This window comes from Biomphalaria glabrata, chromosome 5 (genome assembly GCF_947242115.1).
Source record: "Biomphalaria glabrata chromosome 5, xgBioGlab47.1, whole genome shotgun sequence".
Lineage (NCBI taxonomy): Eukaryota > Metazoa > Mollusca > Gastropoda > Planorbidae > Biomphalaria > Biomphalaria glabrata.
Genome location: NC_074715.1, coordinates 52,778,348 through 52,841,275, shown reverse-complemented (window position 1 = coordinate 52,841,275; position 62,928 = coordinate 52,778,348). Strand labels below are relative to the sequence as shown.

At 36.7% G+C, this 62,928-nt stretch overlaps 3 protein-coding genes across 7 annotated transcripts in view; 2 read left to right on the top strand and 1 right to left on the bottom strand.

The window, feature by feature from the left end:
- Nucleotides 1-6,770: 6,770 nt before the first annotated feature.
- Nucleotides 6,771-42,939, bottom strand: LOC106060859 (ferric-chelate reductase 1-like). The gene is made up of 16 exons (XM_056030351.1): nt 42,782-42,939; nt 39,339-39,523; nt 35,214-35,329; nt 34,069-34,166; nt 32,060-32,294; nt 24,891-25,088; nt 23,390-23,485; nt 22,296-22,449; nt 19,682-19,804; nt 16,732-16,847; nt 14,671-14,757; nt 12,295-12,381; nt 10,877-10,976; nt 9,732-9,899; nt 7,958-8,082; nt 6,771-7,075 (listed from the first exon to the last, which is right to left on the bottom strand). Exons 1-16 carry the CDS (start codon nt 42,793-42,795, stop codon nt 6,911-6,913), a joined length of 2,067 nt encoding a protein of 688 aa, XP_055886326.1. The 5' UTR covers nt 42,796-42,939; the 3' UTR covers nt 6,771-6,910.
- Nucleotides 42,940-46,294: 3,355 nt separating this feature from the next.
- LOC106062568 (uncharacterized) lies at nt 46,295-53,743 on the top strand. Of its 5 annotated transcripts, none has more exons than XM_056030928.1 (4): nt 46,297-46,381; nt 46,828-46,868; nt 49,774-49,976; nt 52,378-53,743. In XM_056030928.1, the coding sequence occupies exons 3-4, from the start codon at nt 49,831-49,833 to the stop codon at nt 52,946-52,948; spliced, it is 717 nt and encodes a 238-aa protein (XP_055886903.1). In that variant the 5' UTR covers nt 46,297-46,381; nt 46,828-46,868; nt 49,774-49,830; the 3' UTR covers nt 52,949-53,743. The 5 variants fall into 5 exon arrangements, with proteins under 5 accessions (XP_055886905.1, XP_055886901.1, XP_055886903.1 ...); XM_056030927.1 differs by having other exon boundaries at nt 46,312-46,426; XM_056030930.1 differs by lacking the exon at nt 46,828-46,868 and having other exon boundaries at nt 46,295-46,381.
- Nucleotides 53,744-62,203: 8,460 nt separating this feature from the next.
- Nucleotides 62,204-62,928, top strand: part of LOC129926352 (uncharacterized) — a 9,509-nt gene continuing 8,784 nt past the window's right edge. Inside the window, exon 1 of the mRNA XM_056029693.1 lies at nt 62,204-62,494. Within this exon, the coding sequence (XP_055885668.1) occupies nt 62,204-62,494 (291 nt within the window). The remainder of the gene's footprint in view (nt 62,495-62,928) is intronic.

Here is a 62,928-nt window from a genome sequence, read left to right as displayed (position 1 = left end):
AGGAGTTGTATAGAAACCATCTGCCGGGACTAGGCAAAATTTTAAGTCATCGGCAGTTAATATCCTGCAGTTAGACCCAGATTTTGTAGCCACTGGGCTTTGAACTCTTAGGAGATAAAACTCAAATAACCGAATCAAATAGCACAGAAGAAAGGCCAGCGTTACAGAAAATGATTGACCCTGATGACCGATATGGAACAAGTCGTTTAATACGTATAGAAGGGAACCGGTAGACTAAGATACTTGTCCAAAACACAAACACTGCGCCTCAAGTAAACATTAATGGCCAACCACTAGAAATCGTTGATCACTTTTGTTACCTTGGCTCCATCCTACCCAACAACACTCTACTGGATAAAGACATAAACAACAGGATAGCCAAGGCAATAGCCACCATGTCACGGTTGCAGAAAAAAAGTCTGGGACAACATATGGCTGACTAACAGTACTAAAGCCCTAGTCTACCGGACCTGTGTGTTGAGCACCTTGCTGTACGGAAGTGAAACATGGTCAACCTACTCATGGCAGGAAAAAAAGCTGAATGTCTTCCACCTCCGATGCCTAAGGCGGATCTTTAAAATAAGGTGGCAAGATAAGATAACCAATGAGGAAGTGCTACAAAGAGAAGGGTGCCAGGACATCCGCTCTGTTATCAGCAGCAGACGCCTTGACTGGCTTGGTCACGTTCGTAGAATGCCAGTAGGTCGACTTCCACAGGACATCCTGTATGGCGATCTAATAGAAGGCAGGAGAGCCGCTGGTCGCCCACTTTTACGATATACGGATGTATGCAAACGCGACATGAAGCTCTTCAAAATCGACACTGGCAACTGGGAAGAGGTGGCACTGGACAGATTCACATGGAGAGAGAGCATAAAGGAAGGGTCATAGATTGCAGATGTCATACACAACAGAAGCAGAAAGAAGGGTGAAAATGCAACGGCGCCTGGTGATTATATATGCCCAACCTGCGATCTCAGCTGTGTATCAAGGATTGGCCTCTTTAGTCACACAAGAAGTTGCAAAGGGAAAAGAGTGTCTCTCGAGACGTAAAATGCCACAGAAGGGAACCGTCGAATGTCGCTAAAATATCTACTCCAGAAACATAAGTCGACCTCTCATCTAAAGCTGCCACCTGTATTTTATTTCGATACACTTCAAAACTTAGTCTTGCTTTTAGTAGTAGCGTCACGGTCGCTAAGTCAAAACTGAACCCTTTTGATGTTTGTAAATTTTTTTTTACATGTTTTGGTAGTTCCTAAAGTGTTGAAGATAATTTATTTCTTGGTCCAAGCCTCACGCAGGACGACGGGGGATGAGATCGGGCAGGGTTTGAGCCCGGGACCATTAATAAGCCCAAACGACAGTCCAGAGCGCAAACCACACTGGCCAGGCAGCCATAATGAAACATATAACTTATCACATCAAATGTCTAGTCGTGTCTAAATACTGTGAACGTTTTTAAAACAACGAGTGGCTGAGTGTATGTAGTACGAACGATTTTGAATATTTAATACCAATTTAAGTAGCACCTTTAGTAAAATCACTAAATTTAGAAAGCCTGCAGGATAGAAGACTTCAAAGTAAAGTAGCAATCATACATAAAACACTGAACCATAATCTTTAAATACAAAAACAAAATCTAATAAAATACTCTGAAAAACACAAAGATAAAGGCACATTCCTTGTCCCATATGCTAGGACAAATGTGTAAATATTCTCCGTCTTCCCAAGTGCTATTAGAGCATGGAATGGGTTGCCTGAGCCAGTAAGGAAAACCAGTGACTTGGCAGAATTTAAGTCATTGATTGACATGCATGACTAGATGTGTCACATGTAAGACGTAATTATTTCTTTTCAAGTAACGTCTGTATTTCGTAAGATAAGATAATTGACCAAAGTTGAGCAATGCAAAGACTAGCTTTCTGTGAAACTCATCATAATTAACAGAAATGGAAAAACACGCCCGAAGGAGCATTCCACTTAGCGCATGCGCCAAAGTTACCTCGGTCCTGTTACAGCGGTGACACAATCACCTGGCAGGTAATGGAAATATCTGATAATGGTAATATAACTTGATGTCATGCATGACTGGTTTGGGATAATAGCTGGGGGGGGGGAAGGGAAAGTGAAATGGTGCTGGGCTGTTAGATCAGTTGGGAATAACTAGAGATATAAAATGAAACTAAAAAATTTTTAGTCCTACACATTTCTAATTCAATAGAGTGTTATGATGTAAATGTTTTCTAATCCAGAACATTTGATTCAGTTTCGGGACAAAGAGAAACAATTTTTTTTTTTAAAATGTTCACCCTTTTGTAGACTTTCTACAAGCTTTTACAGAAATGTAGCCCTGTCTTATTTTCACAATGATCCGTAGACTACAACTTTAGGGTTACACATAAGTTCATAATATCTCATGATGAGGACTTAATACAGCGGTTCTCAACCTTTTAAGCTCGGCGACCCCTTTTTTACAATCCCCCACTCTGCCGCGACCCCCACCCACACAGCAATAGAAGAATAGACAAAAAATATCCACATTTTTGATGGTCTTAGGCGACCTGGCAAATCGTCAATCGACCCCCAAGGGGGTCGCGATTCACAGGTTGAGAACCCCTGACTTAATAAGTAGAATTGGTCCGACCAATAAACACTTAGCTACCAAGTTCGAGAAGTCATTAGTATGGTACACAACATTTACAAGATGGCCGACTAACAAATCTAGTTGTGAGATTAGCTTGCCTTGGACCTTAAAATACAATACAAGGTTTACTAGAAATATTTATAAACATTTATTTTTGGTCTAGATCATAATATGAGGCTTTAAGTTTACGAACACTCCACTTTCCTGGCTGATTCAGGCAACTCGCTCCATTCTTTAGTTGTTCTAGGGAAGAAAGATACTATTACAATTCATAAATGTGTTTTAATCTTTGTGTCTTTCTATGTATTTTTTTTTTTATTTGTATTACGTTAATTTTTTTAAAAAAATTCTTCAGATAAAGGGAAGAAACTCTACAGAAATCCTGCCTTGTTAAAAGATATAACACCAACTCCTGTCACGCTTGCTTGCCCATAAAAGTTTGAGAAAAAGACCCGACCTTTATATCATGTACTATAACACCTTTTTTATCATCCATGTCATTCTATCAATGGCGATCCATGGATTCGTTCCGCGTCTCTGGATAACACATTAAAATATATTTTTGGTCTGTCGTACATTCGTAGGGCGTGCAAGGTCGTTGCAACCTTCCGTATCACCACATTTTTATGGACCGGTGCAGCTTTTAAGCAACAGAAAGTTCTGTGTATGTGCCCTTTTAGCTCAATGCCCTAATATGTGTGTTCCCACTGGCATATAGTGAAGTAGTCAGTGATTCAATCACAAAGGTGTGATAGAAGTTGGGCTTGTTTAGAGTGAACAAGTTTGTATTAAGCAGTTATCGTTCATTATGTGTGTTCTTCGTTTTAAGAAGCCAACATAAACAGGAAAATGAATTCCTACTTTATGTAGTGGGTTCGGTGGCTGAGTGATAGAATGCTTGGCTTTTAAACCGCGGAATCTTGAGTTTGAATCTGAGGACTGATATTTTCAGCTTTTGGGTTATTATTATTATTATAGCTTTTATATAGCGCTACTTTTATGCTTATAGCATGCTCAGAGCGCTTTTGGTTCAATCTCATTTGTGGACCAGTGGGGGGGAGGGGCTATCTAGGAGTTGGTTTTCCGTGCTGCCTCTAGGCGCTCAGTAAACGAAACTCTGCCCGAGTCGGGTGTCGAGCCTCGAGCCCCCTTCATAGGTAGCCAAGCCAAGCGCACTCGGCCTCTCGACCATGCTTCGATTACTAGTCCACCCAACTCTAATGAGTACCTGACTTACGTTAGGAAGATCAGTTGATCGTTTGTGCTGGCGATAATGCCACTCTCGTTAACCGTGGGCCATAAAAAAAGATAAGCTCTACATCATCTACCTCCATAGGTGTCTGAAAGGTGTGGCCATTACCTCCCGCCTTGACCTAGTTTATGTTCAAATAGTACAGTAAACTAATCATTTATATGCTATTAGTCATTCACTAATAAACGAAATAATAAATGGTCAAAATGGGGATAAAACCACGAGATTCGCATTATTAGAAAGATGCTGTTACAACTGAGATAACTCGTTAAAAGACCGAAGATAATTATTTATGTCTAGATCTATAAATAACATATCATTGATTCGAAAAATAGGTCATTATTTTTAATTCTTCTTTTGTTTGAATATAATGGCTGCCTGGTCGTGCGGTTTGCGCGCTGGACTGTCGCTCAGATTTATCGATTGTCACGGGTTCAAACCCTGCCCGCTCCCATCCCCCGTCGTCCTGCGGGAGGTTTGGACTAGGAAGTAGTTATCTTCAACTCTGAAGGAACATCCGAAACATGTCAAACAAACAAACAATTTGTAATAATGAAATGGTCTTTTAGAATGTTTACTAAAATGTGCTATCAGAGAAAATGAGTTTATTTCAGCTTAATAGCACAATGAAAATTTGTGCTAAAAAAGTTTTTTTTTTCTTTTTTGACTTTTTTGAATATAACCAATCTTTTAGCTAACAGTAGGAATGTGAAAAAGGGGGCGATGTGGCTGATGGTTAAGCGCTTGGCTTCCGAACCTAAGGTCCTGGGTTCAAATCTTGGTGAAGACTGGGATTTTGAATTTCCGGATTTTTAGAGCGCCCTTGAGTCCACCCAACTCTAATGGATACCTGACTTGGGCGAAAGTACTTTTAAGGAATGTGAAAAACGGGAAAGTTGTATTGACACCAAGATTTATAGTTTTCACATCTATCTTATCTTATCTTATATAATACAGATTTTACTTCAAAAAAGAAGATGAATACGTCTTACGCGTCATCTAAACAACTAAAACCAGTGAACTATGTAGAAATAACCCTCAACGTCACTTTCAAAAGTGCTATAATTAACCTGCTATGCTCCAGTAATCTGTACTTTTCAATTAACCAATCAGATAATACTACTTTGTTGTTTAATCTACATATTTTCGGGGCTGTAGTCTAGCATGGATGTGACGTGTGCAAAATATATGAGAAAATAGATGACAACTCCGAGTGCAAAATAATACACACTTGTAAATATTATTTCTCCCACACAGATTCTCTGATCAAGTTGAAACTTTGCGCAATTATTAATTTGCAAAACAAGACAGGAATAAAAAAAAAATTAACCAATTAATTACTGATAATTAATTATTTTGCTTGATACCAAAAAGGGAAGTTAGTCCTTCAATATTGAAAGATATGGCTAAATATGTAGCTTTTTGTCTGTACTTAGATAACTTTAATCGTTCTTTCTCCCTCACGCATTCTCGCATCAAGTTGAAACTGTAAACAATCATTTATTTATTATCGTATATTATTAATTGTTATGAATATGATTTACTCATAGACTTATAAATACTATATCTAGACTGGACATATGGGAAAGGACCAATGGCGAACGCTTTTGTGCCAGTTTTTAGTTTAGAATTTATAACTCCACAATGGTTAAACTTATTTAAAAAATGAAAACATCTGCGGACTCCTCAGCTATTGGGCGATAAAATTAAATTTGAATCTTTTTTCCATATCAGCTATTAAATTTATAAATCAAGTCAACTTGCGGTAGGGGTCAGACCTAATCAGCGAACACAATTTTCGCGGGAGTCATAATGAGCGAAAGGCCGTAAAAAATAGCGAAATAGCATGTTAAAATATAGGAAATTATGCTTCAATTAGTTCTATCATCTAACTTCTTCCATGAAGCATTATAACTATTGTCCTCCTTGTGGCATAAAGCCTAAATTTGTTTTCACTTTCTCGTGCTCCACATCTCCTTTCTCTGCTTGGAACTGATGTCTATATATAGCCTACGAAACTTGCGATCAATTTTTTTTCTTAAAACAAAGAAAGAAACTACAAAATTCTATATCGCCACCTTCCTACAGGCTACTCCACGTCGTACTACTCTCCATTTCATAAACTCTCGTTACTGCAACTATTTTTTTTTAAAGAACTTTTGTTTAGTGCACTTAATCACCATCAACTCGATCTCCCCCCCCCCACACACACACAAGCTGATTGACCCAAAGGCAGATCCCGAATGCGATGGATTGATGATGTTATGGAGACAGATCTACAACAGCTTGGGTTTCGGGCATGGAGACGAAAGGCTCAGGAGAGATCTTGTAATTTTATACATGTATATTATATGGTAACTCTTATATTTATTACTAAATATATAGTTCGCGTTTTTCCGATCCTGAAATCGAATATTTTCTCCTGGAAAACTCTTGGAAATCTCCTAAAAATCCTAATCTCAGAATGGTGGGGGAACCCTGTGAAAATGAATTCTGCACTTCTTTTAAACATTTATACACATATTAATATCATTAATTAGTAACAAGAGGTTAACCAGCCAGTTAAAAAAAAAGGAGGACGGCAAAACAGAGTCCCCCCCCCCCCCGTATAATCGCTGTTAAGATTAACTGAAGCGTCATTTCACCCTCACTGGCATAGAGGAAAGTAACTGCCAGCAAATGACCTCTGAAACTGTTGGAGAGCTGCGAGTCAAACATTTTAGACTGAAAGAAAATGCGGGAAAATATGCTGGTCGCAACTGGGCGTAGTCATGCGTCAAGTGCAGTCGGGTATGTTGGTTTTAATTTATAATAATATTTGAAAAACCATCTGTATAACACACACAAAAATATATAAAAAAATACTATTGCGATGTTCTGGCACTATGTAGATAGTGTTATAGACAATTTATTTTTCTTTTCTTTTCTTGTTTCATTAAATATTTTATTGAATAGGTTCAGAGGCGCATGCTGAAGCTTGAAGGCGAGGAGGCGACACTGCGCACTGGAAACTAAAATGGCCCAACGATCCTCACACTGTCATCGTGCTCGACCCTCTCGGTGTGGGGGCCAGCGTCGTCGATGGGGTGCTTCAGGAAAAAGTAGAGAACTGCGATGGAGAAACAGGCCGAGGCTAGCATGTGGAAGATGAGCAAAAAGGTTCGGATCCCGTTTTGCTGAGGAAACAAAAGGTGTACATAAGGAAAGATAAGAAATATCGTCCATGCCAGATTCTTCTTCCCAGGGTACATTTATACGGATGGAAGCTTGGAAACAAAATAACGCTTATATAAACAGCTTATATCTAAATATAATGAAGTCTTATTTTTAAAAAAACACAAAAAAACAGCACAATGCGTGGCTAGGTCGACTATATTAGTGCAGATTATAGAATATTTATGAAGGAGCGGTGGCTGAGTGGTACAGCGCTTATCTTCCTAAGGGTCCCGTGTTTGAATCCTGGTGAAGACTGCGATTTTTAATTCCTGGATCCTTAGGGTCCACCCAGCTCTAATGGGTACCTGACACTAGTTGGAGGGGGGGGGAGGCGGTTGGTCGTTGTGCTTTGCCATAGAAATGAATGACCTTTACATCATCTGCCCGCAAGGTCTTTAATACATATACACTGGACTCTTCATGGTCCAACTATTACCGCTCCAAGGGGTCGGAGGGCGGGGAGGTCTAGTTACCAGAGGTACGTTAGACTTCATTTAAACCTATATGTCAATATAATTATAATTATCATGCAACATATATTGTCCTACCCTTTCAATGGCATAACAAAATAGTACTAAAGATACGAAATACAGAACATTGGATATCTATCGTTACCAGGGTCACTGGTTCGAACCTTGGTCGACGCAGTCTTTTTTTTTTTTTGTCGCATTTAATTCACTACTTTCTCTAATTTAAAAACTAGGTCCCTGGTCCTGCTTTACTATGTTCAATATGTATGTATCAATTATTTAGACAGCATATTAACACGAAAATTAATTCTTGACCAGTTAATAAATATGTGCTTCAATAGTCCAGTTAAAAGTGTTCATATATGTACTAACTTTGCGATGGAAAGACATTGGCTTCTCGTCATCCAGTACCTTCTCGTTAGTACTTTCGGTCATACTGGGCAGCTCGCTTCCGGACATATCTGACATGTCAAGGTCATAGCTGCGTTTACTCTTTTCTTTAAATAAAAAAAAAAACATAAATAAATCAGATTACAAAAGATCATTCACAGGTCAGGTTAACAATATGTCACAACATACGCTACACCAGAGAAGACGAGAAAATGTTACCATACCGAAGTTAATTTGATACGCTTTGTTGGCAACATAAACGAACGGACGGGGCCTGACATTGAAAGAGATAATGTCCAAGGCAAAAGTCAGAGAGGGATACAAACGTTAAGTCTGTCCTTCTATACGGTTCAGAAACTTGGAGAGTCACTAAAACAAATATGGAAAAGCTCCAGAACTTTTGTTGACAGATGCTACGCCGGATATTAGGAATTATGTAGCCAGAAAAGATAACTACTGTCGATTTGTGGGAGAGAACTAGAGAAAAGCCCATAGCCCAAGACATCACTAAACGAAAAAGGAGCTGTATAGGACACACCCTGCGAAAACCAGCTGCCAATGTTGCAAGGTAGGCACTTGACTGGAACCCACAAGGAAAGAGGAAAGTGGGCAGACCCAAGCCAACCTGGAAGAGGTCAGTCATCAGTGAAGCTGAGGGTACTGGAATAACATGGAAGCAGATGAAGAAAGCTGCTCAGAACCGAGTTAGGTGGAGAGGTGTGGTTGCGGCCCTATGCTCCCCTGGAAGTGCACAGGATTAAGTAGGCTAAGTAAATAAGTCATGTCCAAGGCAAAGGTCAGAGAGAAATGAAGAAGCATGGACGACAGATCTTGTGTGGTGCCCCGAAAATCCAACAGACCAAGGGATATGGAAGGGGAGGTGAAGTAGTATGTAAATCACAGAGAGAAAAAGAAAAGAAATCGATGTTGAGAAATGTGGGGCCCATATAGGTGAACTAAAGTAAACCTGAAAAATAAAGTCGATTTAAAAAGATTTTGAAATGAACAGAAACAAACAATGTCAACCACGCCCATTTATTGCCAACTAAAAAATAGAAATTACTTTATTCTTTAAACGAAATAGCTTGGAAATTTGATTCCACAGTATTGAAAAATGTGCAACAATCATTATATAGCTTATCAACATACATCGTTCATGGCAGGGCCGACCTGAGATAATTGGAAGCCCTAGAGACGTAGTAAATTTGATGGCCCCTAAATGAATTAAAAAAATTAAAAGACCGAAAAATAAAACTACGCAATTAATTAAAACTTTTCTGAGTCTGTATCTAAATCAACAAACAAAGTCAATTGTAGTCAAACTGAATTTCCGTTTGATTGGACCAATACAAATTATCTAATCTTATCTAAAATAAATTCATATAGCACGATTCCATTAGCTCTCCGTGTGGCATATTGAATAAGAGTAGAAACATAGAGCTAGGCTAGTAGACGAGTCATAGAGTTCAACTAGGTTTAACATTGAATCCACGTTTAGCAATTTTGTTCTTAAATTATTTCGTAGTCCTGTTCGAGGCGAGGGCCCCAGGCGGCTGCCTCGTTTGCATATACCCAAGGCCGGCCCTGCTTGTACATCGGATACACCAAAGAGCTTACTATGTATGGACTGATCTCCGCTCATGAGACATCTTCAATTAAATAACGAAACAAATGTTAAACAAACAGGTCTTAGTAGTTTGAATAGCAAATGTAAATATAAATAAATATGATGAGTTCTTATTTAACGCCTGCTTACTGCAACAGTCAGACTGGCAACATCCGAACATATGAGCCAACAGGAAGGGCAGCACCCTGATGACAATCTCCATGACAACGTGGTATGCTATGAAGGCGAACACAACGTAAATGGCTTCCACGTCTGACTGGGATTTGGTTAGGTCAAGGCCGATTAAAATCAGGCCGTCTGTAAATGGAAAAAACTTTAAAAGCAATGTAGGAGTCTTAATGTGAGATCTGATCTACATTATAATAAATATATAACGTTTTAGGCTACTCTTGCGCACAGATTTTTAATGAACTTAAAATGTAATATTAGCATGCAGTCTTTTACTATGGAAGGCTGGCCAACTTTATTCGGCCCTGGGGCCATATGATAAACTCATTCTTAGCTAGTTTCCAGTAATTACGCTCTGTTTAATAATCCAATTCTTCGATTCCAAAGATTAAGGATAAGTGCAGTGTTTCACATGACTACGCGAACCCAATTGAGACCTGCATATTTTTCCGCATCTCTTGCAGACAAAGCCGTCCTCCGCTGGAGACCTGTATAAGTTTTCTTTTGTCTACTGCGCCTGTCTTCAAATGTATGTCCCGAGGCCTTATTAATAGCTCTCAAACTTATTTTTTTTATAACCCGAGAAGAGTGGAAGTAGTACAATCGGATACATTTTCTATTCTAAACAATGTCAAGGTCGCTTTGTTAAAAAGACCACTTGGACCGAGTTAATAATAAAATCTAGTTTGTGCTTAAGTCGAAAGAGTTTTAAATGTGAAAAGTGCTTAAAAGTGCCCAAATGTATATCATACCTTTTAAATAACGTTACTTGACAACACTTTCTATTTTTTCTGTACGCCGGATACACCAAATAGCTAGCTATTTTTAGTTATCCGCCAAAGATGAAATCTCCCATTAAATAAAATAATTGCCAGTATGGCTTTTGATTTTTAAAACCATATTTTTATCTTACATATTTCTATGTACCTCAAGATATTTTTGATAAGGCTCTATATTAAGAAAATCTATACACTTTATGTTTAAAGGTATTAACATAAACTCTAGCTACATTTTAGTTAATGAATGATGCAAACTGCTGTGCAATCAATATGTGGCTACATGGTTATAAGCATAGTAAATGGCACTGTAAAATGGTATACTCTTACAAGACAGAATGTAGGCCAGGATACCAATGCCCCAGTGAATCCAGTTAAACTTTGAGCGTGATGGTGCTTTTGGTTCTGGTCGGAATAGTGCCATGATTGGCTTGGGGAGAGAAAGAGTTAAAAAGCTTAAGGAATAGAGTACATTGATACATTGATATACTGATACACGAATGCTTCCAGGGGCGTAGCAAGTGTAAGACAGAATTAGAAAATCCTCCGGGCACCCACTTGAGGTGGACCCCAAAATGAGTTTTTTTTTTACTTTCAGTGTTAAATATTACGCAAAATGCAGGCCCCCCCCCCCCACCAATGAGGTCAAGTCCCCCTGGCCCCCAAATGATGGCAAATTCCCAGCTACGCCACTGAATGCTTTGATGTATTGATACACTGATATAATGTCGTCTTGTTATATTAATGCATGGATAAACTTCTATATCAACACTTTAGTACAAAGATACAATTACACATTGATACATAGATACAATGAGACACTGATAATGGGATACATTAATACAATGATACATAGATACATTGATACAATGATACAGTGATACATAGATACATTGATACAATGGTACAAGGCAGGGGCGTAGTGAGCAAAACGTGCGCTCGGGGAAAGGTACATTATTGGCGCCCCCCCCCCCTCATTTTACATGAACATCACATAGAAATAAAGGTTGTGAGTGGTGCTTTCCTCCCCGAGGGTAAAGCCCGGGGCATCGTGCCCCCTTTGCTCCCCCCCCCCTTCACTACGCCTCTGGTACAAGGATACATTGATATATGAATAAAATGATACGGGGACACATTGGTACGATGATACAGTGATACATTGTTACCGTTGTTTCATTAAAGTATGTCTATATCGATAAACTAACTTATCTATAAAGCTTTACCTTGATACAATGATAGATAAATTGCATGGTCAGATTTATATAATTTTTGGGACCCCGTACCATTCTTTTGTAAGCTTCACTGAAATGCACTTTATAATTGCTAGAATAATGACACGGTAGAATAATTGCATATTTAATCTCATTTTTCTTTTTTTATGGGCTATAAAGTATGCAATTATTTTTTTATTTTTATTTTTAAGTTTGAAGAGGCTTCTCTTTGAAGGTAGGGCCTTAGGAGAATGCGGCGAGTCTACATTTCTTACCATTATGCACTATATCAGCCAATACATTAAGACTTCAATATCATGATATTTATGTTTTACATTAGGTGAACCTATCACAGCATAAAAATAAATAAACTATATCTGTATAATGATATTTCTTTTTCATAACGCTTAGATATGAAGCGTAGTTTAATAAGATACAAAGCGCATGCTTACGTTACACATTACAGTGTGAGTTACGTAGATTAGTCAATGTAGTGGTCATTGATAAGAGAGGTGAGCACTACAGGAGTCTACTTACATTGACGAAGGTCATGACGACCAAAACAATACCAATGGGTGGGTGGAGCATTCTGTACCAGCTTTTGTTTCCAGGGGAATCAGGAATCTGAGGAAAGAGAACTTAGCAAAGTAACACTCAGATTGAAAAACAAAATTTATGCATGCTCCTGTTAAGAAGTCTACTACTAGTTTACTTTATGGGATATCAAATGGTAATATTGATCTTTGAAGTCTGGTAACTAGTTTACTTTATGGTATATCAAATGGTAATATTGATCTTTGAAGTCTGGTAACTAGTTTACTTTATGGGATATCGAATGGTAATATTGATCTATGAAGTCAGGTAACTAGTTTACTTTATGGGATATCAAATGGTAATATTGATCTTTGAAGTCTGGTAGCTAGTTTACTTTATGGGATATCGAATGGTAATATTGATCTATGAAGTCAGGTAACTAGTTTACTTTATGGGATATCAAATGGTAATATTGATCTTTGAAGTCTGGTAGCTAGTTTACTTTATGGGATATCGAATGGTAATACTAATCTTTGAAGTCTGGTAACTAGTTTACTTCATGGGATATCAAATGGTAATACTGATCTTTGAAGTCTGGTAACTAGTTTACTTTATGGGATATCAAATGGTAATATTGATCTTTGAAGTCTGGTAACTAGTTTACTTTATTGGATATCAAATGGTAATATTGATCTTTAAAGTCTGGTAACTAGTTTACTTTATGGGATATCAAATGGTAATATTGATCTTTGAAGTCTGGTAACTAGTTTACTTTATGGGATATCAAATGGTAATACTGATCTTTGAAGTCTGGTAACTAGTTTACTTTATGGGATATCAAATGGTAATACTGATCTTTGAAGTCTGGTAACTAGTTTACTTTATGGGATATCAAATGGTAATATTGATCTTTGAAGTCTGGTAACTAGTTTACTTTATGGGATATCAAATGGTAATATTGATCTTTGAAGTCTGGTAACTAGTTTACTTTATGGGATATCAAACGGTAATATTGATCTTTGAAGTCTGGTAACTAGTTTACTTTATGGGATATCAAATGGTAATATTGATCTTTGAAGTCTGGTAACTAGTTTACTTTATGGTATATCAAATGGTAATATTGATCTTTGAAGTCTGGTAACTAGTTTACTTTATGGGATATCGAATGGTAATATTGATCTATGAAGTCAGGTAACTAGTTTACTTTATGGGATATCAAATGGTAATATTGATCTTTGAAGTCTGGTAGCTAGTTTACTTTATGGGATATCGAATGGTAATACTAATCTTTGAAGTCTGGTAACTAGTTTACTTCATGGGATATCAAATGGTAATACTGATCTTTGAAGTCTGGTAACTAGTTTACTTTATGGGATATCAAATGGTAATATTGATCTTTGAAGTCTGGTAACTAGTTTACTTTATTGGATATCAAATGGTAATATTGATCTTTAAAGTCTGGTAACTAGTTTACTTTATGGGATATCAAATGGTAATATTGATCTTTGAAGTCTGGTAACTAGTTTACTTTATGGGATATCAAATGGTAATACTGATCTTTGAAGTCTGGTAACTAGTTTACTTTATGGGATATCAAATGGTAATACTGATCTTTGAAGTCTGGTAACTAGTTTACTTTATGGGATATCAAATGGTAATATTGATCTTTGAAGTCTGGTAACTAGTTTACTTTATGGGATATCAAATGGTAATATTGATCTTTGAAGTCTGGTAACTAGTTTACTTTATGGGATATCAAACGGTAATATTGATCTTTGAAGTCTGGTAACTAGTTTACTTTATGGGATATCAAATGGTAATATTGATCTTTGAAGTCTGGTAACTAGTTTACTTTATGGGATATCAAATGGTAATATTGATCTTTGAAGTCTGGTAACTAGTTTACTTTATGGGATATCAAATGGTAATACTGATCTTTGAAGTCTGATAACTAGTTTACTTTATGGGATATCAAATGGTAATACTGATCTTTGAAGTCTGGTAACTAGTTTACTTTATGGGATATCAAATGGTAATATTGATCTTTGAAGTCTGGTAACTAGTTTACTTTATGGGATATCAAATGGTAATATTGATCTTTGAAGTCTGGTAACTAGTTTACTTTATGGGATATCAAATGGTAATATTGATCTTTGAAGTCTGGTAACTAGTTTACTTTATGGGATATCAAATGGTAATATTGATCTTTGAAGTCTGGTAACTAGTTTACTTTATGGGATATCAAATGGTAATATTGATCTTTGAAGTCTGGTAACTAGTTTACTTTATGGGATATCAAATGGTAATATTGATCTTTGAAGTCTGGTAACTAGTTTACTTTATGGGATATCAAATGGTAATATTGATCTTTGACCTCACCTTACTGTAGCCCTTGGATTCGACTAAAATAAGTGCAAAGCCAACCAAAGTTAACAGAGCGGTCATTATCATACTGAAGCGGTGGATCTGAAGAAAAACATGTTTAAAAGTTTATTTTTTTGTATAAGGTTTGACATGTTTCGAATGTTTGGCATGTTTCACATGTTTTGATGTTTTACATAATTTAGATGTTTTACATGTTTTAGATGTTTCATATCTTTCGAATGTTTCACATTTTTTGAATGTTTCACATCTTTCGAATGTTTCACATCTTTCGGATGTTTTACATGTTTCGGATGTTTTACCTGTCTCGGATGTTTTACCTGTTTCGGATGTTTTACATGTCTCGGATGTTTTACCTGTTTCGGATGTTTTACCTGTCTCGGATGTTTTACCTGTTTCGGATGTTTTACATGTCTCGGATGTTTTACCAGTTTCGGATGTTTTACCTGTTTCGGATGTTTTACATGTCTCGGATGTTTTACATGTCTCGGATGTTTTACCAGTTTCGGATGTTCTACATGTCTCGGATGTTTTACCTGTCTCGGATGTTTTACCTGTCTCGGATATTTTTCCTGTCTCGGATGTTTTACCTGTCTCGGATGTTTTATCTGTCTCGGATGTTTTACCTGTCTCGGATGTTTTATCTGTCTCGGATGTTTTACCTGTTTCGGATGTTTTACATGTCTCGGATGTTTTACCAGTTTCGGATGTTCTACATGTCTCGGATGTTTTACCTGTCTCGGATGTTTTACCTGTCTCGGATGTTTTACCTGTCTCGGATGTTTTACCTGTTTCGGATGTTTTACATGTCTCGGATGTTTTACCAGTTTCGGATGTTCTACATGTCTCGGATGTTTTACCTGTCTCGGATGTTTTACCTGTCTCGGATGTTTTACCTGTTTTGGATGTTTTACCTGTTTCGGATGTTTTACATGTCTCGGATGTTTTACCAGTTTCGGATGTTCTACATGTCTCGGATGTTTTACCTGTCTCGGATGTTTCGGATGTTTTACCTGTGTCGGATGTTTTACCTGTCTCGGATGTTTTACCTGTCTCGGATGTTTTACCTGTCTCGGATGTTTTACCTGTTTTGGATGTTTTACCTGTTTCGGATGTTTTACATGTTTCGGATGTTTTACAAGTTTCGGATGTTAAACATCTTTCGGATGTTAAACATCTTTCGGATGTTTTACATGTTTTCGTATGTTTTGCATATTACGGGTGATCCGTCAAATTTGAAGATAATCTACTTCTTAGTCAATAGTAATAACAATTTAACAATTTTATTTTGTTTTGCCACATAGTACAATTGCTACCAAGGCAGTCAGAATTACAAATAATAACAATATACACGGAATCAAGACGAAAAGTAATAAATAGTAACAATAATGTAAGTAGTAATATAAAATATAATTATAACAATAATTATTGACAACGGTATAAGATCACGCGATTGACAGAAAGTGAAATGGTTATCTAGCACCTAATTACACTCCAAGCCATCAAAATAGCAACACACAATATGAAAATAATAATGTCAATAATGTCATAAAGTTATTATTAAAATAACAATATAAAGTTCAAAAGTAGGATGCAACTTCTGAAAAAAGGCAGTCCGAACCTAATCAAGAAGGGCCGGATGGGGGCACGAACCCGGGACCAACGAGATGAGACTGTTCCGCGCGCATACCGTACGACCAGGCAGCCTTTTCGCTTTTGTATTGCTTGTCTTTCATGTTATGTGTTGACATAAGTACTTAAAATATTAATGCAATATTTCCCATGGCTACGTAGCCCCAGCCACATACAGCGCAGGATAACCCTTGTCCTTCAGATGGAACTATTTCACAAGTCACAGCCAAATGGTTAAAAGATTGGTTGTTATACACATCTAAGATACTGACCCAAGAAGAAATTTTGTGTAGACATTGCAATTACAAAGTTTCATATAAATTTATACATACATCTATAAACTAGAATATTGACACATTCTTTTATTAGAAATGACTGAGTTAAATATATGTTTTACACTTGGTAACGTGTACATTTTGTACTTACATGAAACCAGACCAGAATGCCAAAAGGTTTCGAGTTGTTGAACATTGCACGGCCGTGTCTTGCAATAAACAGACCGGAACTTGCGAAGAACATCCAAGCGAATGTCATGGCCGTTCCTTGGGGGGAAAAAAATCAACACATTTACTGAGAGTAGATGTTTTCTAGAAAAATGAACTTTTTTTTTTATATTTTTTTTTTGGGGGGGGGGGGGGGGGGGGAAGGGGGAAGACGGGGGTTCATTTACTCATACAAGTGTTTTATGCTAACATAATGTTTTAAAATAACGCCTAAAGTATTAGTGTTTACAAACATTAGAGTCAGGGGTGTTTGTTTCACAAACAATTTCTTTCGTATCGTGACAAATTATTTAGAGCATGCCAACTAAAAATAAAATTATTTTGTAGTAAATAGGCTTTGGTTTCCTTATTGTTTAATGTGATTGAGACTTGCGTTAGTCTGTTGTCTGTTGGATTGTCCTGCATTGGGAAATAATGCTCTATACTATGGATCTAGCACGTTGACTGATCTGTTCACTGTTTCTTTTTCTTACTCTCCCTGTGTCTCTCCCTTTCTGTTTCTTGACATTCCTCCATCTATTTCTGTCTCTCCCACTCTCTCTTTGTCCCCCCTTCTCAATCCTCCCTGTATCTCAATCTCTCTCTTGCTCTCTATCTCCCCTCCTTTTATATCTGTCTCGCTCGAGCTCTCTTTTTTTCAAGTCAAAGTAGGTATAGAGAGAAAAAGAGAGAGAGAGAGAGAGAAAGAGAGAGAGAGAGAAGGAGAAAGAAAGAGAGACAGAAAAAGAAAAAAAGAGAGAGAAAATAGAGAGAGAAAAAAAGAAGAGATAAATAGTGAGAGAGAGAGAGAGAAAGAGAATAAGAAAGGGAGATAAGAGAGAGAGAGAGGGAGAGAAAAAGATCGAGAAAAAGAAGAAAGAGAGAAAGATAAAGGGAGAGAGTGAAAGCGAGAGAGCATCAAGAAAGAGAGAGTGAACAAAAAGAGATAGAGAGAGAGAGAAAAGAGAGAGAGAGAAAAAAAGAGAGAGAGAAAAAAAGAGAAAGAGAGAACTAAACAGTTTTCATCACATTTGCTGAAATTAAACTAGCAAAAATAATTGAGTAGGCGTAACATTTATTTATTCACTAAAACCAATACCAACTATAAAACACAGAAAAAAAAAGTTTGACATACAGTTATATTTCTTGGACATATAATACTACCGTAAAACGTATTTATTTGTAAATGTATCTTTTTAAGATGTTAGTAACAAAGAATCATTTTTAGTCACAAAGATTAAAGCTGGAAAGATAAATGATTAAAGCTTAGTTTGAAACAGGCATAATAACAGTCATAATACACAATACAATATTGTCTAATAAATTCATGTCTCATGCAATACAAAGTATTTAGCTTTGATAAATGCTGAAGTATTTCCTCCTTAAAATCCCTATTCATGTAAGGTCATTTTTTAAATCTGTTACCTGTTACCTTCGAAATATAAAAAGATTTTACCTAGACTTGGTACCTGACTATAGTCACTATCTTTCCAAGGCTTATAATTGTATATATACGTCTTGAATGTCGAACTTTAGAAGCTTATCTTTTTAAAGCCCATTTATTTAGCACAGTGATGCCCAAAATACGGCCCGCGGGCCACATCCGGCCCGCGACGTGGCTTTATCCGGCCCACCGAAACGTTGGCAAATAGTGTAGAAAATCCTCTCTCATAAAAGAAAAAGTTTGAAAAAAAAATCTTTCTCTACGTTAGGGTAAATGGATTGGTACTGATAATGAGCCACCAGACAGAACTGGAACTGGCTGACTTACAAAGTTAAGCATCCCTGTTTGACATTTTCAAGTGATTCAGAGAATGAATTTCTAGTCTGTGTAGCTTGCAGAAACATTTCTAAATCTCTTAAAACAAGCGTTCATGTTGATGACAATAATTACTTCTCAAGGACGAGCATATAGAAGTCTAGATTCGGGGCTCCAACTCAGCGAATTATCTATGCAGCCGGATATTTAAAATTTGGTTTAGGATAAACATTCATGAATCAATGTAAGTACTAGATTCAATGGTTTCAAATAAAAATGGTTTATTGTATATTTCCTTTTTTTTTTTTAATTGTTGTTGTTTTGTTGATGTGGCCCGCGACACGACTGTCGAAAATTAAAATGGCCCGCCGACCGAATAAGGTTGAGCATCACTGAATTTTAGCACATTATTAACTTATAAGAGTACATTATACCCTAAATATGTGTGCATTTATTTTAAGTTAATGATAATGGAAATGTTTATCAGTATGAGTTATTACTTTTTCTTTAACGCACAATTATTATTGTACTGTTAGTACTTGAGATAAGGAAACTATGATTTGTTTATGTATGGAAAAAAATGATTTAAGATCGGTATCGGTTTAATGAAAACAAAAAAACAATTTCCTGTGTTGCAATAATTTGAAAAGCTTTCAAGAAAGAGATCATTCCAATGTCATGTTTTCTTGTTGCCTTAGTAGAGGGAGAGAACTAGCACTGCCACGATGAGAACTAAGGGAAAGAAGAAAGGAGAACATTGATAACAGGATTTGTTTCCCCTTGTCTTTCCTTTCACGACTACAATATTCTAGCGTCTAGATTTATATTTTTCAGGCCTAAGTTTGAAAGATACTCGTGGATTTACCGAAAGCAATAGACAAATATAATGTATTATTTTTGTGTAGTGGTTAATTTATTTTAGACGAATGTCTTAGTAAAAGCGTAGTGAAGGGGGGGGGGGGGAGGCGGGCAAGGGGGGCACGATGCGCCACACGCGGCCTTTTTTTTTCTATGTGGTGCTCATGGAAAATGGGGGTGCGCCAAAAAAAGTACCTTGCACAGGGCGCACGTTTTGCTCAATACGCCTCCGTGTCTTAGTGTCACATCTAAGAGTAAAATACTTTAAGGATCTTACCGTGAGCTTTGACCATCGGGTAGACTGCGCTGGCTCCGCCCTTGACGCTGCCAACGTCCTGAAAGTTAATTTTCTGAGCTGACACTTTAGGCAATTTTTCATAAGAGTGTGGAAACTTGTTTCCTGAGTGAAGAGAATGTAGACAGGAGTTAGTTCAGAGAGTTTGGAATGTAGTTTTTTTCTTAACTGCTACAAAACATTATGTATGCTGTAACAGTCTTCATGTAGATGTTATACACACAATACGATTTAAGGCGATTAGGTATGCGCATGGGAGCCACGGTGGCTAAGTGGTAAAGCCCTTGGCTTCCCTACAGGGGGAAGCGGGCTCGGGTTCTATATCTAATTTCGGAAAGTAAAGGGGGTTAGTCGCATGACACCCTCAATAGCCATGTTCCTCAAAAACTGATGACCTTACATTAACTGCCCCAGGGCCGGTCTTAGGCCACTGCAATCTATGCGGCCGCAGTGGGTCCCGCACTTTCAACGGTCCCCGCTCGAATTCTAGGTGTAAATTATAAAAGTAAACCATATTAACTTATTATTAAAGGGGTTCCTGGAATTCTTCTGAAATTGCAAAATATACGAAAAAGTCATGAAAATCTCCTGAAATTATTAAAATCTTCTGAAAACTCATGCAAATCATCTTAAAAACAGACATAATTGTCATCTCAGGCTGTCATTCAATATTTAAAACGCCAATTCTACTCGACATTTAAAAAAAACGGCATTGTCAGCTTTCATTTAAATAAAAATTTAATAAGACGAATTTTAACCAAAATGAAGAAGTTCAAATAATTAATTTACATTAATAATCACTGGACTACAAATATACATCTAAATCTATCTCAAACTCTTAAAAAAAACAAAAGCGATATTTTTCTAGTCGATAGTAAATCTAAAAGGCAGATGCAAATGTTTATCGGCTTTTTGTTAGAAAACTACCATCTACTGTAGATGGCTCGTAAAGTTAATTTGACAGTAATTTTATACTTAGTAAAGTATGAATAAAATACAAAGATGAATTTTGTTTTTAATACAAAATTTTAATTTTCTCTTTTATCCTTATCCCTACCCATACTGGGCCCCAAGCAATCCGTTTTGCATAGGGCCCCGCAATCTGTAGGACCGGCCCTGATCCGCCACATAGATCGCAAGCTCTGAAATTATGCGCCTGTGTCTGTCATTAAACTAAATTTCATGGAATAAAGAGCATAAGACTTCAAACAGATTGCTAACAGAAACTAATATCTATATGCACTATGTACTCATTGTTACATTATCTACCGATTTACAGTTACTGAAGTTCTTCGAAGAGCGTGTCTGCAAAGCATCCATACAATCCAGAGGCAGTCCCAGCTGCGATGGGCAGGACACGTCTACAGAATGGAAGACCACCGCATCCCTAAACGACTCTTGTATGGCCAACTAAGCGAAGGAAAGCGCTCGCAAGGTGGGCAAAGAGAGCGCTTCAGGGACACCCTCAAAGCTTCTCTGAAGGCGCTCAGCATGGACCCAGCCACCTCGGAGACAGAGGCACATGACAGAGCATCGTGGCGTCGCTCTGTGAAAACTGGCGCACAGGTTGCTGAGGAAAAGAGAACAACCCTGGCAGAAGAAAAACGCCAGAGAATAAAAGCAAGGCCCACGACACTAGCTCCAGCTGAAATAACCTGCCCAGTGTGCAGCCGAACATTCCGGGCTCACATAGATCTCACCTGCAAAGCCCTCAGCCCCCTGGATGACAAAGTGGTCATCATCCAACCACGATGTACGAACTATATATCTACCGATGATTGCTTTTGTTTGTCAAATCAAATAAGCTGACCAGTGGTCTGTACTCACCTTTAACTGTCGTACTTTATAAGGTAATATTTATCCATCCATCCATCCATCCCAGTGGCGCTACAGCCCATGGAGGGCTCTGGCCTGATTTAACACATCCTTCCATTCAGATCTCTCCTGGGCCTTTCGTCTCCACGCCCTAATCCCAAGCTGCTTCAGATCTGCTTCCACATCATCTATCCATCGCATTCGGGGTCTGCCTTTGGGTCGCCTAGTACTAGTAATACTAGTAATAAATGAGGCTCGAACCCCCAGACCCTCCCAACAGTTTCGCCTATTGCATTTCTCATTGTGTTAATTAAACGTTGTAGCGTATGATGCCCTGCAATATTTGTGTACTATATTTTTGAAATTGGAGGCGGTTGGGGTTGAGTGGTAAACCACTTGGATCCGAACTAGAGGTCTCGGTTCCAATCCTGGTAAAGACTGGGATTTTTTTTATTTTGTTATCTTTAGAGCGCCTCTGAGTTTACGCAGCTCTAATGGGAACCTGACATTACTCGGGGAAAGTGAAGGCGGTTGGTTGTTGTGCTAGCCACGTGACACCCTCGTTAACCGCGTGTCTCGGGAACAGAAGATCTTTACATCGTCTGCTCCATAGATCGCAAGATCTGAAATAGTAATCCTCAGGCTGGGCCTAACTGATAGTCTCAGTCTAGGCCTTAATGATACAGGTTCAGACTAAACCTACCTGATACAGCATCAGAATAAACCTACCTGATACAGCCTCAAGCTAAAACTACCTGATACAACATCGGACTAAACCTACCTGATACAGCCTCACCGTAAGCAACCATTAGGTGATAAGGTTTACTGAGATCAAAGACTTTGGGTTCTCTTGGGTACTCAATCTTCCTTTCAAAGCTGCATTCGAGAACTCCATTTTTGACAGAGCCCCCATAATTGTGTAGACCGGCATGTTTCTAATTTTAAAAAAAAGTATTTGGTTGATGAATACAAAATAAATTTGATTGCAAATAAATTAGCATTCTAATGTAAAATCAACCCCGGCCATCGTTACACAGAGACACACACACCTAATCGTTACACAAAATTTGGCAGTAAGTCCATATTCTAAAAACCTTAGACGACCATCCTACAAGGAATAGTTCCAGGCATAAGGAGAAGACTCAGCAGACCTATATGTAAGACTAATATAGTACCACAATTACTTAGTGCATGGAACTAATATATACGTATGCTACTGTTTAACTTAGCATACATAATAAGAAATCTTATCTTATCTAATACAGACGCTACTACAAAAAAGAAGATGATTACGTCCTACGCGTCATATACTAAGTCATGCATGTTAACCAATGACTTAAATTCTGCCAAGTCACTGGTTTTCCTGGCTAGCTCATCTAACCCATTCCATGCTCTAATAGCACTAGGGAAGAAGGTGCACTTGTACAAATGTGTCCTAGCATGTGGGACGAGGAATGTGCCTTTATCTTTGTGTCTTTCTGAGTATTTTATTTGATTTTGTTTTTGTATTTGAAGATTATGGTTCAGTGTTTTATGTATAATTGCTACTTTATTTTTGAGTAAATCTGTTTGATATTTGTTTCATTTCTGCCTTTAAATTAATGTTTTGTATGTTTAAGAGGCAAGAATCTGTGCTTGAACAGGTTACATCATCGCAGAAATAATGCATTTTAATGCATGCTTCCATTGTAAAGTCTCTCTTCGAATATTTCTAAATTCATAGAGCTTAACCATTATGTTACTCTAGTCAAATATGGATACTCATTAATAATTGTTTAGGAGAAGGGGAAGGGAAACGGTTACCTGTTTATATTTTTTAACCTATGACCTATGACCCATGACCTATGACGCTCGGATTTGAACTCAAGTACTTACGTCGTCAGGGTATTCGTTGAACTTGTCCGTGTTGAAGGACGTCTTGACCTGCACCGTCCCAGCATCCATCACGCACTCCATCACGCTGTCATCTCCCTGAGAGTTGAAATGATGGAATCAGGCTCAAATACATCATTATAAAACCTTCAAATCGTAGCGCGAAGAAAGCTGCCAACATTGCATTTTGTTTTTAAACTCATACTTCACGTTTATGGGCCCTTAATCTGTTGCAGTGAAACAAAATAATTCTATTTTATATTCCAGGGTTGGTTAAGATTTTGTTTTTCGTAATGATAAGAAATCTATTTCTCTTAGAAGGCATTTAAGAAAAGAAAAACCAGTAAAGTTTCCTTCTCAGACCTCGTGATCTATGGGTCAGATGATGTTAAGTTCATATGTTTCTTTGTTCAACTGTTAACTAGCAGGATATCACGTGACCAGCACAACGACCAAGCTTTTCCTTTTCGCAAACTAAAGTCAGGTACCCATTAAAGTTGGGTGGATTCTGGGGCGCTCTAAAATCCCAAAATTCAAAATCAGTCTTCACCGAGATTCGAACCCAGGACCCCAGGTTAGGAAGCCAAGCGCTTAACCACTCAGTCAACGCGCCACCTAGAAGGCTTTTAGATATAATTTATTGCGCTGTCCATATGTTATCTGCAAACAGGGACAGGTGCCGCATCTTCATGAAGAACTTAAGATATGTGGACACCAACTTGGAAGAGACTGCAGAGGTTTGTCGGCGCTTGATCTCTATAGAGACAGCTTGCCGCTCAGTGCGTTCAGGAGGATCCAAGTCAAAGATCTAATTATACCTATTTAATTTATTAAAGTATTTTTCCCAAGGAATTCTGATAATTTTATATTAATATATTAGAAATGTTTTAAGATGTTGAATATATAATACAGACTCAGGGACTTCCTAAGAATCCCGAACGTCAAAATCCCAGTCTTCGCAGGGATTCGAACTTAAAGCAAAGACCTTTACCACTTATCTTCTTATCTTATAAAATATAGACGTTATTAAAAAAAAAAAAAAGATGACTTCCTACACGTCATGCATATTAACCAATGACTTAAATTCTGTCAAGTCACTGGTTTTCTTGTCTAGCTCAGGCACCACATTCCATGCTCTAATAGCACTTGGGAAGAAGGAGCATTTGTACAAATTTGTCCTAGCATATGGGAAGAGGAATGTGCCTTTATCTTTGTGTCTTTCTGGGTATTTTTTTAGGTTTAGTTTTTGTATTTGGAGATTATGGTTAAGTGTTTATGCGTAGTTGCTACTTTACTTTGAAGTCTTCTGTCCTGAAGACTTCCAAAATTTAGTGATTTTACTAAAGGTGTGACTCTGGCCAATTGTGAATATTCCTTTGTTATAAATCTCACTGCTCTATTTTTTGTCTAAGCCAAAATGCCCGTTCAATATACTAGGCATAGGTTTATATGTTGTTGTTTTTTAATTTGATCCTTTTTCAAAAGTACTAATCTATCTTCCTACCATGTACTGGTCATTGGAGAGTCCCAATGAGATCCACTGGTCAGTAGGAGACGGTATCTTGAACAAGAACTGAAACTTGACAATATCAGTTTGATAAAGCCAGGATATCAGGTAGGTACAGGGAGCCCCTGTACCACAATCATGGTAACAGCCTTTGGTTTTACCACACTCTGGGTCCACTGCGACAACTCCTGGGTTCTGAAATCAAAGACCAGTCAGTAGCTTTAAAACTAATTGAAACTAACAAGCTTTAATTGTTGATTTTTTTTTTTTACCAATATTTGTCTTTCACGAAAAGTTAAAAAGTAAAGTAAAGTTCCCCTTTCAGAACTTGTGGTCTATAGGGCGAATGATGTAAAGGCCATTTGTTTCTGTGGCCTACGGTTAACTAGGGTGTCATGTGGCCAGCACAATGACCAACCGCCTTTACTTTTCCCCAACTAATGTCAGGTACCCATTAGAGCTGGGTGAACTCAGGGGCGCCCAAAGATCCCAAAATTGAAAATCCCAGTTTTCACCAGGATTCGAACCCGGGACCCCCGGTTCGGAGGAACAAGCGCTTTACCGCTCAGCCATACGAAAGGTATTACATTAAACTTTTCTCTAATTATTGCTTTTTTGTGACTGTACGCACCGGTACGGCGTACCGGCACCTTTTTCAATGTGGTGAAAAATTATTTTTTCTTGTATTGTTACGTTTATTATTTATTTATTAGTAGCTAAAAGTTAGGCGGTCCATCACTGAGTACCGGCACTGCCTATAATGAAACTGTTTTGAGAAACTGTGTACGTCCCGGCCATTTAAAAAAAAACTATGGGAAATGTACAACCTTTTAAGAATTGTGGATTATTTTTTTTGTACCAATATTTGTCTTTCATGAAAGGTATTACATACAAATTATTTTTCTCACCTATAATGAAACTGCTTTCAATAACTGTCAACGCCCGTCCAATATATATATATATATATATATATATATATATAAGAAAGAAAGAAAATTGCCCATCCTATGCAACATTGAAAGAAGGTTAAGTGATTCTGTGAAAGTACAGAAGGGTTCTAGGTATCACATTGAAATATCGCATTACAAACAAAGAGATTAGAGACAGGGTTACCGCAGCGAATCGACCCCATGATGACCTGCTGAATATCGTTAATAATTGCAAGCTTTAAATCTATAGCTATATTACAATATCTTCTGGACTTGTAATAAATCTATAGCTATATTACAATATCTTCTGGACTCGTAAAAACCTTCCTTCAGGAAACAGTACCAGGAAAATGAATAGGCAGACATAAAAAGGTTAGGTAAGTGTAAAGGTAAAACATACGTCTGAAATGATGCTGACTCTACAAGAAGACAACCAAGCATTGAGTAGTTTGCTGTTGTTTTTTTTCTAAATAAACGTGTTCGGGGCCATTGGTCGTAAGCGAGCGATCACTGAGTGCTTGATAACTATTATTTGTTTCAAAGGTTTTATCAACTCAATCCGTCCGTTTGTCTGTCTGGGTGGAATCTTGGACATGCTATTTCTCCCTATTACCATTCTCGGATCAAGTTGAAACTCTAAACAATTATTTATTCTACATTATTGAAAGGTATAGTTGTAAATGTGGAGTGCTTCTCTGTAGATAACATTTAAAAAAAAATTATATTTGGCTTGTTTGTAATTTTTAATTCTAAATTTTAGGTTGCTATAAATTGTGGTCTTAGAAGCGCAAAAAGGGAAGTAAATCATCCTTGATCCCCCCATCCTGCTCGGTTATCGTCCTTTAATGTCTAAACTTTTCAGATTAGGCTACTTATGCCTTAGGCGCAGACTAAGACGAGAAAACAGCACACTTAGCAGCACACTACTAGAGCCATAGTAAACAAAGTTGGTCACGCCCATCGTGTAAGCGCAGTGAGACTTAACTGGACAGTTTTAGATTTGAAAAGTTGAACTACTTGAAACGTTTGATGTTGGCTAATAGTGAGTTGACCTAGATACAATTTATGCGTTTTAGGTTTGATACTTTGAGACAACCTCTGACGTTTGCTGTGGATGATCCTTTATTTAACATGATTGACAACGCAAATCTTGGCAAACAAAAGCGTTTGATTGGCGCTAGTTTTTACCTCTCTCGGTTACACTACACCCGTACTGGCATGGAGATATTTGTTGTATGTGTAGGGGTGAGGTGTGTGACATGAAACAAGGAGAGTGACAGCATGAAAGAGCGCAGAGCCAACAAAAATCTGAGAGAAGGAGCGGGCCTATCTGCAACTGACCAAACCCACCCATGCCACGTATGCGGCCGGCTTTTAATAGCGAGGATTGGACTTAACAGTCATCTTTGAGTTCATGGGATATGTGAAATGTGCTCATCTTCGATCGCGATATATCAAGAATGAGTGGGTGAGATTGTGTGTGTGTGTAAGACAGTGTGTGTGAGACGGTGTGTGTGAGACAGTGTGTGTGAGACAGTGTGTGAGAGACAGTGTGGATGAGACAGTGTGTGTGAGACAATGTGGATGAGACAGTGTGTGTGAGACAGTGTGTGTGAGACAGTGTGTGAGAGACAGTGTGGATGAGACAGTGTGTGTGAGACAGTGTGGATGAGACAGTGTGTGTGAGACAGTGTGGATGAGACAGTGTGTGTGAGACAGTGTGTGTGAGACAATGTGGATGAGACAGTGTGTGTGAGACAGTGTGGATGAGACAGTGTGTGAGAGACAGTGTGGATGAGACAGTGTGTGAGACAGTGTGGATGAGACAGTGTGTGTGAGACAGTGTGTGTGAGACAGTGTGGATGAGACAGTGTGTGTGAGACAGTGTGTGTGAGACAATGTGGATGAGACAGTGTGTGTGAGACAGTGTGGATGAGACAGTGTGTGTGAGAAAGTGTGGATGAGACAGTGTGGATGAGACAGTGTAAATGAGACAGTGTGGATGAGACAGTGTGTGAGAGACAGTGTGTGAGAGACAGTGTGGATGAGACAGTGTGTGTGAGACAGTGTGGATGAGACAGTGTGGATGAGAAAGTGTAAATGAGACAGTGTGGATGAGACAGTGTGTGTGAGACAGTGTAAATGAGACAGTGTGGATGAGACAGTGTGTGTGAGACAGTGTGGATGAGACAGTGTAAATGAGACAGTGTGTGTGAGACAGTGTGTGTGAGACAGTGTGTGTGAGACAGTGTGTGATACAGTGTGTGTGAGACAGTGTGGATGAGACAGTGTGTGTGAGACAGTGTGGATGAGACAGTGTGTGTGTGACAGTATGAAAGAGAGGGAGGAGGAGGAAATGAGGAAGTCTGGAAGAACAAAGAGTATACAAAAAATATATTGAACTCCACTCGTGTTGACTGTCTTGTGATGTAGATGCAGATAGCTCCTGAAACCTAGGCGTCATAATTAGTTAGAATCTGTTCATACCATTAAAAAAAAGTTCTCCTTTCAGACCTTGTGATCTATAGGGCAGATGATGTCAAAAAAGTCATCTTTTTTTTTTTGGCCAACGGTTAACGAGGTTGTTATGTGGCCAGCACAACGATCAACCGCCTTTACTTTTCCCCACCTAATGTCGCGTACCCATCAGAGTTTGATGGACTCAGAGGCGCCCTATAGGTCAAGAAGTTAAAGTCTCAGGTTTCATCAGGATTCAAAAGCGAGGCACTTTATCACTCAGCCACCCCACCTCCGTCAGACTATACAACAATAAACAAAAACCATTAGCTTCATAAAAAGAATGTTGTTGTTTTTTATGATGTTTCTTGATTTTCGGTTACGTTCAAAAAAGTTATATTAATTGAGCTAGTTATTTCCTCCACACAGGATTTCGTTATAATTCCTTCTTTGAAATGTACTTACGCCTGTAACTACTGTAAGCAGCTAACACAAGGATGTGATTTAAAAGTACTGTCCCCCTGGATCACATGACGAATTTTATAGACATCAAATTTGTCAGGCTCGTCCATCAATCCTGACAGCCCTAGGGTCAGCTCGACGTCTAGTGTATGTGTGTTTGTGTAAGGTGTGTATGTGTGTTTGTGTTTGGTGTGTGTGTTAGTGTCTGGTGTGTGTGTTTGTGTCTGGTGAGTCTTCTACTATGATGATTCAAGCGTCTGTTCGTCAATGCGTTTCTGATGACATTTAAAGCTTCCCTTAAAAATAACCCCCCTATTCCTAAATCTATACTTTCTTTTTGAAGTGTATCTTCGTATCTCTACTGTTTCGGCATTGCATTTCATTTATCTTCTGTTCTTGCTTTGTTAAAGCTCAAGATCTACTAGACAGAAAAATAATATACAGTTTTTTTTTCTCTTCATTTTCATTTTTTTTTAATTGGTAAATTAAAGTTTACCCTTTACAGATCTTGTGATCTATAAGTCAGATGATGTTAATTTCATTGTTACCCACGGCTAACGAGGGTATCATGTGGCCAGCACAACGACCAATCGCATTTATGTCTCCCCAACTAATAACGAATACTGAAAGGCGCCCAAAAGATCTCAAAATTAAAAATTTCAGTCTTCGATATAAAAAAACATTGAAATTGTTAATTCTGCAATAAAATACAAAACTATTCGTAATCAGGGGCAGATTTAACCAGTTATATGCATATCTGCTATCGGATACAGGCTTTCATTAATAATTAAAGTTTAGAGATTTGTTTTTTTTTTAAGTTTCGAGAGTACATTCAGAAATTAAGGTTATTCCTTCCAGGTTCAAACCTCTTGAGGGGAGGGCTTGGGATGGACGAAGGGTTCAACTCGTGACCATCAGGTAAACATTCATTAATGCCTACCACACAACCAGTCGTGTCTTCTGTTCTCTTCTACCCATTTCAGTTGATCAAAACAATTTATTGTACAGGTTTTATACTGGGATAGAAACTTGCTGTTTAATTCATTTACGATTATTTAAGATTTTTATAATTATAATATTAATAGGCATACGTCGTATACTATGAGACATGGTATGCTTAAAATAACTCTTTGGTGTATCTAAAAGTACCATGGGCATCCATTATGTTCTTGGTTTGTTTTCCGTAGATGTTCCATGTTTTCAATGTTCTGTCAGAATTGAGGATAATTTCATTCTAGCCAAACCTACTGCAGTGCGACTGGGAATGTTCGCGGATCGAACTCAGGACGATCGTGACGACTGTCCAAAAAGTATAAAACATGACCAGGCAGACTTCAGTTTCTTTAATTAAAAAAAAAATGAGGGTTGAATTATATGTCTCCTGAATTCCATTTAGGCGCGAACGTACAAGCGAGAGCAAGACGAACTGTAAATTGGCAAATACGGGAGGCTGCACAGATCCGTTTTTTTTTTTGGTTCGTCGCCGTCTCATAGGTATTGAAGTAGTAACCATAGCGCGAAGGGCTTGATGCCTAATTTTGGGCCTAGAGTAAAATGTTTGTCAAATGTTTTACATGTTTCGGATGTTCCTTCAGAGTTGAAGATAGTTTACTTCCTAGTCCAAACCTCCCGCAGGACGACGGGGGGATGGGAGCGGGCAGGCTTTGAACCCTCGACCGTCGATAAATCCGAACGACAGACCAGGCAGCCTTTGGAAGGTAGACGTCTAGCTCTTTTAAGAAGGCTCACATACAGTGAGCGTCATGGTTCTATTATTTGTACAAGTGGTTTAAATACTGCCTTTTTGTAAACTATCTTATCTTATTTAATAAAGACGTTACTTCAAAAAGAAGATGATTACGTCCTACGCGTCATGCACCTAGTCATGCATATTAACCAATGACTTAAATTCTGCCAAGTCACTTAATTTCCTAGCTGCCTCAGGCAACCCATTCCATGCTCTAGTAGCAGTAGGCGTGACTAGGGAAGAAGGAGCATTTGTACAAATGCTGATAAAGTATAAGATGACTCATTTCTGTTTCACTCAAATATAGTGGAGGGGCTGTTGGAAGGGAGAGGGCACCATCCTTTTCATGAACCCGACTTGAGATTAGCGCTCCTAACAGGAATATAACGCAATTTTAGCATTTAAATTCACCCAGACATACACAATGACGTACAGACTGCATAAAAGTAAAACGAAAATAAAGAAAGAAATAAAAGAGGAAAGCTTGTGAAACTTTATTTTATTCCAATTTTACATTTGACAAAACTTTGTGACAATGCAGACGTCAAAGTCAAGGGAAATTACTCCCACATAAAAAAATATACAAAATTGAATGGATGTTTGACATATCTTCCGGAAACAGACTTTACTATTGGGATAGTTTTTAATTTTCTTTCTTTTATAAAAGATTTCCACAAGCTTTACCTCTTTTATTGGTTAGTCCTGTCAGATGTCATCGAGTTTTACTTTCGGTTTAATGACAATTATCATTATGTCCATTTTTCTTAAATGTCAAATTTCCATTCAGCCAGTGGGTATATTGAAATTTCCAATAATTTTTAGCATATACATAAAAATTAAAGAGATTCCTTTACGGTTAGGAACTATGGGGTTAATTGTCAAATCAAATATATTTTTGTTAAGTTTTAAATTAATAGATTTGAACAATGCTAATTACAACTGTGTATAGAATGATTTAAAGTTGGAGTACTTATCAATTATGCTACATAATACAATTTTTGTCTCGATAGCTATGAGTCAACAGGGTGCATAAGAGACAATATTTTCTTTATAATCCTGCATTCAAAACAATTGACAGTGGAAAGTAATCTTTGCAATAAATTGTATAAATAGTTTTAAACCTTTACATAACATTTCTAATGAGATGAATTGTGTGTTAATTGTAATACATTACCAGTAGGCTACTTAGACAATTCCATCCCTTTGAAATAAAGCCTCTTTAACAGGAAAATTACATTTCGACCACAATATAAATAATATCAAAGCAAACTTTAGGCCAATCCACCAAATACCTCATTCGAAAGAAACTAAAGACACTGACCTATATACATTATGTGTTCTAAAAATATCTCATTTCAGAAACGAAAAAGGGAGAAAACAGACTTTATTTACAATGAAGATATTTTAAATATAGGTCAGTGACGAAGGTTTCACCACTTTCCAGGATTCTCAAAAACGATCTAATAATGTACAAATGGTGTCCAAAGCTATCTAAGTGTTCAGAGTTACACAAGTCTTTGGGATGCACAAAAACACAAGATGATTGCAATAAATGACTTTGCGAGGCCCACCTGAGATGAGGAGACGCCTGTGTTCACGGGCTTGGCTCCGCCCATGGCTCCTGGCGTGGTTGTAGCCGGTGCGAGCAGCTTGGTGGTCATCTGGCCACCGGGCAATGACATGGTGGTCATTCCTGTCATTGAGGTCACGGCACCCGGATTAGCGCCACCTGGTGCAGCGCCCACTGTCACGTCTGCTGATGGAATCATGGTCCAGAAAAGGGATTTTTCTTGTACTACAGTAGCCCTGTAGAAAAATGATAAAAGGTCTATATAAGTAGCTAATTTATAAGTACTTTGAGCTAGCCGATCATCAGGGCCAGCCTTAAGTAATTTGAGGACCTATGCGAAGAGAACGAGGTGGCTCTAAATGAAACAGAAAAACAAAAAAGTAAGACCAAAAAATACGCTGAAAAATAAACTGTCATGTATCTATATCTAAATCAACAAATAAGTTAAATTGATAAAGCACGAATAGCACTAATATGTTTCATGGACGATTCATAATCACCTGACTAGAAAAAAACATTTCGTCATTTCACTAAAAGAAAGAAAACAATGCTCTTCTAACATATGTAGTCTAACAAGTAGATCTAAACATTGGTGAATAAACCTTGAATAATAGTAGAGACTTAGAGCTAGGCTAGTAGATATAGAGCCATAGAGATCTTATATGTTTGAGATCTCATCCATGGTTCGAAATTTATCAAAAAAAAATTCTTTGACTCCTGTGTGAGGCCCTCACCTATCGGAGGCCCTTGGCGACAACCTAATTTGCCTATGCCTGCCCTGCAATCGTCGAGATTAAATTCTAAGCCTTTTAATAAATGTTCTAAGCATTTGAACCCTGGATAGCCGCGTGGTAGTGTGATGTGTGCTGTCGTCTCGAGCGTCCAGGGTTTGAACCCTCTCTACTGCTATCCCCTGGGGTCCTTGGGCTATGATGAAACAATTCTGAAGGAACATACGAAACATATAAAACAAGATTTGAATCACGATGTGGCTTGCAAAACTAGCAAAATTTAAATTTTGAATATGCATAGTGTTGTAAAATGTTTACATATTTCGCTTTTCATCTCCAATTTTAAAGAAAATTATCGTAGCCTAATTATGTGTTAATTTAGTATTTCGTTCTTATTAGACAGCTAAGCCTTATAAAAATTGCAGACTATTCTGTATTTTTTAAATTAATTTTTATTTTAATTGAGTGTTTGTTAAAAGCCAAACTCATTCGTGTCTGAGGTCAATTTTAAACAGAATTTGATCTGCAAGAAAGTTCAAAGTTCACAAAGGACGAGCAGACGATGTGGACTGGAACGATAGAAACCTTAGATAGTTTTGGAGAAACTTTTCATGGGTGTACAAAGTTACTGCAAGACTTGAGTACTTACTAACTATCAAGCTAAATGGTAGAACTTCCTAACTAGATAAATATACTAAAACTAACCTAACAAACTAATTCGCCATATAAATTGATATGGTTGATAAATTATTCCCTTTCAAGTAGGGTGCGTGGTCGAGACGCTAAGTACGCTTGAACTTAGCTTGACTTTGTTACCTTTGAAGGGGGCTCGAGGTTCAACACCCGATTCAAGTAGAGTATGTTTATTGAGGCCAAAAGACAGCACGGAAAATCTTCTCCCAGATACCCCCTCCCTCTCTGGTCCACAAAAAAGATTGGATCATATCGCTCTTAGCATGCTATAAGCATGAGAGTCTTGCTATATAAAAGATGTCCTTTTTTTCAAACCTAAATGTAAAAAGTTGTTGTTTTTAAGTTGGTCGAAATCACAGGAAAATCTCGCATAAAAACGTAAAGCATCTTCTGTACAAATACTTTGCTTCACATATTTTCAATTAACACCATTTTCCTCATTTTCTAATTCCATACAAAGACTAAGTTAAACAGCGGTTCTCAAAAGCCCATTAAACTTATTTCGTAAGGTCGCAAAACTATTAGCCAAGGTATTCCAAATACGTTTTTTTTTTAATCGAATATTTTATTTCAACTTCTGACTTACACAAATTGTATAGCTCCTGGTCCAATGTTGCTTGGCGCTGTCCAGGTCACTTTGACCACATCTTTAGGCGCATTGCTTGTATGTGTGATACCTTTCCCCTGTGAACACAAGTGTGACATTATGAGTCAATAATGAAGTAAATGAGCAATATGTTGAAAACCTACATTAAAAAGATATTCATATAATTGTTGACCTGACTCAGAGTTCAAAATCAAAGTATAAATTAAGGTGTTCTAATATCACTTGGCGTTTGGTCGAACGTAAGAAAGAGTGAAGTCTACAGTTTGACGAGAACAAAAGGGCATTTAAACACATTTGTAATTGTTATAAAGAATTACGTTGACGGCCCCAGGAGTGATGGTCAAGCAAATGTGCATATCAACCACTGCAGGGTCTGAAGAAGTCTGCATAAATTTTGATACCCCAGCACTGCACAACTCCATAATGGTACAGATCACAAGCCTCACCCACAGTTTCTGGTAAACTGACAGTCTACACTCTACAGTGTGTGATAAACAACGAACTTTTTTTTAATCAAAGCTTATATCATCTCAACATTGCATGTCTGTCAGTCTGTCTGTCTGGTAAAACGCTTGTACACGTTATTTATCCAACATCCATTCTCGGATTAAGTTCAAACTTTAAACATTTACTGTACCTAACTAATAAGGAATCAATTTTAAAAAATTTAACAATAAACCTTTTTTTTTCCTCATTTGTTTTCTAGGTCAGACATTTCTATAATGGATCTAGAGTCTAGACTATCACCTATTTTAATTTTATGACCTTTCCATCTATCAAATGTTATATGTTGATGTTGATATTTATCAAAAAAATAAATGGGATGCGTGGTCGAGATGCTAAGCACGCTTGAACTTGGCTTGGCTTGGCCACCTACGACCTGGTTTTGAGGTTCGACACCCGACTCGGGCAGAGTCGTGTTTACTGAGCGCCTAAAGGCAGCACGGAAAACCTTCTCCCACATACCCCTTCCCCCCACTGGTCCACAATTAAGATTGGACTATAACGCTCTGATCATGCTATAAGCATGAAAGTAGCGCTATATAAGAAAGTAAATTTTTTAATTAACTGTAATAATTTGGTAATCTCTCTAACACTATGTTGTCAATTCAAACCCAACTCACCCCACATCTGACTTGTCCAATGTTATTAGGCTGAAAGTCCCCCACGTCTAAATAGTTGCCACCTTGACGAGCTCGGATGAAGAATCCTTTGATATTTCCAGAACCGGATACTGAAACTGTTGTCAAACAAAATGAATATTTTTTAAGCTAGATCTATATATTTAACAGTCTAATTGTATAAAATGTAGATTTTTTTTTCAACCATCGAATAGTATTTTACATGCTGCAATGACAGCCAACCTGGTGTTGAACTACCAGACATCAGGTAAAAAAAAGACAAATGAGTTTGTATTGTTACAAGTTAGCATTCTGGCTGGCAAAAAGGGGGAACTCCTTAATACTGCAAAGAGACGATGGAGGTGATGATGATGATGATGGTGGTGGTGGTGGTGGTGATGACGATGATGGGGATGAAGATGATTATGATGGTGGTGGTAATGATGATGATGGAGATGAAGATGATGATGGTGGTGGTGATGATTGTGGTGGTGTGATGATAATTGTGATGATCATGGTAGTGGTGATAATGATGATGATGATGATGAAGATGATGGTGCTGGTGGTGGTGATGGTATGGTGATGATGATGATGATGACGAAGATGATGGTGCTGGTGGTGGTGATGGTATGGTGATGATGATGATGGCGAAGATGATGATGATTATGATGATGATGGTGGTGGTGGTGGCGAAGATGATGATGATGGCGAAGATGATGATGATTATGATGATGATGGTGGTGGTGGTGGTGATGATGATGATGATGGCGAAGATGATGATGATGATGGTGGTGGTGGTAGTGATGATGATGATGATGGCGAAGATGATGATGATAATGGCGAAGATGATGATGATGATGGTGGTTGTGATGATGATGATTATGGCGAAGATGATGATGATGATGATGGTTGTGGTGGTGGTGATGATAATTGTGATAATGAAGGTAGCGGTAATGATAATGATGGTGATGAAGGTGATGATGATGATGATCATTTTGGTGGTGGTGGTGGCGGTACTCTAGTAGTATTCTGCGACATCAGTTTTCCCGGCTGATTTATTCAGCCAGTACCCTGCTCTAATGACATTAGGGAAGAAGGAGCTTTCATACGAAATTGTCCTAGTTTGTCTCAAGTTTGCTCTAGTTTGTCTCTAGTTTGTCTTTAGTTTGTCTCTAGTTTGTCTTTAGTTTGTCTTTTGTTTGTCTTTACTTTGTCTCTAGTTTGTCTCTAGTTTGTCACTAGTTTGTCTCTAGTTTGTCTCTTGTTTGTCTTTAGTTTGTCTTTACTTTGACTCTAGTTTGTCTCTAGTTTGTCTCTAGTTTGTCTCAAGTTTGTCTTTAGTTTGTCACTAGTTTGTCTCTAGTTTGTCTCTTGTTTGTCACTAGTTTGTCTCTTGTTTGTCTCTTGTTTGTCTCTAGTTTTTCTCTAGTTTGTCTCTAGTTTGTCTCTTGTTTGTCTTTACTTTAACTCTAGTTTGTCTTTTGTTTGTCTTTAGTTTGTCTCTTGTTTGTCTCTTGTTTGTCTTTAGTTTGTCTTTAGTTTCTCTTTAGTTTGTTTCTAGTTTGTCTCTTGTTTGTCTTTACTTTGACTCTAGTTTGTTTCTTGTTTGTCTTTAGTTTGTCTTTAGTTTCTCTCTAGTTTGTTTCTAGTTTGTCTCTTGTTTGTCTTTAGTTTCTCTTTAGTTTCTCTCTAGTTTGTTTCTAGTTTGTCTCTTGTTTGTCTTTACTTTGACTCTAGTTTGTTTCTAGTTTGTCTCTTGTTTGTCTCTAGTTTGTCTCTAGTTTGTCTATAGTTTGTCTCTAGTTTGTCTCTAGTTTGTCTCTAGTTTGTCTCGTTTGTCTTTAGTTTCTCTTTAGTTTGTTTCTAGTTTGTCTCTTGTTTGTCTTTACTTTGACTCTAGTTTGTCTCTTGTTTGTCTTTAGTTTGTCTTTAGTTTCTCTCTAGTTTGTCTCTAGTTTGTCTCTAGTTTGTCTCTAGTTTGTCTCTTGTTTGTCTTTAGTTTCTCTTTAGTTTGTTTCTAGTTTGTCTCTTGTTTGTCTTTACTTTGACTCTAGTTTGTCTCTTGTTTGTCTTTAGTTTGTCTTTAGTTTCTCTCTAGTTTGTCTCTAGTTTGTCTCTAGTTTGTCTCTAGTTTGTCTCTAGTTTGTCTCTTGTTTGTCTTTAGTTTCTCTTTAGTTTGTTTCTAGTTTGTCTCTTGTTTGTCTTTAGTTTGTCTTTAGTTTCTCTCTAGTTTGTCTCTTGTTTGTCTTTAGTTTGTCTTTAGTTTCTCTCTAGTTTGTCTCTAGTTTGTCTCTAGTTTGTCTTTACTTTGACTCTAGTTTGTCTCTTGTTTGTCTTTACTTTGACTCTAGTTTGTCTCTTGTTTGTCTTTAGTTTGTCTTTAGTTTGTCTCTAGTTTGTCTCTAGTTTGTCTCTAGTTTGTCTTTACTTTGACTCTAGTTTGTTTCTAGTTTGTCTCTAGTTTGTCTCTTGTTTGTCTCTAGTTTGTCTCTTGTTTGTCTCTAGTTTGTCTCTAGTTTGTTTCTAGTTTGTCTCTTGTTTGTCTGTGTTAAGATCTTCTGCTTTGAAGCAACGTCTATAGATTATAAGACATAAGTGGTTTAGTTTTAAAGTTCCCCTTACAGACCACGTGATCTTTAGGGCGAATAATGTTAAGGTCATTTGTTGATGTTTTTTTGGGCCAACGATTTACAAGCAGGGTGTCAAGTAGCCAGCACAACGTCCAAATGCCTTTACTTTTCCAAGATTAGGTACCCATTAGAGTTGAGTGTTTCAGTCAGGGTAATAATAAGCTTAATGTCAAAATTAAGATTTTGTATTAGAAAATACACTCGACTTTGCAATAAAATTGTATTAAATGAAAGCTGACAATGACTTTTTTTTAAAATCGCGCTTACGATTGGCACCCTGAAATGACAAATGTGTCTATTTTTCTTGAGATCTTTATGTTTTCATGAAATTTAAATAATTTTAGAAGATTTCCAGTACTTTTTTTGTGTGTGTATTTTGCAAGTTCATTAGATTTCCAGAATGCCCTGGAAAATCGGAAGGCCTCGGAAACCCTGTTATATATATAAGTAAAAATGGTTTCATTAAATAATTTACACCTAGACTTAGATCGGGGCCTATGAAAGTGTGGGGCCCACTGCGGCCGCATAGGTTGCAATGGTCTAAGGCCGGCCCTGGCTTAACTACTCATCCACTGCGCCCCCTCTCCGGTTATAACAATAACCTAGGAGAATAATAGCATTTATTGTATGTTTTTAGAAATTTTAATTGTAATACAGAAGATGCTTTTAGGGGATGCATGTGTATTTGGTATTATTAGATCTAGATGTATATTTATATTTGTTTGTGTGTGTGTTTGAATTGCATGAGATCCTCGTGCCTCTGCTTTCCCCACTACACACACACACACACACACATTTTCTTGATCTATTGTACAAATGTTTATAGTGTACAAATATTTATAGTGTACCAATGTTTATAGCGTACAAATGTTCATACGGTACAAATGTTTATAGCGTACAAATGTTTATAGTATACAAATGTTTACAGTGTACAAATGCTTATAGAATACAAATGTTTATAGCGTACAAATGTTTATAGTATACAAATGTTTACAGTGTACAAATTTTTATAGAATACAAATGTTTATAGCGTACAAATGTTTATAGTGTACAAATGTTTATAGCGTACAAATGTTTATAGTGTACAAATGTTTATAGAATACTAATGTTTATAGCGTACAAATGTTTATAGAATACAAATGTTTATAGCGTACAAATGTTTATAGTGTACAAATGTTTATAGCGTACAAATGTTTATAGTGTACAAATGTTTATAGTGTACAAATGTTTATAGAATACAAATGTTTATAGCGAACAAATGTTTATAGCGCACAAATGTTTATAGCGTACAAATGTTTATAGTGTACAAATGTTTATAGAGTACAAATGTTTATAGCGTACAAATGTTTATAGAGTACAAATGTTTATAGCGTACAAATGTTTATAGTGTACAAATGTTTATAGCGTACAAATGTTTATAGTGTACAAATGTTTATAGTGTACAAATGTTTATAGTGTACAAATGTTTATAGCGTACAAATGTTTATAGTGTACAAACCTTCAATTTGTTCCCCTGGTGCTATTGCAGTTTTTGAAGTCGTAACTTTGTACGGAGATGGCGGCTGTTGCGGCGGTGCATTGTGGTTTGGTGTCATCGATTGGCACACACCATCGGGGGCTCCACCTCCGAATCCTTGACATAGATTTAAGAGGCTGAGACATGTCAGCCAAACTAAAACTTTCCTACAGATACAAACAAATATTAAAATACATGAGATTTTGATTCTGTCAAGATTTTAGCTTTATAATAGTTTTAGTTTTAGTCAGAGTTGAAGATAATCTATTTCCGAGCCCGAAAGTCCCGCAGAACTACGAGGGATTGAACCCTGAACCATTGAGACTACCGAACGACAGTCCAGCAGGCTTACCGCACGACCAGGCAGCCATCGTATGCTATATCGATACTGTTTAATATACCTTTTTAAATTCTACAAACCATGCATAAAGGTAGCAGAATTATTGATTAATTAGAGGTTTTATTTTATATATTTTTTTTACAGGTAGGTTGCTCAATATGCTTGGTAATTCAAGCTCTAACGTTAAGGCTGGTTTAAGAAGCTAAAAAAAAAGATTATTGCAATATAAAGCCTAAATAAGTCCAAGTTTTTGTTTATCTAATTGTGAATCTCCATAGACTGAACTAAGGTGTTAAAATGTAACAGACACGTCATGACTCCAGACGTTACTGCGTGAACGGCCATGTAATAAACAGACATGCATCTACCGCTATCCCATCCAGATTCGATATAGCCAGTGTAAGTAAAACAAATCGTTTTGTTTGCGTTGATTGCTAACTAATAACACAAATCGTACAAACGCTGTGAGTTTGCCTCCCACACACAGAATGGGAGGGGGGGATGTGGCGATCATCCCAGTGGTTAGCTATGACTCTCTGTGTTGTGTTATAATCTTAACAAGGATCTATAAGCCTTGTTTTTTTTTTTTTGTTTTTGTTTTGGTGCTAAGCCTATTTCATAAGCTACAGAAACAATATGGCTTATTAACCTTCTATAAACAATATTTTTTTTTGCCATCTTCGGTACTAAATAATAAATACATGATTGGGGAATTGTTCCATTCCATAGTGTTTCTTTTAAGCTGCTGAATTTGATTTTACAAGCCAAACATTTGATGAACACTCTAGAAGGTAAATCTTTTTTCCTCTAATTTTAGATTTGGTCCAATGATACGATCACGTGATCCGAGTGATTTGATTAGCTGCAGGACATCCTTGTGGACCAGCCTTTTCATCACGGCAATGAGAAAGGGGCTGGGGGGCGGCAGTCAGTAGCGTTAAGATTGATGGAGCTGACCAGTGAGTCCTGGCTTCGTTTATTTTCAGTCACTATTATGACGAAGTGATTTATAAACCAGTGGGGACATCAGCTGCGTACTAAACATAGGAGGAGGGGTCAGGTGCTATTTACAACAGCGCTAGCAACGTGAGGGCACCCACAGCCTCACTCTAAAGGGGGCCTCCACATACAAAAATAGTATACAAGAAAGAGAAGGAAGAGGAGAGAGAGGAAAGAGGAGAGAAGACGAAAGAGAAAAAGTGAAAGAGAGAAGGGATGAAATAAAGTTATCCTTTGCTTTTTTTAAAAGCTGAATATTATACAGGGTTAATGTACTTGAATATTATACAGGGTTAATGTACTTGAATATTATACAGGGTTAATGTACTTGAATATTATACAGGGTTAATGTACTTGAATATTATACAGGGTTAATGTACTTGAATATTATACAGGGTTAATGTACTTGAATATTATACAGGGTTAATGTACTTGAATATTATACAGGGTTTATGTACTTGAATATTATACAGGGTTTATGTACTTGAATATTATACAGGGTTAATGTACTTGAATATTATACAGGGTTAATGTACTTGAATATTATACAGGGTTAATGTACTTGAATATTATACAGGGTTAATGTACTTGAATATTATACAGGGTTAATGTACTTGAATATTATACAGGGTTAATGTACTTTAATATTATACAGGGTTTATGTACTTGAATATTATACAGGGTTTATGTACTTGAATATTATACAGGGTTTATGTACTTGAATATTATACAGGGTTTATGTACTTGAATATTATACAGGGCTTATGTACTTGAATATTATACAGGGTTAATGTACTTGAATATTATTATTGCTTTATAGCTTTTTTTTATATAGCGCTACTTTCATGGTTTTCCGTGCTGCCTTTAGGCGCTCAGTAAACGCAACTCTAATTAAGTAGCTATTACTCCCCTTATTTCGATATTAAAAAAAGCAACAACTAATCACCAATAATTTATTAATTTATAGCTTTTTTTTTTTTAAATAATTCATGTCGTATCAAGTACAATGAATAATTGTGCAAAGTTTCCACGTCAACTGAGAATGTGAAATGGGAGAAAAAAATATGTTCACTCTTTTTACTAGACAAACAGACAGACAGACAGAGTGAATTTATATAAAGCTTTGTAATAAACAGCGAAAAAAACTAAAATTACATAATTTTTTCAAATTTAAATTTACAATAGCATTGAAGGTAAGTTTCGTTTTTTCTTGTCTAAAACAATTGTTTTGAGCCCTATGCGAGGCCCACACAGATTGAAGACGCTCGACGGCTGCCTAGTTTGCCTATGCCTGGTACAAACTTCAACCTGACATTTCATATATACTTCTGATAATGTGCGGGAAACCTTAAAATCATTATTAAAAAAATAGATATCATAAAGTACAATGGCTTCTAGCTGGCACATTTAGTGCTTCGCTTAGGATCTTGAAGGAAATTATGACCTTATTTTATTTGGAGTGTGTGGTTAATATGCATGAAGAAAAACATACAATAATTATTTTGTAACGTAAAAGTTAGTCAAACACTCGAGTGAAGTCATGACATTTGTAAGAGATATTGGTATTGAAGATGTTCACACATGTCGGCTAATGCAGAAATAGCAAGATGTTTTCGTGCATCCGGTGTGCGAAAATAAAGGACGTGTTGATAAGCTAGGTGTTGTTTTTTTTAAATTATTTTTTGTGCACTTTCTGCATAGTCAAATTAGTCCAAGCTTTTCTGTTTGTAGGTTTTATTTAGTTGGCAAGAATAAAGTTGAATCAAGCGTCCTTGGCCTTGTTTAATTCATCCCAAAAATCTCCAATAAACACATTTCGTTCAATTGAACTTACCGTGTTTTTTTCTCCCTCAGTGCTGTAAAAATTTAATTAAACGTATTATCATTATTGCTATCTTTAGCACAAATTGTACACAGTGATTTAGGAGTTTGTTAGCTCATTATAGCTTACACATTTAGTTGTGATGACTAAATGCATGACGCGTAGGACGTAATCAACTTCTTTTTTGAAGTAACGTCTGTATTATATAAGATAAGATAAGAAGATAAGAGTTTAAAACAAAATAAAGGCGATTTAGCAAATTACCTTGTGCCTGCCATCCTCGGTCCAGAAGGTTTTGAGGACTATTAATGAGTGGTCATGGGCTGGGAGATCGCAATTGATGACACACATGAGCAAACACACACACAAGCATTTACACACACACACTCACATAAACACACACACGCACACAAACACCTCTGAACTAACTGACATTCACATCCAGCCTGGGCCTGTCACGGTCTAAGCCAATGAGATCTGTACTCTTTTGATTTCTATAAATGTCACTATTTCACATGACTGCCCTAGCGCTAGACCAGCGATGAGTTGATGCAGTTGATGAAGCCTGGGGCTGAAAAGAAGCGGGTCCGTGTACACACCTAAATCTTAGTTAGAGAAACATAAATCGCAATGTCATCCAAACTATTCAATGAAACAAATCCAGTGTAAAATATCTGACAAAAAACGTAGGCTCTAATTGAATCAATGTATTAAATCAAATGTAACATATGAAATTATAATATATACATTGAACCTATTTGTCTTATCTTACCTTATACAGACGTTGCTTAAAAAAAAAAAAGGGTTTGAGTTTGAGTTTTGAGTTTTGGCACATTGGCACAGTTTAGGCCATGTCGTGCCCGCAATCCTTCAAGGACCATTTTCCTCTACAAGTGCTAAATTCCACACAGTTCAATCATTAAAAACAAGGTCTATTCGCAGTTAAAAAAGTAAAAATTTAATAATTAGTAAAAATCAGATCTTCGTAGTCAACCCCAATTACTTAAATTATGCCAAGACATTTGTTTTCTGGCTGGCTCAGGCAACCCATTCCATGCTCAAATAGCACTAGGGAAGAAGGAGCATTTGTACAAATATGTCCTTGCTTATGGAACGAAGAATGTGCCTTTATCTTTATGTCTTTCTGTGTATTTTATTAGATTTGGTTTTTGTATTTAATGATTATGGTTCAGTGTTTTATGTATAATTACTACTTTACTTTTTAAACTTTAATCAGGTGTTACATATTAAATCTAATATACTAGATGTACGTAAGTATTGCAAGTGCTAGATTTTCTATAATTTATGTCTAATGTAGCCTAACATATTAAACGTAAAAATAATAATAAGGCTTCGAGTCCGAAGATTAATTAGGAGTGCAGTATTTCCCGTGGCTACGCAGCCCCAGCTGTGACCTACCTATTTTGCCACATTTAGCGCAAGCTTAAGCATTGTCCGCCGTTGGTTGAATAAGATTTTCTCCTCGCCGTCTGCGTCTGTCCTCGGCAGCGGACTTTCCTGCAATGTGCGGACATTCCAGCAGGCGACCTTTGGAGGTAATCCTTTTATCGACTCTGTGGGTTAATTATATGAAATACTGTAGGCCTATTGCCTCCAACCTGCAAAGTATTTTTAAAGTGATAATTCCCTCGCGCAGACCAATACCACTCTTGAAACTAAATGTAGTCCACAGTGGCACAGAAGTCTGAGATGGATGTGAACAACAGATAGCCGTAGGTGTTATACCGGAGTGTATAACGTCTCTTAGACCATTTAAAACTAAAAAAATAAATAAATCGGGAAATGCAAAGACCTGTACCACTTGACAACTAAAATCAAACTAATGCGCTCCTTCTGGTCAAAGTACACATTTGTGTGCACTTGAGATTTGAATCTTGAACACTAACTGCATAACTGGAAAGAAGGATCCTAGCAACGGAATTGAGATTCTATAGATAAATCCAAGGGATCAACAACTAATACCGGAAAGAGATTATAGAAACAGGACCACATCGACGATTGGCCCTATGATGACCTTCTAACCACTGTTTAACTCTTTATCTCCTAATCGACGATACCATCGTTGATGTTGACCTCATTTAATTAAATTAATGTTTACATTTTTAAACTTGACTTTGATTTATATAAAAAGAGCATGCAGTTCCCTTTAATTCTATACCAAATACCACATGTTCTGATAACAAACAACAAAGCTATTGAAGCCCAATCATAACAGGGTAGTGAAATAATAATGAGCGAAATGAAGTATTCCTTCTAAAACGTGAACAAAAAAAATTACGGAGAGAAAGAGTTAAACAAAACAACTAAAAGATCTTAAAATCTTTTATGGAAAAAAGACATAAATAAAAACAAGGTTACAAAAGATAGTTTGTGTGTAAACACAAACTCAAAATCGGCCCCCGAAGTGGTCCACCCATGCAGGCTTCAATATTTTCAGAAAGAACATCCGAATTAAATTATATCAAAGACAAATGAGAGATAAGAATGGAGAAAGAAGGTTAACAGATCTTGTGTAGTGCCCCAACGGTCCACCACATCAAAGGATAGGTGAAAGTGAATGTAAAGTTAGATGTAAACCTGGCCTAACTAGTTCCCCTTTCAGACCTTGTGGTCTATAGGGCAGATGATGTAAAGTTCATCTGTTTTTGTGGCCTACGGTTAACGAGTGTATCATGTAGCCAGCACAACGACCAACCGCCTTTACTTTTCCTCAACTAATGCCAGGTACCCATTAGAGCTGAGTGGACTCAGAGGCGCCCAAAGATTCCAAAAGTTAAAAATCCCGGTCTTCACCAGGATTCGAACCCGGGACCCCAGGTTCGGAAGCCAAGCGCTTTACCGCTCAGCCACCGCGCCCTGGCCTAACTGACTTATAATGATCTAATTTTTTGAAAAAGCTCAATCTCTAATTCAAATCCTCATTAAAAAAAAAAATAATTCCGCAATAAAAAAGGAGGTTTAGGAAAATGAAGTTTATAAGATTACTATTCGTTTTAAATTAGGTCTAACTTATAATGCATACTAATTAGGTTTTTCTCTTTAAAAAAATACTTGCATAACTGATTTTAAAAATTAGATTTTTCACTTTCAGGAAAAAAAATAGTAGCCGTTGCATCAGAACTTTGAATGGTCTAAAATATTGTGATGTCCGATTTTCAATATCTTTTCTAGTTTACGAGATCTAAACGGGACGGACGGACGGACAGACGGACAGACGGTCAGACGGACAGACGGACAGACATTTCACACAAAACTAATAGCGTCTTTTCCCCTTTCGGAGGCCGCTAAAAAGAAGGTGGCAGACAGGGAAAGCAATGGGAAGATAACTTAAAGGAATGGACGGGCATGGCATTGAAAGAAATTCTATTCAAAGCAAGACTGAGAGGCATGGAAAAAGGCAATGGACGGATAATGTGTGGAGCCCCAACGTTCTACAGACTGAGGGATAGTTGAAGGTGAAGGCAGAATTTGAAATATAGGCCTAATTATCTTATCTTATAAAATACAGACGTTACGTCAAAAAAGAAGATGATTACGTCCTGCTTACACATACATTATCTACACTTCAACCCTCCTCCCTCCAAAAAGTTTTGAAAGGTAGAAACATTGATCTAGAAAAAATAATAAATCTAAATCTAGTTTCTAGGTATTTCATTAGAAATAATATCAGACATTTATATAGCCTATATATATATATATATATATAGGTCTGTAAGCTAGTTTATTACCCATACTGCAGTTTAAAACGGAAAAACTAGTTGTCTCGTGTAAACAAATGGTTAACCCTGTTGATAGGATATTGCACCAGTTTTGTCACGAGATTGACCACGTAAAGATCTAGTGGTATAGATTGATCTAGAACATTTAATGTATCTATAAATCTAGGATGTAATTATCCTCTTATTTACTATAATACTGTAATTCTAATAATAATATTATTATAATTATTCAATATAATACAATACATCAAATGATCAACTTCAAGACGTCGCTACTGACAGAAAGTGAGAAACACACTCATCTGACTTACTTATCTTATAAAATTATATAGATCTAGACTAATACAGACTACTCATATTCATATTGTAACTAAAAAAATAGAGATCCAGCTAAAATAGGCTCTAAGCATAGTGAGAGTATTAATCTACAATTCTGGTTATTTACTACTGTAACTGTAACTCTAGTTTGTATTCAAGATCTAGATATCTAGATCTAGATTCTAGAACATATTTATAGTTATTCTAAATTTCTAAATCAAACTGTTCTTATTGATGGGATGGATTCCATAGTTACCAAAGATGCTCTAAATTTAAAGGAGCATGTTCGAAAAGTAAGTTTAAGTTTCTTTTTCTTTTACCTTTAAAACTTCTAAGGCCTAACCTTAGAAACAAATTAAAGTAGACCCCTATATATATAATATATTAACTATGGACTATAAAACTAGGTCTATATTAATTATCATACTATTTTTTAATACTTATGTTATGGTCTTTTATAGATAAGATAGGCTATAGTTAGCCTAACTTAGACTAAAATAGCCACAGAGATTTATGTTACAATAGAATAGTTACATAAATCTAGAAACTATATCATTTAAAAATGATGTATTAGACAAATAGCTACCTGGTCGTGCAGTTTGTGCACTGGACTGTTGTTTGGATTTACTGATGGTCCCGGGTTCAAACACTGCCCGCTTCCATCCCCCGTCTGCTCCCATCCCCGTCGTGCTGACACTGCAACAGTCTTTGCATTAAATTAATATATATATATATATATATATGTTAAAAATAAAAGTATTAGTAATAATTAGATCAAGCTATATCTGACATGATGATATGTATATATTTAAATATATTTTATATTGATTTATAGTCTGTTTGACACTATATAGTTTTTCTAAAAATGTTGGTTTGTAAAATGTTTTACTTAAACATGTTTCGGATGTTCCTTTGGGCGTTGAAGATAATTTATTTCCTAGTCCAAAGCTCCCACAGGATGATAGGGGAAGGCAGAGGCAGGGTATGAACCCAAGACCATAGAGAAGTCTGAATGACAATCCAGCGCACATACAACATGACCAGGCAGCCACCCTTCTAGTACATTGTATTTACATTGTGTATGCTAATACACTCAGTATGTTTTTTAGTTCAATGCATGATTATAAATAAGAGGGTAAAGGGTTACAAAAGACTACACATTGAATTAAAACAGACAATGACAATGCAATATTTAATAACCAGGATTACAATGCCTTTGATAAAATAGTGAGAAGTGTGGTCGAGAGGCCAAGTGCTCTTGAACTTGGCTTGGCTATCTAGAAGGGGGCTCGAGGTTCGACACCCGACTCGGGCAGAGTTGTGTTTACTGAGCGCCTAAAGGCAGCACGGAAAACCAACTCCTAGATACCCCTTCCCCCACTGGTCTAAAAATGAGATTGGACCAAAAGCGCTCTGAGCATGTTATAAGCATGAAAGTAGCGCTATATAGAAGCTATAAATATATATAAAATATGTCAGTATATCAGTTGCTGTAAAACATATATCATAACTTCCATATTTCTTAGAAGAAGAACTGACTTCTTCCATCAGTTCAATACAATAACATATATGTGTGTGGATCTCCTTGAGTGAAATTCTCTTTATATTGTTATTGATTTGAGAGAAAAACAAGTCTATGTCAAAGCACCTGTAGGGTATTTTTTATTTGTCCCCTAGATCTATGCATTGATCATCATATTTGCATATATGTATTATGCTGGGAACAAAAAAATCTCTCTTTGGGAGATTTTATTTATTGATATGTATATATAGTTTTTTTTATTAATAGCTTCAATAATGAACAATTGTTTACGAAAGAGATAGTCAATCTTTCTGCTCTTTATGATTAAAGCTTTTAATTTATAAAAAAGAATAATAGGCATGAAAGGAATGCACATCAAGTTAGTATTTTACATGATTAGGTAAAACGTCACACACTCTTCAGTAAAATATAGTTGTAATGGCTACTTTTTGTCTCATGAATGGCTGCCTGGCAATCTGGTATATACATGCACTATGGGCTGTCATGATGGTGGTCCTTAGCTTAAAACCAGCTAGCTTCCATCCCCTGCTATCCTGCAGAGTAGGACTAGGATGTAATCATTTTTATTTCTGAAAGCACACCTTTTTGTTTTAAATTAAGTATTCTTATAATTATTTTAAGCATATCAACTATAATTTAAAAAAAGAAAATGAAAAAAAGCAGTTCATTTTATGTAAAGTTTTATCTTTATAACTCAATACTATCAAAAGATCTAATAAGGTTTATAGATAGCTTTTATTCCCTGATAACATTTTAGATTAACAAAGTTAGCGGGCTGAACTGTCGTTCGGATTTATCGATGCTCTCTGGTTCAAACCCTGCCCACTCCCATCCCCCATCGTCCTGCAGGAGGTTTGGACTAGGAAGTAAACTATCTTCAACTCTGAAGGAACATCCGAAACATGTAAAACATTTTACAAACAAACAAACATTTTTACTAAAGTCTTCTCTTGATGAGATTGGTCCCTGCCTGTGATTTCATTTGTACAAATAAGCACAAATCTTATATAAAGTGCAAACTGTTACAAAGTAACTTAGATACAGTTGACTAATACTAATGTATTTATACATTTGAATGATTTAATACACACTGTTGAGTCTAAAGCTACTTTGTCAGCCAGTAAGCTTTTGAGAATGTCATCACGATGGTTCGTTTTTGAACTCTCCTGCTGTTCAAAAGGAGCAGTGGTGACTGAGTGGTAAAGTTCTTGGCTTCTGAACTGAGAGGTCCCAGGTTCAAATCCTGGTGAAATCTGGGGTTGTTAATATCAGGATCTATAGGGTGCCTCTGAGTCTACCCAGCAATGGGTACCTAACATTAGTTGGGGAAAAGTGAAGGGGTGGGTCATTGCGCTGGCTACATGACACCCTGGCTAACCATGGGCCACAGAAACAGACATTATCTGCTCTATAGATCAAAAAGTCTGAAAGGGGAATGAATGATAATGATGCTGTCCTGCAGGGGTTTAGAGCTAAGATTTAATTTGTGAATGAAAGTCCAAACTTATAAAATATAACAAGCTTATACTTTTTTGAAATATGTTTGTTTAATTCAATATAATTTTGTATATATACTGACAGAGTTTGGAAATGTAACTTTATTTTTAAATGTTCATACATGCAATACCTATACATCACCCTGCTTATTTTTATAGGTATTTGAAGAGGAACTGCAGAGAGATGATGCATTCCTAGACAAGAAAGATCTGCAGATGCTTCTGCAAGAAGATGACGAATCAGAGGCAGGTCCAAGACTTTCCATAGTAGGTTACCCTACTTATCCTTTATACAGAGAAATAGCTCAAATGTTGACTTTATGGATGACTGAGAAACACTGCCCTTCATTGGATCTGCCAAGGTTTGTTTTGTTTTTAGTTATACAGTGTTCCCTCATTTATCAATGGTACTCCATTCCACATGTACTTGCAATATATTATTTCAACCTAGTAGTGATGCAATTCTTATTTTGTTAGATACAAACATACATAATTTGAAGTGTTAATAAGCCTTGCCACACTGGTGTATAAAACCCTTTCAAATTACATCAATACTATTCCTGCACTGTCCCTGTACAATTTATTTGAAATTCTATTTACATTTACAGAAAAATGACTGAGACTGTTAAACCTAATATTAAACATTTTTCTAGAAACTCATTAACCTAGCAATCTGTGGATCAGAGTTTTCACGGATGGCTCATCTCATAAACCCACCACTAATGGAGGAGCTGGAATACTCATCTAATAGCCAGATGGAGAAAAACTAGAAAATTCTATTGCACCTGGAGAGCTCTCTGACAGCCACAGAGCAGAAAGGGAAGCACTAGAACTAGCGTTAGCAAATGTTAGCAAATCATCCAAGTATTCCACATTGTCAGTTTATCTTTCTAACTGATGTGAAAACAATCCTTCAAAGCTTGGAAAATTCTGATTCTTCCTATATAAAACGACTCATCACAGCACTTATAAAGCTTAAGAACAACAAAAAAAAAAACTGTTATTCAATAAATACCATCACATATAGAACTAGAAGGAAATGAGTGTCAGGTGGGTTTTTCGGGTTCATCTAGGGTATGATGTACTTCTCCGGCGTTCCCCACCTTACCCCTGTTGGGGTTTTACTTGTCTGCCTGGACACCCCTAACTAGCTAGCAATCAATTTACTATTTATGAAATAATTACCAAAAGAGCGAATAATACAAATAGTAACGTATACTAGTCAATAACGAGATTGCATAAAACAAGGCAAAGGTTTCATGGAGTAATGATATGATTGGCATAAATGATGAATAAATATTAATGGTATTTACAAGGGCAAATGCAAGAAGTTATACATCTTATAAAAAAAAAAACTATAGCACACCTTAATCTCAGTGCCACAGTTCAATCAGGGCTTGCAAGTTATACAATACAGACATTATTTCAAAAAAGATGATAACGTCCTATGTGTCATGCATCTAGTCATGGCAGTCTAGTCATGCGGTTTGCGCGCTGGACTGTTGTTTGGATTTACCGATGGTCCCGGGTTCAAACCCTGCCTGCTCCCATCTGCCGTCATCCTGCGGGAGGTTTTGGCTAGGAAGTAAATTATTTTCAACTCTGAAGGAACATCCAAAAACATGTAAAACAAAAACAAGCATGTTAACCAATGACCTAAATTCTGCCAAGTCACTGGTTTTCTGGCTGGCTCAGGCAACCCATTCCATGTTGTAATAGCACTAGGGAAGAAGAAGCATTTGTACAAATTTGTCCTAACATATGGAACTGTGAATGTGCCTTTATCTTTGTGTCTTTCTGAGTATTTTATTAGGTTTTGTTTTTAGTGTAGGCTGGGTCTTTCCACCTGAACAAAATAAACTCCACACAACTACCCCTTTGCAGACATTGCGCCCACCCCTTTGAAACCGTAAACCATATCCTCTTTGAATGCCCCTCCCTAATCCACCTTAGGCAGACCAACATAATCAACACCCTGTACGGCAGTGCTGAACAGCTGATGAAAACAGCACACTTTTTTTCCTTGGCACAGTCTGCAAAAGAGCTCACAGCTCAGCAGCAATAAAGCTGGCTAGAAGAAGAAGAAGAAGAAGAAAATTAGGTTTTGTTTTTGTATTTGAATATTATGGTTCAGTGTTTTATGTATGATTGCTACTTTACTTTTGAGCCTTCTCTCCTGAAAGCTTTCTAAATTTAGTGATTTTACTAAAGGTGTTACTCTAGTCAAATGTGAATATTCATTTGTTATGAATCTCACTGCTCTATTATGTCTGTTTTAGTTTCTTTATGTTTTCTTGAGTTGAGGGGTCCCAAACGGAGGATGCATATTCTATTATTGGCCTAACCAAGGTTAAATAACATTTTAGTTTTATGTTCTTATTTGATTTATAGAAATTTCTTTTAATAAACCCTAATGCTTTGTTTGATTTTTTGATAGTTTCATCAATATGGGTATTCCATGACAGTTTTTCATTCATTATAACACTTAGGTATTTTGCCTTTTTTAGTCTGTGTAACTGGTTTACCATGAATAAGATAAATTGAATTTTTGAGGGAACACAGTATTGTTAATGTTTCTAAAGTTTTATAGCATACTCAGTAAGCTGCAGATAAATCATCAGCTTATTACAGCTGAAACTATAATCAATAATTGGTTATACTGATAAGCAAACCACTGACATGTGACCAATATGACTAGACCTTACTTTATATATTAATAATAATAACAACAGAATAACTGATACTTTATATATTTTCCAAAAGGTTTGATCTTCTCGATGAGAAAGGATACATTGAGACAAGGGCAGCAACTATAAAGGCAATAACACCACTTCTGAATGGGTTAGAGTCCTTGTGGTCACTGTGGACAGAAGATGAAATCAAATATAGAGTCAGAGAAATACTTCTACTCCTGGGACTGAGAGGTATCCTAGATCTCTTGGGGATCAGAAAGACAGTAGGGACAAAAGAAATGCTCCCTCCTTCACGTAAATTACTTTTGGCTTCTTTCACTGCCAAGCACTCTCCAAACAGTGAACTTACAGTTGGCGCAAGGGCCTTGGCGAAACATTTTCACAGGGACAAGTCAGACTCCTGGTGGGGAAACTGCTCAGGGTCAGAGGCGGAGAAAAACAGGCACGCACTGCAAATCATGCAAAATGTGTTGGACAATGCTGTTTGGATAAATATCCATTGGTTGCCGCACGATGTGTTTATAATTGAAGCCAGGCAAGATCAAGGTTATGGGTTGCGCTGGTCAGCTGATGGGTCTAATTTCAGAGGATTTTTAGAACCACAGATGATAGATGGACATGAAGTAGGATGGAGGCATTAGACAGTGTTAAGGACACAGGGGCAATCATGTGGAACTAACATTGAGCAGAGCTGTGTTTGCTGGACACTTAAAGGCAGCACTGACACCTAGTCCCCTACTAAAATAGATTGAAGCATTGTGCCCTGAGCATTCTATAAGCATGTACCTTTTCTATTACATTTTTTGTTATTTCTTAAATGTGATAATTTTGTTTACTGTTGATGCCTGTGATATTTGTTTAAAAACCTTAACCCTTAAAACGCGTGTGGTAATTTAGCCTCTGAACAACACAATTGTAATTCCATTTTGTAGGCACTCATTGTAAAACAGCTCAGCATTTTAAGGGTTAATCATGACATGTATGTTTTATAATGAAAAATCCCTTCTAAATATGCTATAAGTGATATGAATCCTTTCACGTTCAATTTTGTTTGAGTATTCCATAGTATGTTGGTTCATGTCTAGTGCCAGAATTTCTGGGAAGCTTTTATGTTGTTGTTTTTGTGTTATGTTGAAATTGTCCTGAGAAATGCTGTCCTCATTTAAATGGCCTAAATCATTTCTATTTTATTGTTCTTATTTGTACACAAGACTATGCAACATGGTCAAACAACATCATGTCATCATTATAATTCAAATATTATGTTTTGAAACTAAAAGGTGTAGCTCTACTAGTCCATGTCTAAATAAAACTAGAACTCAAAAGTATTCATATTTTTTATTAAATTAAATTATTTTTCTGTCTTTTCTTTTTTAATAACTGTTTATGAAATATTTGACAGATAGTTGTATTAAAAAGTATTTTTACATTTAAAATCCTTGTACATCTGATCATTTCATTATGTTATACTTTAGTATAGTCATTTTTATTTCACACCGAGTGTGTTATATAAAAACAAAAGAATGAAATATTTCATTCAGACAATAATTTTATTAAAATTACCAATACATAGAACAAACAATTACCAACAATTGTCAAGGTTATTTTCTTAATATATGTATGTGTATTTGAATGCTAACTTCCAAATGTAACCTACAAGTCATGAACATAAAGCCATATGTAACCAGGTCATGAACATAACACCAAATGTAACCAAGTCATGAACATAACACCAAATGTAAACAAGTCATGAACATAACACCAAATGTAACCAAGTCATGAACATAACACCAACTGTAACCTAGTCATGAACATAACACCAACTATAACCAAGTCATGAACATAACACCAACTGCAACCCAGTCATGAACATAACACCAACTGTAACCAAGTCAGGAACATAACACCAACTTTAACCAAGTCATGAACATAAAGCCAAATGTAACCAAGTCATGAACATAACACCAAATGTAACCAAGTCATGAACATAATGCAAAATGTAACCAAGTCATGAACATAAAGCCAAATGTAACCAAGTCATGAACATAACACCAAATGTAACCAAGTCATGAACATAACACCAACTGTAACCAAGTCATGAACATAAAGCCAAATGTAACCAAGTCATGAACATAACACCAAATGTAACCAAGTCATGAACATAAAGCTAAATGTAACCAAGTCATGAACATAAAGCCAAATGTAACCAATTCATGAACATAACACCAAATGTAACCAAGTCATGAACATAACACCAAATGTAACCAAGTCATGAACATAACACCAAATGTAACCAAGTCATGAACATAATGCAAAATGTAACCAAGTCATGAACATAAAGCCAAATGTAACCAAGTCATGAACATAGCACCAAATGTAACCAAGTCATGAACCAAATGTAGCAAAGTCATGAACATAAAGCCAAATGTAACCAAGTCATGAACATAACACCAAATGTAACCAAGTCATGAACATAACACCAAATGTAACCAAGTCATGAACATAACACCAAACGTAACCAAGTCATGAACATAAAGCTAAATGTAACCAAGTCATGAACATAAACATTTTTAATTACATGTACATGCACAAGCCTATGCACAAGCCTATGTCACATAATAGCAGTTACATGGCCGTAGGATCAAATAGCTTCCATGAAGTTGTAATGGCCCATCAGTTACGTCTTCAAGCAGCTCTGGGATCAGTGGACACTCTGCAAGACTTGCACCACCGTCTTCTCTGACTCGCCGAAGTGTCGGGAGCGGGTATTAAAGTTTGGCCGGAACCAGGCAAAGTATGCACCGACGGGGCAGTGTCCAATACGTCACTCGGCTATTATCAATTGTTCCGCCCTATTTAGCCTCCAGCTCGGAACGTCTTGGTTTGGGGCGCCAGACTCCCATGGCTTTGTCGGAGTCATCCCAGGATTTGAACCACTTTTCATGCACCCACTCTCGTAAGGCAGTCGTAGCTTGTTGAAACGTACTTGGGGCCTCGAAAGTGGGCACGGCCAGCGTTCCTTCTCTTGCTAGGTCAGCCGCGTCATTGCCCCCCCCCCCCTCGCCGCAATGCGAGGACTCGACAGCTCCAGTAAACCTTCATTGAACCAGTAAACCTTCATTGAACCAGTAAACCTTCATTGAACCAGTAAACCTTCATTGAACCAGTAAACCTTCATTGAACCAGTAAACCTTCATTGAACCAGTAAACCTTCATTGAACCAGTAAACCTTCATTGAACCAGTAAACCTTCATTGAACCAGTAAACCTTCATTGAACCAGTAAACCTTCATTGAACCAGTAAACCTTCATTGAACCAGTAAACCTTCATTGAACCAGTAAACCTTCATTGAACCAGTAAACCTTCATTGAACCAGTAAACCTTCATTGAACCAGTAAACCTTCATTGAACCAGTAAAACTTCATTGAACCAGTAAAACTTCATTGAACCAGTAAATGCTTGTCAAGCTGGGAGGCTCCACCCTTAAAATCCGTTTTCACGACCAGCATCGATACTGGGCAGTTAGTGATTGTCACACAAAAAAATGTTCATCTATTTGTGCAAACTTACTGCTAAAAAACTTAATAGTTGTAAATAAGTGACACGTCATTGAGATGACTGCTTTATCATATCATATTTTAATACAAAATAATACATAAAGAAAATTAACTTTAGTTTGATATACTTAAAGCTCTTTTTATGCTAGTTTTAGTCAAAATGTGTCAATTGTGGAAGTTGGCAATTAAATCTTTATGGTAAGTATGACAACAAGAAATAGTATCTGAGTAATCAACCGACATGCCTTTAGGGCAGGGGTGGGCAACCTTTTTGGATCGAGGGCCGCATTTCTTTAAATTTGGGTATGGTGGGCCGCATATGTATATACAACTTAGAAAGATACTCTAGCTATAACTTTTAATTCATAGTTACACTGTATTATATTCACGTTTCTTTTTTTCCACACTCCATGTTAAGGAATTACAAGAGGAGTTAGCAATTTTTGAAATCAATTAATATATTTTTTTAAATTGCTGTTGTCTTTTTATATTACAATAACCCCACTAATATACAGTAGTACTTAATGTGCAGTATTTTACTTTTTACACTCGTGCATAATGTTCTGGAACTATGGAACTAGCTTACTAGTTGTTATCCTTGTGACTGCTGTCAAATTACAGTCAGTCGAAATCGACCAGTAATTATACTTGTTTAGTTTCCCCCCACCCAAAATATAATGCTTGTACACTGGATGAGACAATATATGTTCCGGAAGTTAAATGTCGGGACGAGCGAAACTTGCCCTTTTGGAGCATTACCAGAGAATGCTGACCATATCCTTCAATGGTACATACTAAATCAGAGACCCGAATAGGACTCTGGCCCCAGGGCCCTCCTATAGAACCAAAACTATTTGGAGAATTGCCCGTATCTGGAAAACATTGCGCGGTTCATCTTAGATATAGGATTACTGATCTGAATCCTCCAACATGTAAAATGAGAACAAAGAAAAAGAAAACAGATGAATGTGTACACAAATAGTGTGAACAGCAGCACATTTTTTAAAGTGTTGACATACAGATTATGGCACCCATAAGACTCCTGTGGACGTACTGACTGGAAATTCTCTTTGCTAGGAGTTATGTCCTCTGGAGCTAAATCAGCTTCTGCGCTAAATGGTGAGCTAATGGTATTGATAACCAGTTCTTGACGTCTTAAAATTCGCTTTTATAAATTGCAAAATTAAGGAATCTAAATAAGTGTTGTACTTTTAATCATTTCACTAGAAATAATTTCACCTTTCGGCAAAGGAAAATGACAAAACCTGTTTTCTTTTGCTTGATTGTAGAAATGGGAATGCCTTGTTTGAAAAGATTTAACATCCATTTACATTTCATATGCAAAAAAATCATTGAAAAAGCTATTATGAAACCTGAAATCTGTCTTCCACTTTTCATTAGAAATATTGGTAACAAAGTCACAGTCAATGTCCTTCAAGTAACAGAACAATTTCTTCCTTCAGATTTTATAATGTTCTCGTTTACCTTGCCCATGTTAAGTTAGAGGAAATATTGGATTATTTTGATCATAATCGGAACTACCTGTGGGTAATACATCCTAGCTCTAATAAGTTTGATTACTGCAGGTTCTCTGCTATCACAAATTATATGAAATTTTATGAAGCTTTGTGCAAACTTTGCTGTTTAAAGTTTATGGTTGAGGTATTAAAAAAAAACACCATTTTACTCAGTCAAAGATCGAGCTCCAACAGTTGTCACCCTTGCCATCTTCTTCCAAGCATACCCAAAATTCAATATAGTTCTTCATAGCATTGAATAAAAACTGATCAGAGATTGTGTCTTGAACTGAGTGTATTAATGTATAGCCAATAAGCATAGTCTTTTGTTTGCTTGAAACATTTTATAATGACAGTTTCAATCATTTATATTTATATTATTTTTAATATATTTGCATTTTTATAAGTATATACTGTGGGCACACCTGACTTCTGTAGGTGTCGGCGGGCCGCATGTGGCCCGCCGTCCGTAATTTGCCCACCCCTGCTTTAGGGAGTTTGTTTCGTTCCAATAAAAACACAATACAAAACAATAAGGACACAGCTTGTGGGCTTGTTTTCACGCGCTCATTTTTTTTTCATTTAATCTAAGAATTATGATTCGTTTTATTGTTATTGGTTGGCGTTAAACAAAAAACACAGCCAGAGTCAAAAGTCCGATTAGTTATCACAGTGACAAAATACTGGTGAAATAGAATACTGAAAGTTTTTAAAAAGTAATTAAAAAATTCGATTTTTGACAGGAGCTAAGAAATTTAATATAACAGAAAGGTAAAAAAAAATAAATAGGCTGTCAGCAAGAATTCGTGAAAATCTGAAACATATTTATCTTCTTTTGGCTTGTATTTTATTTACAATTTTTAGCGGCAAAGACGCTATTAGTTTTGTGTTGCCTGTCTGTCCGTCCGTCCCGTTTAAATCTCAGAAACTAGAATAGAAAATGAAAATTGGACATCATGATATTTTAGATCATTCAAAGTTCTGATGCAACGGCTACTTTTTTCTTTTTCCGAAATTGAACCATCTAATTTTTAAAATTATATATACAAACAGATCTTTCAAAAAATGACACCAATTTTCAATTAAAAACTGCAGGGAGGTAGCTTTTTTTAAAAAAGGTACTGGACTTCTTCATTAATAACTCAAGCTTCATTCATAGATTCGTAAATTGGTACAAAAAATTTGCATCAAAGGTCACAATGGTAAAAGTATTAATGCATCATTATAAAATATATTTTCCATTTATTAACAAACTCATTGAATAGAATACTGATTCAAATGTTGTTTAAAAAAAAGAATTTTGATACGAACTTCGTTTTAGTTATAGCCTACGTCTAAAAAATATCGAACAACTTTTATAGCGCGCAGTTTTGACATATCCTCATTTTAGGGACCTACACTTGACAGTCTAAATAAGACTAAATAGAGCCCAGATCTAGATATATTTATAATATATACATTTTTAATTATTAAGTCAATAACTTATCTTCTGACAGCTTAGGGGAGCAGATTTTTCTACTATGTAAACAATAGTATCACATTATCTGGATGAATATTGCCGTGAACGCTTTTTAAATGCCTTTTATAACAAGACATTGTACGGCCTGAACACTGACCTGCAACGTCATAACCTGTGGGCAGCGGAGAAAATAGACAAAATTGGCATATCGATGTGTCATTCAATTACTTTAAGCCAGCAATTCAAGAAGATTGATTTAACAACTGGGCAATTCTTGCTATTGCTATTGAGCTTGATCTATGTAGGAAACAGAAAATTGATGGCATACTGTATGACTTCGCTACACGCAAGGCTCGTTTAGTTAATTTAATACTGATCTTGTACTAAGTAAAGAATGAATGAAACGCAAAGACGAATTTATTTTCTAATGCAAAATCTTAATTTTTATTTATTATCCTTTATCCCTACCCAGACTGAGCCCCGCGCAATCCGTTTAGCATTGGGCCCGTAAATTGTTAGGGCCGGCCCTGCACCTAGGAGCTTACTGTCCCATGCTACAGAGATTATCATGCGTGGCGTAAAAATAATAGATAACTATCTTTTTGGAATATCTACACAAAAAAAAAAGAGTTTATAAGTTGTTTTTTTTTTTTCTAATATTTATGACAATTTTAGTGTACTATTTCGCACTGTAGAATAAAGCTTTTTGCAAGCTCATCCGTTGGTAACATAAAATAGTTTAAACGTAAAGGTCCTATTCGACTTTCACCTTTTGACCTACAAACTTATTTAACAAACAAAGGGAAACTAATAAGCGATTATATAGGTAATATAGGAGATAAAATACTCTAGGAACAGATGCTGCTGAATGAGGTATTGTTTAAATGACATTTCAATTCGTGTCCTCATAGTTGGCAGCATCAAAGTTTTATATAACATCCTTGAACTTGATTAGTTTATCTTCTTTGTATTTTGTATGGTACCCCGTCAAAATAGCGCGGACAAAACAGCGCCGACAAAATAGCGCGAACAAAATAGCGCCGACAAAATAGCGCAGAAAAAATAAATATTTTAGTCATTTTGAAAGAAATACTTTAGATATCGTAAAATTTAATTAAAGCCAATATTTTTTTGTTTTGTTTTAATGTTATCATAATTTTTCAGTCATTTTTCAAGAAACACTTAAGATATCGTAAAACATAAATAAGCAAAAATCATAATAAGGTAAAATGAATAATTTCAAAATATAGCATTTATTTACATTAAAAATGTGTACTTCGAAAACACGCAAAGATATTTGTCAAATTTACACACACACACACAAACTTTCACAAAGTTAAATTGAAGGAAATGTCACGTAGAAATTCCATCACTGGCTTGTTTCCGTACAATGGCAATAGAGCTTCAAGTCGTCTGTTAAGTTGGAGGTAGGCCTACTTTGTCTTGCTTGCAGCTTTACTTCGTTCTCCAGCATTGTACCTCAGAATCTTGTTCTCGGTGTTCTCCTGTTCTCTGAGGAAGTGAGAGATTAACTTGTACACATTAGGGTGATGACGTCAATAGACAGTTGAAATGAATGGTGCCATCCCTCCACTGACTTGTTTGTTCGTGGTAGATTAGATGAGGGAACAAAACCCGAACTATTGGCCCGAATAGCACAGTCCACAGCAGCCCTTTCAAAACTTAAAATAATATGGAAAGATAAGGGCTTAGCCCTCGGCATCAAAATCAGACTGATGCGCTCTCTGGTCATGGCCACATTTTTATATGCTTGCGAGTCGTGGACGTTGACTGCAGAGCTAGAGAGGAGGATCCTAGCAATGGAATTGAGATGCTACAGAAGGATCCTAGGCATCACATTCAAAGACCGCATCACAAACCAAGAAATCAGAAACAGGGTTACTGTAGCGATCGGAGCCCATGACGACCTGCTAACTATTGTAAAAAGACGAAAGCTTAAAACCTTTGGCCACATTACAAGATCTACGGGCTCGCAAAGACCTTCCTTCAGGGAACAGTGCCAGGTACAAGAAGAAGAGGCAGACAGAATTATCATGCACACGATCTCCACAGACGTTACTTCAAAACAGAAGATAATTAAACCCTTCGCATTTCATGTATCAATCTAGTCATGCATGTTAATCAACGACTTAAACTCTGCTACGTCGTTGGGTTTTCCTGGACAAAAAAAACAAAAACTTAGCACATAGTAGATCACTGAAAATGTAAAACCATGCGCGTTGAAAAAGAGCGCGTGACTTCTCTGACTTCTGTCATGGTATAATTGTATAAAATAAAAATTTTGATTAAAGTTTGAAACGAAACAAATCTAAAACTTTTTGTTCAAACTTCTGTTACTTAGCTCTCTGGAGATTATGTTACAATAGAACCCGAGGCCATATGGAACAACTTATGCAGTGCGTGAAGCGAGATGGAAGGAGCTTTATACATATTAGACATTTATATATATATATATGTATTCTTTTATATTAAAAACACAAACTAATAATAATTTCAAGCCCCACCTCGATGGGAGGAGTTAAAGATTAGAATCTAATAGATATCTTGAGACTAATTGCATAATTTTTCAATAAGTTAAAATAAAACTTTACTGTTATTCTTAGCATTTATTAAAACTATATAATTTGCAACTAGCACGCTATTAGATTGTCTCTTTTCTTAATTATTTTTAAGTTTACAATTAATGTTTAGAAATAACTGTACGGTCACATGCTTACATTTGGTGTTTTTTTTTAGTTAAAGCTACAAATAATCCTCACCATGAATGTGTTACTAAATACAAGTAACAGATTGTTGACTACATTCTGGACTTCCATCTACCTAGCGTATGGACTAGAGGTACAAAGTTATGTGAATAGGTCTTTTGAATATCTGAATACAAGTCAAGACTTTCAAACTAAGCCAGAGATAAATATCTCAACCTTATTTAAACATGACATCAGTTCTTGTCATCACTCTTGCAACAAACTTAAACCAGTTCCGGGTTATTGTGACCTGAGATGCCCCGTTTTAGGACAGTGTTGTGAGAAATTCAGTTTGGAGTGCCCGATAACATTGTTCGATAACCAGACCAGTTTTAAAAGTTTTGCTAACTATAAAATAATCTGCGAATATAGAACGTATGTTATCACGAGTTGTCAGAATACGTCTATCGAGGAGGATGTATCTTTAAGGTATATTGATATCGGAGCAAACAAAAGCTTAATCGATGAAATCAAGACCATTGTGCCAGTGACCGACCTAGTGACTGGCTTTACCTATATTAATTTCGGTGTTTTTAAACGCCACGCAGACCATAGGTCAGAACCTGTCTTCTGGAATGTAAAACTTCAGACAGATCTCATGAACCTGTATGAAGCTAATAATAAATCTCTGAATACCAACTACCTTCGTTACATGGATACATCTTTCGAGCCTCCAGAGTTTTTAAAAGAAAGAAATATTTTAGCCGAGTGTTTATGGTCATTTCCTGGCGATGAAGTATTCAAATTCTCTATCCTCATGCAACTGCACAACACAGAGATCACTGTCAAAGATATCAGCGAATATTGGGATGAAATTCCAGGGGGTTGGCAGAAAATTCAATGCGACGTTCTCAAAACTTCTGACCATGAAGATTATCTCCCTTGCCAAGTGAAAGCGTGTAATAACATGAGCCATTTGATTGACGGACAATGCAAGGAATCTAAAATTATACTTCTGGCATATCCGGTCGCTTTTTTTTCAGATTTCAATCATACGAGGATTTCGAACTACATAAAATGTTATCTTTATCAAAATTCTAAACTTCGAGTAAAAGAGAGTTCACAGCTTCCCGCTATTGACTATATCGTGTGGAAAAACGAAATGTATATCATTTTTACATTCAAGGTTTTAGTACCTTACATGAGTAATAATAACATTAAATTACAAAAGGAATACTTTCAGGACATTAGGACCATGTCATGGTCAATGGTCACTCTAATTAAACATTTTAAAGCTACAGGACAAAACATGAATTTTCTATTTAACAATAAGTCCATTGACTTGGAAACAATAAATGTCTGTTTTGCTATGTTTACAGAAGA

Excerpts from the sequence above, each read along its gene's own strand:
- LOC106060859 (XM_056030351.1), bottom strand. Across the intron at positions 34,167-35,213 it reads TTGGACAAGTCAGATGTGGG|GGGAAAGGTATCACACATAC; the intron begins GTGAGTTGGGTT and ends TTGTGTTCACAG. Across the intron at positions 25,089-32,059 it reads CAGGCGTCTCCTCATCTCAG|AACCCAGGAGTTGTCGCAGT; the intron begins GTGGGCCTCGCA and ends CTTTGATTTCAG.
- LOC106062568 (XM_056030926.1), top strand. The coding sequence starts at position 46,815 with ATGGATTCCATAGTTACCAAAGATGCTCTAAATTTAAAGGAGCATGTT. Across the intron at positions 46,869-49,773 it reads TAAAGGAGCATGTTCGAAAA|GTATTTGAAGAGGAACTGCA; the intron begins GTAAGTTTAAGT and ends TTATTTTTATAG. Across the intron at positions 49,977-52,377 it reads CCTTCATTGGATCTGCCAAG|GTTTGATCTTCTCGATGAGA; the intron begins GTTTGTTTTGTT and ends ATTTTCCAAAAG.